The sequence below is a fragment of the Catharus ustulatus genome, chromosome 3 (assembly GCF_009819885.2).
Source record: "Catharus ustulatus isolate bCatUst1 chromosome 3, bCatUst1.pri.v2, whole genome shotgun sequence".
Taxonomy (NCBI): Eukaryota; Metazoa; Chordata; class Aves; order Passeriformes; family Turdidae; genus Catharus; species Catharus ustulatus.
In genome coordinates this window covers 52,247,185-52,319,273 of record NC_046223.1, presented here as the reverse complement: position 1 = coordinate 52,319,273, position 72,089 = coordinate 52,247,185, and the positions used below count along the sequence as shown (strand labels likewise).

Here is a 72,089-nt window from a genome sequence, read left to right as displayed (position 1 = left end):
ATCACAGAGTCATAGAGTGGTTTCACATAGATCTGTTTGAGCAGGTCTAGAGGAGGGCCACGAAGGAGATCAGAAGGCTGGAGCATCTCTCCTTGGAGGAAAGGCTGAGTGAGCTGGGGTTGTTCAGCCTGGAAAAGGTTCCAAGGACACCTTGCTGGGGCTTTCCAGTAGCTAAAGGAAGCTTGTAAAAGAGAGGGAGAACAACATGTTGTGCTAGGACAAGGTGTGGGGTGGTTTTAAACACTGCATCTCTCTGCCAGGTGGCATTCACACTCCCTCCTGAGGTGGGGGACGCTGAGGAAGAATAAAGGTAAGTAAAACAGTAAAGCAAGAGATGTGCCCTGGTCTCAGAGATTAGCATGCCTCGGATGTCTCAGGGATTTTGTCTAAGATTCTGTCATTTCTCTAAGTGCTGGCTATACATTTAAGAACTGGTACAAAAACATGATTATACACATATTCATGTTCATGGACAAGGGTGGCAATAATTCAGTTTTCTCATTCTCTCCCTACTCTGCCACACGAGGATTTTCATCACTGTGCTGCAGAACTGTGCCACCTCTGCAGACCATTGGGATGTGAAGCCATGAGACTCAGCATGAGAGAAAGTGCTATGGCCATGTATTTTGTGGGAGACAGCTGAACCTCAGGCTCCCTGGGCATTGTAACAGCTCTACCTGCTGGAGCCTGTCAAAAAACAAGACACAGTATTTAGAAAGAGGACAGTATTTAGAAAGAGGAACAGAGAGCAGCTGAACAGGAGTTTGTAAATTTGAACGCATGTGCTTCATTCTGACAGTGCACAATTTATTACCTATGTCTTTTTAATATCTCCATCTTTCTGCCCAAAATTGAAGAGAGAGAGGAGAATACTTATAAGTAAACTGCAGGAATAAGCATACCAAAAGGTTGCAAAATTACAGAATACAGAATAAAATCACTTAAAATGTTGTGCTCCCTGAGTTAGGGATAAAGTAGTTACCTAAGTGATTCCTTTCCATCCAATGTAGGAACAACATTAATCATGTCTAATGATACAATTTCAGCTTGTATAGACACATTCTGGCTCCTGTCCAGTTACTGAAAATCTTAACCGTGTCATAACCCCATTTTGATTATCTGTTGCTTGGGAATCAGCTTCAGGCCTCCCAAAGGCACAAAAGAAGCATGAGCAAACACCGTCAGGCACTGCCTTTATTCTAAAAGCACTTTAAGAACCATGAGGGAGATCTCCATCTCTATTGTGCATACATCCTTTCTCCTGGAGCAGGTGTCTTCTTCAGCTACTGCCTCTGACTGGAGCTCTGTGCTAGTCCTGGGGCAAGGAGGTGGTACCATTTCTGTCAAGTCCCTATGGCAACAAAAGCCATTGACTTGGGAAGAAGAGTCACTGCTTGCGTGCTTGCAGGAGGGGCAGTGAGTTAGAGACCCGTGTTTACTGTTGATTAACAAATTGTTTGGTAAGGCAGCATGGCATTAAGGAGTTAATCATAATTGAGGCAGAGATTAATATCTATTTGTAGCAACTCCAGGCAGCTTAATTTGCTTCCACTGGCTTTGTGACAGAGTGAGTCCACCAACTGAAGCCTTGTGAAGCCTGCTCCACCCAAACTGGGGTGGTTTCAGACAGAAAGCACCTGTCAATCTGCCTGTCCTGCCTTGCTGCATGCACAGAAAGCAGAAATCATGTACAGCTCTCCAACTCTTAAGTTCCTCTGCACTGAGGCAATTACCCATGATTATATCCTTGGTGGAAGCTGATGTCTCCTCAAATTGGTTAGGCATGTTCACAGGTTGAAGAAAAGATAAAGTGGCTCAGTGATTTGAGATTAGTTTCTGCCTCCCTTTGTTGTAGCCATATTCACAGCATGCTGCCTCACCCCTGTGCAGGAGGGAGAACAAGATCAAACGGATTCGTACAAAGAGTTGCAACTCCATGCTGAAATACTGTTTCCTCATCTCACTTTTCTGCCAGTCACACTCCACTGCCCTAACTCTGGAGTTAGGCCAGATTTGGGAAAGGAACAAGGTGGCCTGGATTTGGCACTGGGGATTAATTTTGTACCTGCACATCTCTTTGGAAAAGATTTACAGAAGTGTGTCCACTGTATCCACTCTCCTTCAAAGAGAATCCAGTTTCACCAATTTGTACAGGAATTTATTTCTCATCCCTCCACATCTGAGGTTCAAAAGGAGCTGATTTACAGCATACCACAGCAGTGGGAGAAGTGGGAAAGTACCTATATGTTGCATTAGAAGCAACAAGGGTAGCTGAACCTGAAGGGGAACTTCCAGTATATTAGATGAAGTAACCCAGATTGGAATTTGACAAAAAAACCCAGATTATTTCCTTTGCTTGAAGTAATACATGATGGTGACCCTAAGGGCTTATGCTGCACAAAAAGCTGTGATCTTCCTAATATGGTTAAATCAGTCATTCACCAAATTAATGTGAATAACTTTTCCCATTCAAGACCTTGTCTGCTTTAGGACAGTGACCTTCACAGACTTAATTCTGATTATTATATTTGTTATAGAAATAATTACTTCGGACTCCCAGCTCAGAGTCCTTGATTAGTTCTGATACAAAAGTGCAGAGAATATTTATGAGCAAACTGCAGGCATAAATATACTGAAGGGTCGTGAACTTATGTGATAGTGTCAAGCCCACAGTGACTCCAAGCCATCACAGTGAGGCACTTAAGTAGTGAGCTGCTCTTTGAAGGTGTCACAGACTGCAGCAATTGACACCTTCAGCTTTTGTGGAAAGAGTTGCTGAATTATAAGTGATTCTATGGGGAGATTTGCCATGCCAAATGACATACTTTTTTTTTTATTTAATGTAATATCACAGAAGAGTTTGGGTTGGAAGGGACCTTAAAGATCATTCAGTTCCAACCACCCATCCACCATGGGCAGGGACACTTTCCACTAGACCAGATGGCTCAAAGCCCCATCCAACATGGCCTTGAACACTTTCAGGGATGGGCCATCCACAACTCTGGGAAAACTGTGCCTCACCACCCCCAAAGCAAAGAATTCCTTCCTTATATCTAACCTAAACCTACTTTCAGTTTGAAGCCATTCCCCTTTGTCCATTCCCCCGGCCCTTGTAAAAAATCCCTCTCTAGCTCTACTGTACATCTTCTTTAGGTACTGGAAGGATGCTGTAAGATCTCTCCAGAGCCTTCTCTTTCTTCTCTTGGCTGAACAACCTGAACTCTCTTACCCTGTCTTCACAGAGGAGAGGCCTCATTCCCCTGATCTTTGTGGCCCTTCTCTGAACTCACTCTAACAGGTCCATGGCCTTCTAATGTGGGGGGCTCCAGAGCTGGATGCAGTACTCCAGGTGGGGAGGGGAGTGGAGGGGAAGAATGCCCTCTCTGGCCTTGCTGGCCATGCTGATTTGACACAGTCCACGACTTGCTTGGCTTTCTGGGCTGCAAGTGCAGGTCATGTCATTGCCAGGTCATATCAAGCTTTTCATCCCCAAACCCTCCTCAGGGCTGCCCTCAACCCATTTTTCACCCAGCCTGTGCTTGCACTTAGGACTGCCCTGAGCCACAAGCAGGACCTTGCACTTGGCCTTGCTAAACCTCATGAGGTTCGCCTACAGAGCATGTAAGGTCCCTCTGGAATTACTGCTGCTTCATACCTGCTTCTTTTTGGATGTCTAACTAATGTTTCCTTTGGCCAGTGCTAGGAGAGTCGGCAGACCTTTACAGCCAGATGCAAGAAAGCTGCCATGCAGAAAGGAGGGCTGGAAAGGCCTGTCAAAAAATGCTTCAGTGGCCCAGGGAAGGAGCAGAGAAGGAGAGGAAGAGGGAGGAGGAGACGGAGAGGAAGGGAAAGGAGATGAGGCAGAGAGTGGACAGTGCCTGCCTATCTCTGCTAGAGGGCGGTTTTCCTGCAGGCACTCAGTGCCGCATGGAGCCGTTCCTGGGCCGCTGCTGCTGCTGCTGCCGGCTCGCAGCGCTTCCACCGCCCCTTCCCACCGCGCCTGCCCGCCCGCGCCCGCCCCCTGCCGGCACCGCCACCGGCACCGCCACCGGCACCGGCACCACAGAGCAGGGAGCGGCAGGGCCGGACAGGGTCGGGCAGGGCGGGGCGGGGCGGGGCGGGGCAGGATACGCCACGGCAAGGCAGGGCCGGGTCTCGCCAGCCGGGCCGGCCTGAGCACCACAAAGGCGGAAGCAAGGCCGACAGATGCGTTTCCGCTTTGGGCAGTCGGCCTATGAAGAGCTGGTCCGAGGCTGTGCCTTTGCCGTGGGAGAGCGGGCAGAGGTTTTCGCTCCCCTGTGCAGGGTTAAGCGGCACGAAGGGCCGCGCCGGGCCGGGGCAGCAGCAGCTCCCACACCGCGGGTGGAGCGGCTCCTTCGTGGCAGCCGCCGGGCTCCCGAGCGGCGACCACGGCTTCGCTGCCCTCATCTGCCCAAAAGAAGGGATTAGCAGCGGCCAGGCAACAGCTTGGAAACTGCCTTGTCCCATTGATTGCCACATAGGAAACTTGGGACGGAGTGCCAGAAGTACCTTGGAATTAAAGCTAGGCCTTCTCCAGATGGGGACAGACACGTGGGTTGGTGACTTCTCGCCAAGATGAGGAAGATGCCATGGTCTGGCTGCAGGTGAAGAGCCCACTGCAGCTGAACCTTGTCCTCAGAGGGGCTGTGAGCCGTGACCCCTCTCACTGCTTTGGGCTGTAGCTTTTTTAGGAGCTGAGCACACAGAGACCTGTGGGGTCAGTGCCCAGCCAGCCCTATAATGCTTGAAAGCTCAGTGAGCCCTTCTCACTGGAAATTGTGATGTGACGATCACATTGTACTATGTTCTTAGAATTGTAGGATGGTCTCCGCTCACTACAATTTGTAACTGTTTATTTCCCATTGCAGGAATAATATTCATGCTCATTTGCAATCAAATAAAAGGCTGACAGTGAAACAAATGGCTGATGTGATACAGGAGGTCAAACCAGGGAACTGGAATGCTTCTTCTGACCCTAGATTTCTACATTATTCTCACAAACCATATACTCTCTATATATAAATCTTCATGTATAAATCCATATATTCTCCTCTATTAATAACATGTGCCTGAAAGGGCTGTGTGATGTGTCTATAATCTGCTAAAAAAGGATTTGGCTCATTAGTGTGCATTCATATTAAAATGCTGATTTGTTTCTCTAGACAGATTGCCAAGGTAGAGCAAGCTGCACTGGCATGAGAATAAACACATAGCTGCTAAAGGTTATTCTGTTTAATTTTATTTTTGACACTTTAAGATCTAGACTGCAGTGCATTTCTCTGGTTAAAGCAAACAGTATTAAGAGATGGGGTAGGGAGTCCTGCCTCCTTTCACTCATTTCTCTGGGGTGCTTCAGCTTTGTGAGGCCCCTAATAGCTCCTCCAAGCACATAGGCAGTGGAGCACTGAGGGACCTAAGGCCAGGCATATGACACAACTTTTGTCTGGCTGAAATACACCCATTCCTCACACTGCCATCCTCTGCATGGTGCGTAGGCATGATTTGATTGTTGTCAGACATTTCTGCAATTTCTTCCGCAGCTCCTTTTTATTATTTCATGATTTGACTATTAGCTGAACAGTAAGTGTGCCCACATGGCCTATTTAGGATGTGTGAAGCAATTTGTATGAAACAAAGCTGTTAAATAATTGTGTTCTTTTTTATTTCAGTTTTTGTGCATTTCTTTAAGACTCTTGCTCTGAACCAAAGTGGAAATGCTAAAATAACCTAGGATTTTTAAAAAAATAAATAACAAAGAATTTTACTTAGGAAATGAACTTGTTATGTGTAAAAGAAAAGGATCAAAAGTACACCAGGGTGCTAAGTGTTTGTGTATGGGATTTTTGTAGCTATGTATTCACATAAATACTTAATTAATACAAGGAGCGATAGAACTGTTGCCATTTCTGTCAGACATTACCCATTTAGTATTGATGGGCATTCAGTGTCCCAACCTTACTTTGGCTTTTTTTTTTAGAAAGTCTGGCGATAGCCACAAGTTGAGATGGCCAAGGGGGCCAAGGCTGCCAGGGTAACTCTATGTGAGGTACGAGGAAGGAATTTTTCTGGCTTGTGCCCTGTCATTCTCTTGGTCTTCCGTTAGCACAGCTCTCTTTTGACAACTAAACAAGAGGTAGCCACTAGATGGCTGTGTTCAGCAACAAAAGGCCACACGTGCCTTCTTATTCTGCTAGAGCCTGCATTAAAGATGCAGTATAATTTTTATAAAATCAATTAGTCTTTTCATGGTAAAATTAATGTGGACAAGCCAAAGAGGCAGGACAACCCACCCTGACGAAGTTCTTCACAAAACCAGCTTGAGCAGGACAGCTTGGACAGTGTGGACCTTGAGCATGTAGGTCCTGAGCTGTCCCCTAGTGCTAGACCCAGCATGATTTTAACGGAGGCCAAGGATGACATTTCCTGCCAGAACTATGGGGATATGCCCCTGACTCAGTTTGAGATGCTGCTAGAAATCCCAGATATGGAGCACTGCTCTATCAGTGGCTGTGCCAGCCATAATTCTGGGTGGCAGAGGAAGGGTAACGCAAAAGTACGACATCTCTGCCCCTTCCCACAAAGGAGAAGTCCTTGGATGCCAAAAGAAGTGGTGGGTTAACCTTGGCTAACATCCAAATACCCACCCAGCTGCTAACTCCCTCCTCCCTCCCCTCCTTCGCCTGTAGGATGCAGAGAGAAAATAGGATGAGAGAGATCATGGGCCAGGATAAAGATAGGGGTAGTGCTTGCCAATTGCTGTTATGGGCAAAACAGACTACTTAAGGGAAAATCAGCATAGTTTATTGCCAACTAAAACAGTGAAAACAAAAAGAAGAACATTAAAACAACACCCTTCCTCTCCACTTCTCGAGTCTGAACTTAACACCCTCAGTCCAGACTCTTCTATCCTCTCCAGATGGTGTAGAATGGCAAGGATGGATATGATCAACACAGAGTAGTTTCTCTCTGCTAATCCTTCCTCTTCACACTTCCTCTGCTCCATTGAACTGCAGTTGCTGTCAGGAAAAATCTGCTCTGATGTGGACTCTCTACAAGCTGCAGACCTTCAGGAATATTCCTGTGTGCTAATGTGCATCCTCCATGGGCTGCTGGCCAGGTGCATGAGCTCCCATATGGAGCTCCAATATTTCACCTCTTCCCCCTTTCTCTGACCCTCGTGTTCCCTCTGCTGCTTCTCCCTCATTTTTGCCTCCCCCTTAGTCTTTACACCCTCTAGAAATCATGGAAAAGTAATACCTTGTGTGTCTACTTGGTCTTGAACCTTCTGTCAATGATCAACTGTGAAGGAGCTGCCCTTAGGTGCACTGAAAGAGCTCACACATTTCTGCAGCCATGGGAGCAGCCTGGGCATATCTGGAATTTCTTCAGTGCCTCTGTGAGGGTGTGCAGAAGTGGTATGCTGCCCTATTTGAAAATGTTGATCCATTCCATAAGGGAAATATAACATGCAGAGCAAGAAACATTGCATATTAATCATTGGCTTGTTTCTATTACAATTTAAAAATCAAATTCTCATGTTAAAAATCTTAGAGAAAGCAAAATAAAAATCACTAAGAGGGGCTGAAGAATTTCTTTCACAACCTATTTTTAAATTTTTGAAACCTGAATATTGAACTTGTCATCCAAGAACTCCAGATAAATGATAAAAATTCAGCAGAAGAAATCTAGGCCTGCAATTACTCTAGCTCAGATTCACACAGAAATTTTACTTTAACAAAAATCTGTAGTTTCAGTGTTATTTGTTTTAAATGAGAATTTTAAGCAGATCACCTGATTATGTCATGGGTTTCTCACTTCCTGTGAAATAGTATTTTGGCAGAACTGACATAATATTGCAAATATTGCAAATATTGCTTTGATAGCATTGCTTCTTTTTAATTCTGAAGTGCCGCCTCAGGTTTCTTTCAACCAGTTCAGATGCAGTTTACTTTTCTTATGCATTTTCTTCCTGACTACTTCTTTTTAGAACTGTTATGATACCCGGACTGATTTCACAAGCAGAATATGGAAACCTGGGCTCACAGACAGAGGAAAATCTGTCATTCACTTCAGTATGGCAAGTTTTTCCATCTGTGATTCCTTGACCTTTCTGATTCTTGGTCAGACAACTAAATTACTTGTTTTAAGGATATTTTTTTCCTGTAAAACAGCTGTTTTATTTCTACATAGATTTAAAAAGAAGATTTTTTTTTTTCATAGAAAGTCTATAACAGTTCCTTGCACATTTAAAATGTGAAAACTGGGGATTCATCTTAGGAAAGGAGCCAAAATTCAAGCCAGTTCTGACCTGAAGCAATGCTGCATCCCAGCTGCCAAGCATTAAGATGAGTGCCCACCAATAGGAAATTTTTGCTTCTGTGTCTGTGTCTGATAAAATCTTCGTATTAGGTTCCTATTTCTTGACATAAAACTGTGAAATGTAAGCAGTCAGTACAGCACTGGGTTAATCACTGGGGATTTTGGGAAGGATAATGTGGACCACAAACCTTCTCTGCCCAGCAAGGCTGAGTTCCTGGGTGGGAACTCTGATGTGCACTACCAGGGTTAAGAAGAAACAGATGGAGAATGGCAGGCAGGCCAGGCAATAGCTACTGAAATAACTGACCCACAGACAGGGATTGGTGTATCTTGTTCACCATGGCAATTGTCTTCAAAATCTTGTCACAAATTCCCTGATGAAGACAATAGTGTTTTTTCTATACCTTTTCTCTGCAGTGAGATTTGAATCTACATTACTAGCTACAACATTCAAAATAAAACTACTGAGGCCAGTTGAAAGTGTCTGCAATGAGATTTATCTGAGGCTCAAGTAGTTTAATAGAAGTATTACCTTCATCTTAGTTTTTCAGTCAAAAAGGCTCTTTTTCCAGGGTATATCATATAAACTGGCAACTACAAATTTATTTACAAAACTTAATTTAAAATGTGTAAAACTCTTTCAAACATTTCTTTACCAATGTCATGACGATATAAATCAATAAATTTCAAGGTATGCAAATAAAATGTTACACAAGCATATTCTAGAGACTTTTCTTACGCTAAGTGGTGATTTATTTATTAACTTTTTGTCCATTTCTGTCAATTGCCAGTAAGTGTCCCAAGTTCTGTCTGTTGTTTCTAATAACAGGAGCAAGACTTATGCAAATTTGGAGAAAACACATACTTGCAGCCTTCTAAAATGGGGAAATGATGGATTTCTTAACAGGCCATCAAGCTAATCTTGCATCTCTTTTTAGTCAGTCCTAGATGAAACTGCCCATTTTGATGCCAAATAGAAAGTGAGTTGTGATTATGAGCCTTCCTTTAGCGTTTGTCAGCTATGAGTCTGGTTCTGGCCATCTCCTCTTACAGAAACATTGTGCCTTCAAGAGGTGAGAGTGGTTTTTGTTTGCTGCACCTGCACCAGCACTAGAAGATGGGATGGGGTGTGAGTATATAATATACATTTATATAGAATATCTCAAACACCTGAATGAAATTGCTATGCAGAGCAGTGTTGCTAGGAATGCTATTTAAAAAACACTAACAACTGAAGTATTGACAGGTTAAATGACTTGTCTGTGTTATACAGGAAAATGGTGGGAGACTTAAGAACTGCCACGCATTTTCCCAAACTCACAAAAGCATCTTATTTACTGACAGGCCTCCAGATAGGATTCATCTAAATGCTATATTCCTTGGAAACTGAACTCCAGTGCTTATTTCCTCTCTCCATAAAATGAATACTTTGGTCACTTTTTCCTTCTTTCTCTCTGTGGCTTAAAGTTAAAGGGGCTGCAGTAGCTGTACCGTGCTGCTTGTGGGTAAACACAGCATTTTCTATATTCCTTTAGCAGCTGGCGTCAATACCCATCACCAAATGTTTATCAGATACTGATTCAAAAGGCTCAGGACTGCTCATCTGGAACTAAGGGTGCCACGAGGTCAAGTACTTCCCCTTATTCAACCACACACAATACCCCTGGCTGCTCTGTATTTGTAGTTTTCAGCATTTGCTATCTTTGGTATCGAATTGTTCCACCAACAATCAAGGTTTGAAGTGAAGAGGAAGCTTTTTTGGAAAGCTTGTGGTCTTAACCCAGGCACTGGCTTGCTTCTTGAAACTAGATTTTGAGGATGGCAGTGTAAGACTTCAAGCTGCAAGTAAAGCCAGGTCAGTTCTGTATGGTTTTCTGGAAGTGGGTGAAGGTGACACTTTCCTAAGGAAAAGGATTTCAAGTTGTAAAACTGCAGGCAGAGAGGCAGAGTGTAGCTGTGGGGTTTTCTAGGGCCTTCTGTAGGGAAGAACTGAAGTGTGTTGACAAGCAACATCTTGCCTGACTTGTGATGTCCCTTGGGACGGTAACAATATTAATGGCTCTTTGGGTCACTTCCAGTCTCAACACTGAAATTTGCATTACGTTTAAGAAGAGATTCCTCTCTGGTCTTCTCCTTTTGCTGTTTTAATAAATGAATGAGTATGCTTAGGTAAATGTGCCTTCCTCTGCTGTGCTGGTAACCTGGCCCTCAGAGTGATGGGTTTGAACTGGAGTCTGCTCACTGGGAAAGCTGTCGCTGGCTGTCTGCCTCCTTCAAGATGACTACAGTGCAGTCCATAAATTAAGTGCTTAGAGAAGTGTGGGTTGTTTACCTGTTTCTCATAGAGTGCATCATCCCTCTTTTTTGTTTTTGCTTTTAGAAAGAAACATGGGTGCAATTTCTCATGAAGCTCTGAGGATCAAGCTGTAGCCCCCATTGCTGTATCTTGCTTATTGCTGTGGTATGTGAATATTTTACTGAACTCAATAATGCGTGATGGCTACTGGAGCCTGTGATATTTTCCTCTGCTTTCAACAGACACTGGAAAGACATGGACAACATTATTGAAGAGGGAGGAAACATTTACAAATAGTAGCTATGATACTTCTCAAGCCAAAAAAACCCCAAACAAACAAACAGAGAAAGATATAGTTAAATGTCAGGAAGTGGTTCTTAAGGGAATAATTCTCTCAAGGTCTTGTGCCATTTTTAGCCTTGACCATGTAAGCAGAGCCCAGCAGATCTTGAAGGACACATGTGGGCTGCTGGCTCCATGGGGCATGTGCAAGCATGCTGCACAGTCTGAGTGAAGAGGGAGAGAGGGCACCTGCCTACCTATAGGGAGGAGATGCCTCAGAAAAGGTAGGTATAGAAAATGTCTGCAGAGGATTACAGACGACTAGATTGTTTCTATTAGAAGTCTAGAGAATTACTTCTTTCATTGCCCATTATGTAACAAAGTTCTCTGGTTTTGTAATAATTAGAAATAAAACTTCATCTTGTGCCAGAGCAGTTGTCGTTCTGGTTGTTCTGGCTAGCAAGGGACAAGGTGAAGTTGTACACTCACATCACATTCTCTGAAACACAGCCAGAGCGGTGGGACAGTGAAGGCCAGCCCTGCCCTGCCCTGCTGAGATGGAGCCCCTTCTGTCTGTCGCACGTGGGGTGAAGGACTGCATGCAGCTCATCTGGGGCCAGCTGTTCCGGGGGCCTTTGCATGGCTCTTCCCAGAATGGGAGCATGCCTTCGGCCCTTTCTACTGAAAAGAGCTGCAGGGGGAAAAGCGCAAATGGCTCAGCACAAAGCAAAAGATTGGGAGTGTTCCCAAGTACACGATGAAAAAAAAATACAGCTAGGTAGGCTGCTAATCACTTGGTGGAAACATTTTTTTAATATGCAACAGGCAGCCTTAAATAACCTCCTAGAACAAAGGCAAACGCTGCTTCCCTTTTGACGCCACATCTTCTTCAAGAGGGAGAGAGGCACTGAGATGTAGCAGAGACAGGCAGGCACTGTGAAGTGCTGCGGGCTTCCCAGAGCGGCTGTGGAGCGCGGGGTGCTCCAGCAAGGATTGACGCTGGAAAGCCGGCGTGTTTGGGACAGGGCTGGCTGGTCACAGGCAAAGTGCTCATTGGCAGAGGGAAAGATGAAATGCGGCAAGCAGGCAGGCCAGCTGCTGGCCAGACAGGCAGAAGAAGGCTGTGACAAGCATGGGGGAGGCAAAGAAAAAAAAAAAAAATTAAAAAGGCTAAAAGAGGAACTAGGAAGGAGAATCTGCCCACTAGGAAACTTATTTTAGCTGCCATTGTGACAACTCTCACTGCACGACAGCAGCTGTGCCGACCACGGGCAGTGCCCTGATGCCTGAGCCGGCTCAGTGGTTGGAGCACAGCCAGCCTCTGCCATGGGAAAGCACCGCCACGGAGACATGGGGATCCCAGGGCAGACAGGAGACCATGCACACAGCAAAGCTCTGGAGGTCCACCAGCCCCTGGATGACAGTGGGGCAGTGGGAACTGAAGGCATCATCTGAGGACATCAGATGAGTGTGCAGGATGTGCTGCTCCAGTCAAAGGCCTGCTTCCCATCTGACATCTTCTGGCCACAATCACTTTTGCAATTTACGAAAGTACCTGTGACATTTTGAAAAAATACAGCAGTATTTTCATGTTGCTTGGAGAGATGTGGCTGGAGATAAGTGTGTGTGTCTAAAACAGCTCATCATGAACTGAAATAAAGACTAACTGAGACTTATGTATGAGTTTTTTCACCTAAGGTACATAGAAGTGTGAAAAGTACCTAGATAAAGTGTCTGAGGAACTAGAACTGCTTTCACATGGGAAAGGAAGAGCTTGCATGAACCATTATATACTTCCAACTTAGATTTTCAGTAGAAAAGTTTTAAGGAGGAAGGATACCATCTAAATTTGCAGAATTTGTTTTTAAAGCATTCATCTGTGGAAATCCTAGACTTTAGACAAAAAAAAGCAAAGTGGCAGAAATCAGAATAAACCACTCGGTCTACCAAAAAGCTGCACAATCTACTAAAACCTGTCTTGTGATGACAAACCACTCAAAATCTGTGCAGATAAGCCATCACCAGTGGCTAGTCTCCCCTGTGTCTTACTGAGAAGAGGTGGGGAAGAATATGCATAATTAATACTCAGGGGAAAAGTAGGGTACATCTGGTGAAGTAATCCCCCATTACCCTCAATTGGGTATTGATCAAATGAAATTTAATATGCTTTTGTAGCAATATTCCTCTGGAGAGAGTCCAAGCAAAGTATCAGGGGAGCTGCAATGGGACTGGTGGAATATCATCCCACCCAGTGCTTCATGCCTGGAGGAACAGAGGAGATGGGATGGGGGAGATCTTCTGCTGAGAGGAACCCATGCACTGCAATGCTGAATGGCATGAAGGCAGGCTCATACAGTCTGGTAAGTATTTAAGGGTAAATTTTTAAATTAAGTTTTTCACATGGTCTTTGATTAAGCTAGAAGTAGGAGGACTAAAGTGAAGCTTGAAGGCTGGAAAAAAATCACCTGCAAGAGAAGTTTCTGGGTGTGGTGTGACTTTTCCTGTTTCTCACTGTTATTCAGTGAGAAGATGGCTTTGTAAGTGCAGTTATTATCTTTACGTGATAAACTACTTTCTGGTGACAAAATATATAACGTTGTAAGCAAGACCTCATTTTCCTGTTATCAGTTTCTTTGGTTAAGTAGCTTGGAGGAAGGCAAGGTACAATGCAAATATACCCTGTCCTCTTATCCAGCCTTTCAGTAATATTGTATTGTACCAGGTAAGGACTTAAGGTTTTGACTTATGTGTACATTAGTATTGGAAAACACTTATGTTGCTTTGACAGAGATAACTTTACAATGATAATTTGCAATCTGAAAAAAAAACTCCAAAACCAACAAAGCAACAAAACTTTCTGCTTTCTCTTTCTTCACCCTGAACAGAATTTTTCAGGAAAAATTACTTCTGCAAAATGGTGTGTCTTAAATTTATAATTACAATTCCCTTGAAATTTTTAAGCCTGGAATTATTTAGGGCACAGATACCCTGGTTCAGTCACTGTGAGCAGGGCTAAGAACTGCTCTGCACCTTGGTCTGTCCCAAGTGACCATTGCAGTGTAAATGTGTCCATCTACACTCATGCCTCCAACTCTCTAGAGAATCTTTCTGAAAAGGGATGAATGGATGAACCAGACTTTAATGGCAAAAAAGCTTGTCTATTTATGGGTGACTGGGGTGATGTCAGTGGTTTGAAATTAAGATCTAACTCATGTTTCACTGCACTTCTTGGATTGGGGTGAATGGCTAGGTTGGGCAGGAGAAACATTGCTGAGGTGTTCCTTCTTCCCATGCTGGAAAAACACTTGTTCGGAGACTTTCTGAGACATAGGCTTTCAAAATTCACAGAATATGTGACAAAACCTGGGAAAAAAACCCCAGCAGATTCAGCCAAGGCTGTGTTTATAGAAGCAGCAGACAAAGAGATTTCAAGAGGTTTTGCCATATACCTTAAAGACCCTGGGCTGGTTTTTTGTGTGGTATGGGGTGAACTGATGGAGGCTTCATTGAGCTTGGGGTGAAAACAGGATTCAATGAGCTGACTTTCCCAGTTATCCATACTGCTTTGAGCCCGTGGGGAGTGCTCTGGCCCTTGCACTCAGGGATCACTCAGGGTATTGCTGGATAGCTATGGATACTCTGCCAGGAAATAAATACCTCAGCTTACTAACACAGGGACTTCGGAGTAAAGTGACAGTGTTGGTGTTTGCTGGCATAAAAAAATGCAAGTCCTGCCAAAGGTGAGGTGCCGGGTGCCAGCTGCACAGAGGTGTGCTGTGCTCTCCCAGCACCACCACATTGCCCAAGCGCCTGGACACTGGTGTGAACCCCTGGCTGGTTCACCCATATTCTACCCTGCAGTCTGCCCTGAGAGTCAACAGGTGCTGTTGTTGTAACTAGCTCTTTTTATGCAGGCAGTGTGGTAATCTCCTGTGGTCACAAGTCGGAAACTCCCTCTTTGCACACCACCTTGTAGACGCACCACTCAGACCCTCCCCAGATAGAGCCTCCAAAGGGGAAAATTCCTCTTCAGACCTGTCAGGCATGAATCTGATGAAGAAAAATGTTCCTGAGGTGTCCTTAGTCCTTCAAGCTTCAACCTAAAGTCCTTGGAGCTGAGAGTGACAGAGAACTCCAAAAGGATGTTTCTCTTGCGTTAAAGTCTTAACAGACTTCCTTTGGATTATGTCCAAAGCCAGCTCCAACACCAGCCCGCCACTGAGTGGGGCCAAGGGTGTGTTTCTTTCCCAGAGAAAGAAATACCTCCTGTAGAAGAAGGGTTTTGCATTTGTCTTCTGGGGACAGACTGCCTATGCTCTGTCCAGGTGAGCTGCCACATATCTCAGTTGCACTGTGGCAGCATCATGCGTGGGAACCCACCAGGAAGGACTGCTGTTGGGACTCATGACATTTGAACAAAGCCCAAATCTGGGCTGAGCTCACAAAGAGGCTAGGTGCTGGATGAAAGGAACCTAGCAACCTGCCTCAGGATTCATCAAGCATAGACAAGTGTAGGTGTGGTCATGCTGACTTCTAGTCACCATGGAGCACCCCATAGCACAGAGGCTGATGCTAATTGGTCTACTGTAAATTTATAATTTTTAATTCTTTTTAATTTGAAAAAGAAAAATATTTCATTTCTTCTTAAGCTTTTTCCCCCCTCCTGTATATAAGCTAATCCAAGAACTATTTTATTCTCATTTACATGTCACTTTTGCTTCTGATAACAAATATACTTTAGGTTCTTTTACTTGTGTTCCTATTAAATCTTAGTACTTTTTTAAAATTTTTTTTTAATTTAATGCTGTCCTCTTTCAGTGACCTGATGGAGGAAACCAACATCACACCACTTTCTCGTATTGTGTTTGCAGCTCATTTAGCTCTGGTACAACACAGCAGTTTTGTAGAATTAAAAATAAAGAGCCTCACATTTTCCAGGGACCAAAAGGTCCTTCTCTCAGCTGTGCTGGAGCAGCTCAGCAGAGGAGTTGCGTGGATGGTGCAGACATGTAGGAGTAGGGAACTTTTTGCATTGCCACATAATGCCAAAACTTGACGGTTGAACCCTAACCCAGCACCCCGTGTGTCATCCATTTGTTCTTTTGACATCTGACTTGTTTACAGCGTGAACATGTCTCCCACATATGGAGATTGAAACTCCCTGAAGTTGAACTTCAGATGCCAGGAGATAGGGTGGTTTAGATCTTTTCCACAGAGGTAGGAAAAAAATTTTACCTAGTATGAAACTTTTTGAAGGGTTTGACTTTGCTTGTTTTCCTTGTGGATTAGATAGGTACACTGGGGCTACTAAAGATTAATGACATTGGAGAGCCTTTACACTGTAGGTGATCTCCCTAGGTAAATTTTTGTCGGAAGTCAAAATTTCTTGCAGCTCAGAACTGAAGGTCGATAGACTGCGTAAAATGATTAGACCTTTTCAAAGGAATTCTGTTTTATCAGAACATGGACATTAGTACAAGGATGACTTTAGGAACATTTTGTATATCTTCCCAAATCTGAATTGTGGCCACATGGAGGGAAATCTAAAAGCAATAAAGGATTTTTATAATCTAATTATTATCAGTCATTATCCTTTGGAGATAATAAAATTCTAAGCAAAGAGGGAGAAAATGTTCAGCAAACATCTTGGTTCTGTATCTAACATTTCTCTTACATAATAATGTAAAGGAAATTAGTGTTCATATGTGGTGCAAGTAAATAACACCACTTCTTGAATGCAGCTTACACGCACAAGTCATACAAGAGTTGCTTGAAGAAGAAGGAAAACAGTGTCATTCTATGTTAATTATTAGAAAAAATATTTTCTTTAATAAATCTGGTTAAATGCTTTGCTGATGTCATTTTCTAGACTGGTTGATAAGAGCAAATACATAGACTTTTGTGAGGTATTTGTTTTGTATTGTAGAATGTTTGGACAGAAAAGTCTAGCAACTGTTGCTGGCAAAAAAACCTATGCCCATTAAACTGAGAACTGATATCCTGGTCTAAATACTAATACCTTGGCCATAAGAAATCTTTACCACATGACTTCTCTAGTTATTTTCTGCAGAGATCAGTGCCGGATTTTATGTCATTCTACATTTTCATCTCTGTCCAGGAAGAAAATATTAAATCATTACTTAATATTTTTTGTGCAAATCAAAGATCCCAAGAAACTGAGAAAACTAAATATGGATGAGGAAGAGGAGTCAGACAGTGTAAAATAGCTGGATTAGCAAAGTAAACTTGCTGAAACAAATGCACTTTAATACAGGAAAGGTCAAAGTGGAGTATTGCATCCTGAGAGCAACAAAGAGAATTGGGGGCACAGTGAGCAAAAGGTGCAGTATGAGCTCACAGTTTTGCAGGGATAAAACTGTGTAGGGATGTCCTGGTTAGCTAACAGAAAAGGTGTTTCTTGCCCCTGTATTTCTCATTGCTGAGATTTTTTCCCTCATGCCTAGAATATAGTAATTCTAAAACTTTTTACTGGTTCTTTTCAGGACTCACTAAAATCACAATTTTGATTTTTATTATAAATATTTTTCCTCTACAAAAAGGGTGTTTATCCCTTGATTATGTCAGTAAGCCAATACAGAAACAGATAAAAGCCAGCTAGATTAGCTTCTCACTTCACTTCCTTGTTCATGCCACAGTGGTTTATTCTCATCTCCCTTGATAACTTTGAAAACCTCAGAGTAAACAAGTGGGTCAACTATTTGTCCCAATTTATAATATTAATCATCATGTAAGCTGTATACAAATTCCCTGGTACATCTCAAATGTATTATGATTCAAAGAAGCTGAACACTGATCTGCAGCCAGCTACAAGTGGTGTTCAGAAAATTGTGACTCAGTACTTTTCCTTGTTGTTTGAAAAAATTTCAGATTTTCGTTTTGTTAGAAAAAAAACCTGATAATGGAGCCAGGTGGATCCTTGATGCAATTCCATTGACTACAGAGGAAAATCCTATTTTCTTGAATGCATTATTAATGCACATGGAGGATATATTATTTTTGGCAACTGCCTTGCTGTTAACACTTTTTCCAAACAGCCCTGTCCTAATACATCTCCATTTGGTCTGATTTTCTACGCCGAGAACATGTTGGCCCTGAACTAGGAATTTTTTGAGAATTCAAATATATTTCTAGAACACTGTTAAAATAACCAAGGAAATGGTAATGAAGCAATGGTAATGAATGGTGATTCATTAATATTTAGATGTTGTCCAGTGCAGAGACATGCAGGTGGTTTCACATGCTCCCTTTGGGCAAGTTTCATTTTGATTCCTCTATATCCCATGGAATACCTGAAAGAAAACAAGACAAAGTGACTTCAGAGAAATGGAATTGTCTCAAAAAGGTGAGACTCAGTTGATCCCAATGTCATGGGATCATTAGTGTGCAGTGACTAAATTTTCAATGCAGATATAAATAATTGGTGTTATTTACATATCAGATCTTTCACCTCAGAATGCCAATGCATCTTGTAATCATCAATTAATTTAATCTCATAACTAATGAGGAGAGCTAAGTGAGTGGAGTAATTTTTCCAATTTTATTCAGAGCAAATATAAATGGAAAAGGTGAGAGGTTAATTACCCAAAAATGCAAGGCATTTAAATGCCTAACACCCATTGATTTCAGGAAGCACTTGTTGCCATAAGTTTTGAGTGGCTCTGTCATGTGCCATATCAAACTTGATTAGTCAGGAATGTGTATTGCCTTGATTTTCTAACTTTCTCCATGAGGAAACATCTCCTTAGAAATGGGTTGTGAGATTCAGTACATCAAACATGTCACCTTTACAGTGTAAACATCTGCATCTGGACTAATCACCTGGATACTACTCCTTGTAGTCAAGGAAGGTTAAGACAACAGAGATGAATTCCCACCCTGTGTGTCTGCACCACAAAAGCGGAATACCAAAGCACAACCTACCCCAGCTGTGGTCATCCACTTACCCTTGATATACAGAGATTCACTGGAAAAAATTACAAAACATATCCAGGGGATTTCCACACAGTCCTTGATCTTATCTTTAGTGTTCTAATTCAGTTTCAGAATAAAGCACTCATTTGTACTTTTTCTTGTGTCTACTTGCCTCTGCTTCAACCACCTGAAAACAAAGAGATTTTTAACATTTACTGGCTCCACATGCCTATAAACTTATCATTTTCTCATTTCTGTGATGTCTCTGATGTCCTGTGCTTATTTTCCATTTATTATAGGCTTTTCTGAATTAATTTTATCTGCTGATGATATTTTCATCATTGCAGTATTAAAATAGAGATTTAGTCAATCTTTTATGCATTAGCAAATATTTTTAAATAGTTTATGGCTTTTTGGCTGGAGAAAAATAAATCACAATGTGATCTAGCGAGACTTTCTCTGGAACTGAAAATATTTAGTTACACCCTGAATTACAACAGAAAAAACATATTGATAAAAGATTAAGCACAAACACACCTCTGGCAGCTGTAATACAGATGTTATTATTACAGACTGACATTTCATTGTCGACAAGAAGGAAAGAGATACAACCTACCCATAACTGCTGTGTTTGCTGCTGGGCTTTGTTGAGAGCTTACTTTGAAGCTATTTACAAACAGAAAGTGCTATTAACTCAAAAAATAATAAATACAGTGAAATTGGGAAGGTCAGCGCTTTGCAGAGCATGGCCAGACTTCTGCATTTCTACAGATAAATCCATCTGCAAGACAAAGAAGGCGAGCATAAAGGAAGAGCCTTAGGGGCTAGAAATTTTCAGGAAGCTGCATTTGTGCCCCTCACCTTCTCCAAAGCCTCAGGGAATAGAAAAATGTGACACCCAGGGAGCTGGCTCAACAGTGGGAGCAAATGAAGACCAGCAGGATAGTGGGAAAACAGTGAAGCAGAAGCCTCATTGCACTGTGAAATGCAGCCAAGGGAACTTTGGGAAGTTGGCTAAAGCTGGAAATGCTGTGTCATCTATTTTGCACACGCAGATGTGGAAAATACAACAAAGATCTGCACATTAAAGATCACACTGTTCCTGACCCCAGCTGATGGCAAGTTTATCTTCTGGGAGGGGAGAGTGAGCTTGTATCAGAGGACAGACATGTCAGATAAATCAACATTGTGGATGGAAGTCAACTTACAGTGCGCAGGTGAACAAACCAACCAAATCCTCAGAAAAAAATCTTACCCCTGAGGAGGACTAGTGTATCACCGTACTCAGAGTGGAAAGCTGGTGCAGCCCCTTTGCAGAGGAGATGAGCAAAGATAAAGTTCTGATGCAACACCAAACTATCTGAACTGAAAGTTGGTTAATTAAACCATGAAAGCCCAGTGACAAGAAATTCTTGATAGGTCCTCTCTGCTGAGTGCACAAAAGAAAAAGCGAGAGGAAGAAATTCTGGTGATGAATATGTTAAATTTGACATTCATATAGACTTATGTTTGGCCAGGCCTGATGGGGTTGAGCTACAAGTTGAGTGTGAGTAATACATTTTGAACTTTAATGGTGCACATTTCTGATATGACTCAAATGCACAGGAGTGCCAGAAAATACCGCAGGCTTTCCTGCCTCCAAGCACCTGACCTGGCACCAGCCTTCAAAGAGAAGGGCTGTGCCAGGTGTTATCATTTATTGCTCTATCACAACTTCCCAAACTTCCCTTTTTTAAAAAAGTCTTTGGAAATGATGACTTTTCTTTTAGGCAAATGTAGGCTGGTCTAGACATACCCATGATTGTGAAAAAGCTATGCAATACCATCCTTTTCTTTTAGGCTGCGCCTTAATAATACATAAATGAATAATAATATGATCTCTTCCCTCCAGAAAAAAATGAGCTTTGCCCTCATTGCAGATAATAAATTACAGGATAAATAATCTGTAATCTATCATGCTGAAATATCAGTTTGGCTACTATTGTTGCTTTTTAAGTATTTGTGCATTCAGGGCCACAGCAAAGGCAAAAACACCTGGTTCCCATTAAACTGTAGCAATCCACCAAAACATGCGTCTGTTTAACTGCAATGACTTATAAAAACGAGGCCTGCTCAGGTAGGCATGCCTTTGTGGCAAGAGAGTACCAAGAGCAGAAATTTCATGGGAAATTTATGAGGGTACCAAGAACAGAAATTTCCCTCCAGAATGTATAAAAGGAAGTAAGAGACTATTTTTTGAACGTTATCTGTCCAAATTTCCATCCTATTTATTCTACAGAATATCTCATTGCTCAGGGACTGGCTAAACATTGGTCAGTGGTGAGCAGTTGTATATTGTGCATGACTTATATTTCTTAATTTTATTCCTCTCTCTCTTTTTAATTATTATTATTATTATTATACTGTTGTTTTTAGTAATTGGTAGTAGTAATAGTAGTAGTAGTAGTAGTAGTAGTAGTAGTAGTAGTAGTAGTAATAGTAGTAATAGTAGTCTATTTTACTTTGTTTCAGTTATTAAACTGTTCTTATCTCAACCCGTGAGTTTTAATTTTTTTTTCTGATCCTCCTCCCCATTGTGAAGGTGTAAATGGGATGCATATTTTCACTCCTGAACATATAAAAGAAGTAATAGACTATTTTTGTATAATAGCTGACCAAATCACCAACAGAACATCTGGACTAAAGTTGCAAAGCAAACCAAACTATTACAGCTTTACATGAATACAAATGTTACTGAGTTTGCAGCAAGACAAATTTTTTGCACCCAATATCACTGCATTTTACACTCTTCTGTCACCAGTGTCAGGCAACAGGAAATTGAGTCCCACAAAAAATGATGTTAGCATGTGGGATCTCTGAGCAGACAATCTCATGCTATGCCGTACTTCATGCTGTGACCAAATTCTGCCCCACAGTGCTCAGCAGCACATCTGACAGAGGTCAGTAGGAAAAGCTTTGTTTCCGAAGCACAAAGCACCACACGGAGCTGTGCTCCTCTTAGCAGATCCCCAGCTCACTGGCTTTGCTTTACATTGTAAATGAGAAGGGGATTTTGACTCCTTCTTGTCTTGTCATGACACCCAGTAGCGGCTCTTTTAAAAAACAGTACCGGCTGGGAACTGGACTAACTCATGATGTGCATTTCTATGAGCTCATATGAATCCCTTGACATCAAGCCACAAACAGAGAACAAAACGTAAGATCCCCCTTCCCCGGTAATTCACCAGGGGAAATCTGGATTCCTGCCCAACACCCTATATGTGAAAAAAAAAAAAAAAAAAGTTGTGGGGAAAAAACCAGCCAAACCAGTAACAAAAATCATAATTGCTGTCAGAGATCAGGGGTGGTGGGAGGGAGGAGAGTTTGCATTCATAACATTCACTTTAGTGAAGCTGGAAGAGGGGGGCAGTCTGGATAGCATACGGTAGACTGCCTTTCAGTATTAGACAGAGGGAATTTTTTTGAAAATTAAGGTTAGTACAAAAAGAAATCATCGTAAAACTCCCAAGCAAAATTACTTGGTATTATTTTAGATTTGTCTTTGAAGGACGGTACAATAGGGTTGGTTTTTTTTAGTATAGATATAAGTATATATACATAGAGGCTTTTTTCCAATTGACATTCATCTTGGCAAATGGAGATGTAATCACATGGGGCTGCCCAGGTTTCCTACAGCAGCTGTTCAGTGGAAAAGGGCTGCAAGAGCCCATGGCAAGGGTGCTGGGCTGCCTGGGAGGCAGTGGATGGACAGCCATGGCTCAGACCAGACATCAGCAGCAGGCAGCTGCTGAAACCTGGGCAGACACATCGAGCTGGCTTGACCACAGCTTGAGGAGTGATAACATTTGTGTAGGACTGGGATGTGAGGTACATACGTGTGCCCTACTGCATTGAACAGCTAGATGAATAAACCACCTGAGACCTACAGGCAGTCTTCTCCAAAGCAACCATGGATGGTCAAGGAAAGGGGAGTTAATGAAACAGCAGCTCAATCAAACCCCTCATCTTTCTTACTATTCAGGTAGAACAGCCCTTCTGAACCAGGCAAAGGTTGATGCTATGAGTATTTATCACTGGGAGAAAGGATCAGTGTGGGAATGACTGGACAAGTTTAGTTTAGTCCATTGAATCCACTCCCAGATTTGCTGCTCTGTGTGTTAGAGGTGGGACCTGAGAAATGGAGCACTCCAATGTACTTTTAACTCCAGATTTTAAGTGGCCTTTGCAGTTTAATGTAATCTGAAATGATAACTTTGTGTTGTGGTTTTCTCTTTTGGTGGTATACATATTAGACTATAATCTTCTACTCAAGTATGCAGGATAAAATTATGCAGCCACTGCTCCCCACGGCTCTCACCTGAACAAACCATGCTTTATCACCATGATTAACTCCTGTGTACAAAATTATGCTTAGCATGATTTTTGAGGCATTATACCCAAAATACATGTTCAACATCTAAACACTAAGGAGGTCTCCGTGAACTCTCTCAAATACTGCCTTATCCCCAAAAGTACTTCATCACCTCTGTCAGTAAAATCTCCAAGTACTGAACACAGCTGTGGTGAGTCTGTGTCCCAGTTCCCACACTGCAGAAACCTTCCTGCTGCCAGTCTCAGCAAGACTCTCAAACAAACCTAGACACATGGATTGCCAGGTCTTGGCTCTACCAGATATCCCTGCTTGCTCATTGCCTCCTAAACATAGCTAGAGATGAGCAGGGTAAGTTTATAATTTTTGTTCAGTAGGTTGACTATCCTCTTAACATAGCTGCTCAAAAGTCCCTGCCATGCCTCTTCAGAAGAGGAGCTGAGCATCCAATATCACAGTCTCAGGTGGGAAAGACACCTCAGCATATCCCAAGAGCTTTGGTCTCATGATGGGGGCCTATTTTTGTGTGTTTATCCTAATCACTGGACTGCCTTTTCTCCTGTTCCTATCACCAGCAGTATAAAGGCCATAGCTGCCAGGTAATAGTGATTTAACTGACTTCAGACACCTTTGAGGAATGGGGTAGTAGAGATTAGGACAGTCTGCAGCAAGTGCAGGGACATCAGGATGAAAGCTGACAAAATGGTAATCAGGTCAGTAGCTCAGTGTTAGCTGTTTCAATCTAACACAGAACATGCTGTTTTATGACTCCAAACCTGTTGAGTGGCCTAGTACTTCAGATCATGCCACAGACTTGCCAGGCACAGTACTGAAACATCAAAAGATAAATCTATGTATTCTCTACACTGAAAATGTAGTAAGTGCTTTCTTCTTCTTCTCTGTATCATGTTATCCATGAATTGAGTGGTTATATCCCTGAGAAATGCAGAAATGTACATAATATCCTGATCATCTAATATTCATCTGAAGTATCCCTTCCTCAAATAAAATGAATGTATAAGCCTGCACAGCAATCCCTTCCTGCACTATATTACAAGGAATTCCAGTATAATACAAGTTGTCATTAAGCCATTTGTTTCATATTGGGATTGTTTAGCCTGGAGAAAAAGGGGTTGAAGAGAGACCTTATCATGCTCTACAGCTAAATTGAAAGGAGGTTGTATCCAAGTAAGAGTCAGTCTCTTCCCCCAAGTAAAAGTGAAAGGGCAAGAGGAAGTGACCTCAAATTGCATGAGGGGAGTTTTAGATTAGGTAACAGGAAAAATTCCCTCACTGAAATGATGATCACGCATTGGAACAGCCTGCCCAAGAAAATGTTTGAGTCCCCTGGGAGTGTTCAAAAAAGGTGTGGATATGGCACCTGGAGACATGGTTTAGTGGTATTAGGGTAACAGTCGGATTCAGTGATCTTGGCAATTTCTTCCAATTAACAATTCTATGATTCTGAAGAAAAAAAATCTCTGGCTATCAAAGATATGTGTCTTAGAAAAGAGCCTTCTTTTCTAAGTGAAGTGGTCACAAAAAGGGAGACTCCAAATAAAAGTTCTCTCTTGCAGAATAGGAAGGAAAAATAGATGAACTTGAAGAATTGTCTGGGTAAAGAGCAGAAAGCATCAAGAGGGTCAAAATCCCCTAGGGACATAAGGGAAATACCAGAGTATTTTTTAAAAAAGGCCCCATTAGCTTTAATGTTCCCACACAAGTAAATCACAAGAGACAGGCTGGGCACTCATTTACATGGGAGCTTCAGAATGAGACCAGCCTCATGTGACACAAGGGTTATGAGTAATGGGCCCAGAAAACAGCAGTGAAAAATCAGTGGGATCTGAGGCATTAGATCTGAAATCCTTCCTCCCTGCAGAAGTTGCAATTAACAGCAAGTTCAGCCTCCTGACACTGAGGGCATCATAATGGAAGTTCTGTCTTTTCAGTGAGCAGGGGCTGGTGGCTGCTGAGAGTGAATGCCATGAGCTGCCTCCATTTCTTGCTGCCTGGCTGCAGACATCCTTCCCAGTTTTTGCCTGCCCTTTCAGCACTGAGGTGTTTGCCTGGTGCAAAGTTCAATGAATTGCAGGGACGTGGGAGTTGTGTGAGTTGTAAAGAAGAGGTAAGGTCAACAGAGCCAGATTTTCTAAAAGAGAAATATGCTGTAAAGGTGGGGTTGGTAGGTCCAGCAGGCTGTGATTTGGGGGGGATAAGCTGCCTTCTAGGTTGTATGCTCTGAAAGCAGAGGTAAGCTCTGTGAGTACAGAGAGAGCTAGGCTATGGATTAAAGAGTTAACCAGGACAGACAGCAACTGAGCTGAGAGGTCATCCTCTTAGGAAAGTGTCCTCGACTGCACAGGGATGTTTGCAGCCTTGACTCATGTTTTTCTTTCAGGTCACGAGCAACACCTAAAAGCCATGATAGTGTACAGTACTGCCTGTCTAGGCAGAGTTCTGAAACACCTGAGAGCCAGTACAGGAGCTACAGTGCAGAAATCCCCTGGCAGGGAAGCTTGATTAGGCTGAGCTTGGGATGAGAAGAAAACACCACTTTCATGTAGTTTTTTAAACAGCAGTTGGCAACTTGCTCTTCATGAGCTACTGAGGAACTCTGATGCCAAGGCTCCCCTGCTGTCCCTGGCAGAGGGAAGGTTGTGGGCCTGGTCTGTGCCTTTGGGGCTGCACACACAGCTGTGTGGAGGCTGGGATCATGTGCTGCCATCAGTATCTCCCAGGGTGGCACTCAAGCACCACTTGTTGGGAATTCCTGAAACAACTGATGGATTAACAAAGAAAGCCAAGGCAAGTCAGTATAGCTTAGGTGTTATTTCAATATGCTCCTGCACCATCCATACTTTCCCACAATCATTCTTCTGGGAACTGAAAATACTCTGCACCCACAGGAGCTGACTCCTTATATCCAGGTGCTTCAACAGAACCAAGAGCCCTTCCTGAGAGAACATCCACTTACAGAAAGTTATAACCTCTCCAAAGCACTGGGCTACATCATCTGCACCAAGGAGCAGTTGGCAACGTGCTGAACAGTAGTGCTGAACAGGAAGGCTTCCTTCACGGGGTGTCCCATCCTCAACTGTGCTCTCCCGCATAGATATAAAAATAACAAATTCAATCCTTCAATAATTTATTTCGTTATACCAGAGAAAGTTTTTCAATTACACATTTAAGTTTGTAATTTCAACACTAGAGTAAATATATGTAAAAAAAACCTAGCTGTGCAAATTTCAAATTGCATTGTTTCAAATAATATAAATATTTTAATAAAACATATGTTCACATTAAGGTTCACAAAATATATAAAATTTAACAGAAATAAGTCATGAGTTATTTAATCTTTTTTTCTTTTTAGAAACTGTTTTTTTTAGTAACTAGAAAAAGATTCTAAACTTGAGAAGCAAGTTAGAAGAGGTATCACCTCCAAAATCATAGCAGCAAAACAGATGCTGAAAACTTAAAAGGTGTAAAAGGAGAAGAGAGAAGCAGGTAATGGGTACAGGGGTAAAGCTGAGGTTGCTAAAGAAAGCACTACAGATTGAGAAGTGGATGCACAAACTTCAGGAGTAAAATCTCAGCCCTGAAGAACTCTTGTTACTGAGCTCTCAGCTGTTTGCATGGCAACAGAATCACACTAAGGATGACAGAAAGTATGACAGAAATGGAGAGGGAGGGTATGAACAGCACACACATACTCCTAACAGTTGCAGTGCAAGAGAGACAAGAGTCAATCTCGTTTCAGAAGTGAAGACAAAGGGATTTGGGGTTTTTCTTGTCCGTTGGAGGTAATTCCTTCCACACAAGTGGGAAATGGCAGGATGCATTTTCCCCATTGCATGCATTTCTTCTGTAACTTCTGCCTTTCCAGCTGTCTTGGGATTTGGGGAAGGATCTAAATGATGGTTAGGTTAAGCATGTTAAAGGAGCAGACCAGTGCTGGTCATGTTTCTGGCTGTCATTTGCTGAGGGCTCTGCAAAAACAGAACTGCTTGCTGTTATCACCGTAAATGCCCTTGGTGAGCTCTGTAAGAACAGCGAGGACATGGGAAAACCAAACCACGTTTCTTCAGATGTCAACTGGAAGTTGTATCAGTCTGTCCTGTGTAATCCCACTCAGGAAGGACTTGCCCTGTCTGACGTATGCAAACATAAAAAGGTCCTGCACCTCTGACAGTCGACAGTGGCTCCTTGCCTGGGAGAGGGGAGGTATTGAGAAAGAGGCAAAACTGGGAAGTTTTTTGGATTCAAATGCTTCATACTTCCTCCTGGGAAGTCCAAGAATTAAATACGGTATTGTAGGAGCTTAGTCATGAATGAGAGCTCTGTGCAGAAGGCAATGTGACCTTCTCAGCAGTCCTTGTATGCAGTGTTTAGAGGAAGTAGAAATTTATTCCCATTCTTGGGAACAAACATGATCTGAGCAGACAGCTTATGTTTCCCCCCACCCTCCCACTCCCAGGACTGTTAAGTGTTTTGGACGTAGCACCATTTCAGTGAAGGAAATAGCTGGTATCGCTTTCCTGCTCCCCAAGAACAAGATCTAGCCATAGATCTGTTTGAACTGGTAGCATTCATTGCAGTAGCCGTTGCACTTGGCATTGCCATAGTGATCACAGGCAGGGGCTCGGCAGCGTTGCTTGGGAGGCTCCTGTGCCACCGGCTCCCTGGCACTCCCTGAAGGCGGCAGCTGACTGAGGCGTCGGCACTCTGGACACAGGTCATCACTTCTGCAGGCCAGGTTGTTTCTACATGAAGCCACAGCACACTGTCTCCTCTGGGTACTCAAGGCTGCTTGCTGCACATCTCTGCGCTGCCCTGTTCTCTTGAAAAATATTAAAACACATTGTCAGCTGCTGTGCTGGCAGCACAAATGGCTTTTCATTTCCTTTTTACTCTGCTCGTGGTTTGTATAGGTAACCACTTGGGGATTGTTCACAAGCACTTCTATAAAGTGCAATACCAAGAGCCAAGTTAAGTTTTACCAAAGACAACCACAAATTCTGACATTTCTTAGGAAAAAACACTGGTTTTTTATTATCTTTGGCAACCCCCAATTCTAAAACGACCAAAACAAACTAAATTTTAAAAAGCCTTATCTGGATCTAAGACAATCCATGATGGACTCAATCAAAAATGCAATGTGAACCCCTTGACACAGTTGCACAACTCTGAGGGTAAAAGAGAAAATCCCTCCCCAATCAACAAAACAACCTAGATGTTGGTCCAATTGCTTTCACTGAAATTGCTGGCAAAATCCCAGCTGAGGTAAAACTGAGCATGGCCATGACAGCTCTAAACCGAGAATGACTTTTTATGAGCACTGCTCAATTGCAGCAGAAAAAAATCATGATATGCTCTATGCTTGTCTTTTCATGATAGTTAAGATGCAGTCATTTGAGGATTTTCTATTTTGGATCCCAAGTTGTTCCCACAAGAGAAAAATGAGCAGCGCTAAACATGACGAAGATTTTGAGAAGTTCACACTTACTTCTGGCTGTCTCACCAGCTGTTCTTCTGTCCTTCTGGCTTCTTGGAATCGCTGGTTCTGGGCTATAATGAAGCAGTTCTGGCAGTACCCCTCGAGCATTGTGCTGCCCAGGGTGCCGCAGTCACGCCGCTGGCAGGACACAGTGTTACGGAAGCCGGCAGCGGAGCTCCCTGTCTGATCTGCTGCCGAAGACTTCCTCTGAGATCTCCTCTGGTGGCGTAGCAAAACACTGTCTGTAATGCAAAGCATAAACAGGAGCAGTTTGAATGTGCCCAACCAACCTGATGACCCAAAGCAGCTATAAAAAGCTCACCTTAAAAATGAAAATAAATTTTAAAATATCAACTAGCCTCAAACGTTGGTTTCTTACCATCCTAAGACCCCCAACATCTTTCTTCACGTTACATAAATAAGGGTGCTAATGCAGCCTGCATTTCGTTTAAGTTGTTGAAACAGATGATTTGGCAAAAACTTGCCCTAAGTGGGAAACCTAGATCCCACTGAAGTCAAGATGAATTTCACATTTGACTTCACTTTTACTGTCATCTGTCACCCGTTTCAGCCTCCCCCATTTCAGGCACATCAGATAATTCAAGTACAGTGGTACAGAGCTTAAGGGGAAAAAGCGCATTATACTTTTTAGTCTCATGAAGCAATCTTACATATTCCACAATCAGAAGGAAAAAAAAATTCATTGTGAGCAATGCTGGAAAATAAGGTATTGCAAGCTGGCATCGAAGTTCCCTAATCTGAATGCACGTGGAAAGCTCAGTGTTGTGAAAGATGTCTCTGTCAACGGCAGGGGGGTTGAATTAGATGGATCTTTAAAGGTGCCTTCCAACTCAACCTCTGCCACGTTTCTTTATTTGTATTGGGAAACTTATTAGCAATAAATAGTCTGAGGATGTAAATAGTAATTTTCTCTTACATTTACCCTTCAGGCTAAGGGCTCTTTTTGTGAAACAGGGCAGTAGCATGGAAGATGAAGATTTCATGCTGTGATTTATTCACAGACTATTGCCTTTGAGAAGATCAGTCTGTAAACACACGTGCATGCACACACAGGGTATTACCAAAGAAGATTTCAAGGCAGAGTGTAACAACACACTCCAAAGTTACTCCAAAATACAAGCTAATTGTCTACAGTCAACTTCTACTTGCTCTGCTTGTCAAGGCAACTACAGCAGTTACTTCAGAGCATTATACCTGCTACATCCAGAACAGATAGAGATCTACACATTCTTCAAGGTTTTTTAAACACCTTGCTAATATAATTGATTTTCAGTACTTTCCATAGATTTACAGCATTTCCCTCACTGACCTCTACAACTTGTCTAGCTGTGAAGAAAATTCATACCAAAACCATGATTGCAGTGGATGATGGGGAGGTATCAAAAGCCACCCCCACTTGAGTTGGTTTTGCTTCCATCAAAGCTGAAAGGAAGTTTTACAAGAGATTTCACAGATTTCTCACACTGCTGCCATGTGCCCTCTTATGGTATGCTGTTTTTGGCTGGCATAAAGTTAATTTTCTTGACAGTGGCTGGTGTGGTGCTGTGTTTTGGATTTGTGCTGAGCACAAGGTTGATGATATTGAGATGTTTTTGTTATTGCTGAGCAGGGCTTACACAGAGCCAAAGCCTTTTCTGCTTTTCACACTGCCCTGCTGGCAAGGGTGCATGGGAGGTTGCTTGCATATGGAGTTTTTGCTTTTCCTATTAAACTCTCTTTATCCCAAGCCATAAGTTCTCCAGCTTTTACACTTCCAGTTCTCTACCTAAGCCCGCTGGTGGGAGACTGAATGAGTGGCTGTGTGGGGCTTTGTTGCTGGCTGGGGTTAAACCATGATAATGAGATAATAACAGACAGAAAATCACCTTCTCCTCACATTGTTTTCATTACCCCTGTCCTTTTATCACTCAGTACACACAGAACTTCACAGTTCAAGGAGGCTGATCTCCAGCCAAAGTGTGTCAAAAGCTCACTCTATCTCCACTTACCATGGTTTTCCCTGTACTCAAAGAAACACAGTGTGCAAAAGCCCTCATTTTGTGGTGTCCCAAAAAACTTGCAACCAGGTTTCCTACAGAGGTTGCCTCCCCTGTTCTCCTCAGGAGGCAGTGCTGGTGGTGGGGGTTCCTTGCCGCAGCTGTTGGGAGCCTGATGGCAGGAGTGCTGGTGGAGGATCTGTGAGATCTGGGACGGGTCAGATGTTGATCTCTGGTGGCAGGCGGGCAGGAAAGCGGGACTGCCATTTGGGGACTGCTCTGTAGACCTTTTGAAGCAAGTGCTGCATATACCATTGAAGGTCCTCTTGGCCTTCTGACGACACATTTTGCATGTGGCATAGTCTGAGTGTCTCTGGTCATCCAAGTTGTTGCAGGGACTGAGCTGTCTGGAGTTGTAGCAGCGTTCGCACAGCCCATTGTGGTGCACATTCAGTGTGAAGGGGCAGTCTGGGGTCCTGCACTTCATGGCTGTGGTTTCACTGTACAGGAAAAGGCTCGGAGCAGTGGGAGGTGCAGAGCGAGGCTCTGTTACAGGCCCTTCAGATGTCCATCCCCCAGGTTCACAAATATCCCCACGGGAGGGGCCTGACCCAGCTGCCTTCAGCTTCTCAGGTGCTACTTTGGAGCTCTGCTTTCTTCCTTTGTTTCCTTGGGACCTCTGCTCAAAGCATTCGTGGCAGTAGGGCTGGGTGTTCACAGACATGTAGAAAGGGCAATTTGGTGTTTCACATTTCATCTGTAAGAGGGAGAGCTGGGAAAGTGACAGTTCCTGTCTGTTCCTGGAACATGTCTCTCTTCTACCAGGTTCAACATTCTCCTGCCACTTCTTGTACTCATGCTGTACCAGTTGAAAGTAATCTTCCACTAGGTTTATTTCTTTGGGTAGGTTGCCTTCATCTAACCTGACAGCCAAAAAAGGAAGATTGCATCAGTGGTTGAAAAGAGCAGATGGTGGGGGTGGAAGCAAATACAAGCAATTTGGGAAGGAAACGTAGATTTAATGCACATCCATTATTACTCAGACAAGAAGATTTGGGATGTTATGCTGTTGCTGTAAATGGAAATAATTTTCAAAGCAGGTGTTCAGTGATGGAGACTGAAATAAATGTCCTGACACAATGCCAAACACCTTTGCTAGGTCAGGGTTTTGTGTCTCAGAGCTGTTTGACAGAGAATATGGGTAATCTCTCAGAAGCAGAGACTTCCCTAAATGGTGAATTTCTCTGAGGACCAGTGCTCAGCTGAGCAGAGGTCAGAGTAGAAAACCCCTTTCTTCTCCAACCCACACTAAGAACAAGCCCTTCCTACAGCGGCCTCAGCATTTCATGATACAGTTTATAATGAAATCTGCTCCTGGTTCTGCCCTGTTGGGTCTGCATTTACGAGCAGAATTTTTCTAACAAACTGTGGGGCTTCAGTGCGGTGCGTGCACTGCTAGCATCCACCACACCATCCTTACTCTGCCTCCAGCTGCAGGGAAAACCCTACACCGGAGATACAGTTGGTAGGATGAGAAGCTAGTAATTTCTGGCAATATTCCAGAACACATCTAGGCAGAGCAACTAGGAAAGCTCAGGTGCTACCTTTTATGTGTGCATAAATCCTTCAGGTAGAAGGACTTCAGTTTTCAAGGTCTCTACACCAGAACGAGCCAACAGCATAAAGACTCCTGTCCGTGTGGTAGTGGAAGCAAAGACAGAGGATACAGAGAGTTACCTCTCTCTGTCAGTTCTGAGGGAACTGGCTGGGCATCACAACCAGTGTCCACTGAATATGAGAATCTGATGGGTTTTGCCAGTGCTCCCTGCATGTTACTGATGCTCAACCATCAGGGGGACGAGCAGAGACACCGGTTCCTCCACTGGCCACAGCTTCCTGCCTACTGCCACATAGAACAGCCCAGGGTGTTGAGGCATCTGTGCTCAGAACATACTGCCAAGTTCTTTCCCCAGGGCAGCCAAAATTACACCAACTGCCCATTATGCAATGTGCCCTTACACAAAGCACAAGAGCTTGGGCTAACTAGTTCCTGCATTTAACTTTTTTTTTTTAACTTTTCAGCCACCCTCCTCTGCAATCCAAATGTCAGTGAAACTGATCAAATGTATTTTTTCTTCTAAAATGCTAGTTTCAGTTTGCTAAGTCTGAACACATTTTTGCCTTTAAATTTGAGACTGGCCTCAGCTCATACTGCTTCAAATCAATCAAACAGTAATGCAAATGTTTAGTATTTTAAGTAGTAACCACATGGGACACCTAGGAAGGAAAGACCAAAAGAACACACTGGGCTTCCCAGTTTGTCCCACCTCTGCAAACAAGGTAACAGGAATGACACTCACTTTGCAGCATTAATTAGATGAGTTGTACCATGATCCCAGCCTTGCACTGGAATTTCTATCACTATCAAGTACTCTTTTAGCAGCTGCTCTTTCTCCCTCTCTTCTGCATCTGTCAGAAAGTGCACATTCAAATCCTCAAATCGGCCTTGTTCACTGGTGACCAGAGGGACAGCTCGGATTTCTGTGGGGAAACAAGATGGATTAACCATAAAATGCAACACATGGAGATATCACCACTAAATTTTGAGAGGAGAACAGCGGGGCAGAGCAATCAGTTTCTATATGGAATCACTGGGGGTGGTCGCAGACACAGCTACATCACAAACTTAGCCCCATCCCACAGTAGTTTTAATGTGCCCATAGCAACTATCTTCTCCACGTGAACAGGATTGGTAGGTCTTTGTTATGCCTTTTGGTGGGATGATGCTGTAACCTAAACCTAGAGAACTGCTGTCCACTCAGAAGAGATGCATTAAAAATGGTAAAGCATATATTTCATTATTCCTGCCAGGCAGTGGTACCTGTTGTGAGACTGCATTCTTCTCTTACAATGTGGAAAGGAGGCCAGAACACTATAAATCAGAAGCTACCCTTTGATCAATTCCAGTCTGCAAGCAGGTGAGTTGCACTCTACTTTCAGCCAATATCTTGAAGGTAACCTTTAGTTTCTTCTCAGATTCACAGACAAAACTCTTTCTGCTCACATTTTAAGAATATATTTCAAATGAATCTTATTTAACTTTAAAAATGTAAATCTAAACCAGATGGCATTTCAAATGCTTTATCAGCATAGTGGTTTTGAAGAAGGAACAAAAATACCAAATGAGGTACTTGAAAAATACCTGGCCCACTGTCCTTCAGAGTCACCAGAGGTGTAAAATGCATGTTGTCATAGCCAAGCACAATTGGGTATCTGTAGCATTCTTCAGCTGGCCACAGGAGAGGCAAGTAAACACCACCAACATTCAGAGGAGCAAAACTGGAGCCTGACTCTAAACTTCTAACCACTTTATCTGCATAAAGAAGAAAAAGATAACACAAATAAATGTGTGTTATAGGCATGAGAAAACATGCTGGGGGTTTTAGAATAATTGCTGAAAACACCATGCTCTGAAATGCATCTACCTGAAAACAACAGCTGTTGACTAAGGTTACTAACACAGCACAAGAGTAACACAGTGGGGCAACTCACCTGCAAGGACAATGATTGGCCTTCTGAGGATGTTAGCAAGGATGAAGATGTGGATTTCTTCCAGTGCATTATAGGGAAGCCTGTTTCGAGCCCCAGATATTTCTGGGGAGGTCATTTCAATGAGGTATTCCCACTCCTCCTCCCAGTTCTGAGGAAAGAAACAGCTGTCACCAATGGTTCAAAGACACGGAGAGCAGGAACCAGCTGCAGCACAGCAGTGCTCAAATAATCTCATTTTCCCATTTCCTCCAAAGGAAGACTATTTCTACTCTCCATTAATGACATAATCCATGAAGCCACAAAGCAAACAGAATCAGCAAGGTAATGCTGGCGAGCACTCAGAAAACAGCACCACTCCCTCCTGGGCCACCTTACCCGAGTGTCATAGTGGAGTCCTGTTTCCACAAACTCCTGGGATTTAACAGCCTCCCGCTGCCAGCGGAGTTTGAAGTTCCGTGTGTCAATCTCCCTGAGAGCACTGAACAATGTTTTTCTTAAGACAAGGTCGATATCTTCAATACCCCACATGTACTGTGATGCAGCATGCATAAGGCAATTTCCATCACCTGCAAAAAAAAAGAAAAGAGTGCATTATTTTCAAATGGCTACTTAAATAAAATGCTACAAGCCTGTGGGATGTAGAATTACACTGCCCATATGCATATTCCCTGCGCACTTTTCTCTAAGCCTCAGACAGAAGGGTTGTAAACAAGGAGACCAGAGTTGTGCTCTCTGTTCAGAGACATAGAAAAAGAAAAGAAAAAACCTTCCGTCCCTACTGGTTTTGTCTCTGTACCAATCCAAGTTAAGCTGTCCTCCAGCAATGCGCCTTACCTATCCCTCTTAACTTTGATTGATATCACAAACTAAATTTTGAGGTCAGCTACAAAGGTCAAACACAGCTGAAATAGCTTTTTAAAGCAACAACAAAGTCATTTTAAATTACAAAAAAAAAAAGATGTAAGTCTTCCTTATTGGTGTTTATAGACATATAGACTCAATGGCATGAAGTTGAGATAATGGAAATCATTAGAAAATATTATAGCAACACCAAGCCTCACATCCCCTGATGAGCACTGCTTGGCACTTGGCTGTGCTTGATGGAGGAATTGTAATAAAAAAGGAGACAGAAAGGGAATGGCAGGTGATTTATGTAAAGCAATCATAGGAACACCTCTGGCCTCCCTCTCAGAAATGATAGCGTGTCAGGTTTTAACATATATTACTTAGAGGGCTCTTTTTTAAAATACAAAATTAAAACTAAATCAATGAAAAGCGGTGATTCAATTTTCATTTATACAATCTCTTTGCATTGGAAAATTCCTCTTTACAGGTATAAAGGATTGTAAACTTCTGCAGTTTCAGAGTGGAAACTGAGACTCAGAAGAGATAACTAACTTAATTAAAAGGTGTGACAAAAAAAAGAAATCTGTGTCTGGGTTTCAAATTGTATCTCTAGCCATCTTCTTCAAAAGGGGATGTCTCCCCTGAAAGAGAGACATCAAGAATCATTACTGTCATGTCCTCAGATGCAAAACTGGGTCTGATGTTTGCCACAGTGGTAAACAGATTCACCCAATGCTAAGAAACCACAGCAATTTTCTTGGAATAGAAGACATCAACCCTGGTAAAGCTACTAGATTTTTCTCACATGGAAAAAAACACAAACAAATCCACCCAAAGAACTCCCACAAAAAAAATTAAACCCTGTTTGCCACATACATTATGAGCTCAACTACATCATTTGTGAACACTTTTGCTATTTATTCTGTGAAATTGCAAAGAAAAGTGTACAACAGACTCCAGTTCCAGAACAAGATATAAATTGAAATTACTCATGCTTCATAAATTGTTATGGGACTGGTGCATATCAGGTTCCTGCAACTGCCTTCTGTTTTCTGAACGCTGTCTTGCAAAAGATTACTTCACTTCTGCAGGCTGCTTACTTGAGCTCAAAAATCAGAGAACAACTAAGAAGACAGAAAAACTGACTGGGTTTCCTTCTGACCAAGAAAGATGACATATTAATCCCATTAAAATTTTCCCTTTGCAAAATCTAGAGCAAAGATAAGATTAAACTTTTTCTCTCTGAGAGCTCACTTTCGGTTCTTTATTTAGAAGCACTGCCCAAAATTCCTTACACAGCACTTGGAATTCCCCCACACCGTTTGACTAGCAATTGAGCAACAGTTGTACTTTTTGTTCTGTGGGTGCAGCGTAGCCTCCCTCGGACTTTCCCAGGGGGTGTGGCTGGGCAAGCTGGAATGAATGCCAATTCATTATACAAGTGAAATCTCTACAGCCAATAGATGCTGGAATTTTTAAATTTAAAAAAAACCAAAAAACAAAAAAACCCGGACAGTTTCGATTTTTGTACCTCCTACCGCTTTCCTTCTATCATCCATTCAGATGTCTGCAAAGAAATATGTGGTGATTCAAAACAGCTTTTTTAATTAAGAAAACCCCACCACTACACGGATTGACTAACATATTAGGTAAAATATACATCAAAAGATCCCGCAGGAGATACTTTCTCTGTTTTCAACAACTACAACCTTAATCAGAAAAACCCCAGAATTTTCTGAAGAAAGCCTGACTGAGAGAACTAACATATTCCTCCCACATCTACGAGTTAAGCAGCTAAATTTTTAAAAAATATTTTTCATGCTGTATGGGAGAAAAAAAAAAAAAAGTTGTTTTCTAGGATAATACAGGGCTTCTCCAGGCTTCTGCACTTCCTACAGTCCAATCTACCTTCTTTCTCCTGCAAAGATCCTTCAATGCAACTACTTTGCATAACCCACAGGTTTCCAAAGCCACTCCTACTCATGCACTTAATGACCCTGAAGCACTGAACTGAAGCCAAGTTCTTTGTCTGCTCAGTGTATGGGGAGTATGGGGAGACCACAAACCGTGCTTTGCCTTCCCTCAACCTGCCCTAATGTTTCAGCATCTCTTATACAGGTACGCCTGCTCACGGGTGGGATCTAAGTCCACACTACTCCCAGGTGTAACACTGGTCGATGGTCATGAGATAAAGAAGGAGCTCAGTGTTGTTGAATGCAATGTGGTCACCAAAAAGGGTCTGTCCAGGCAGCATTAACCCCTGCAGGACTTGTATTGACTGGAGATGGGGGACTCTAAAGCTATTACTCTCTGCCCTGGGCAAAAATTGTGCACATTGTCGATTTTCCTAGAAAATTTGTTTGAGAGAAATTTTTAAAATGCAACACTTGGAGTGATGTTACCTTCCCAGTACCTGCAAAGTGCTGCCTGCCCTAGTTGCAACTCTGGTCCTTCCAAAGCTCAAGATTCTGTGACTTCTGTGCACACCCCTAATTGCAATCATAAGAACTTTTACACCAAGGCAGAGGCAGCCCAAAGACCCCACCAGAAGGCCAATGCCTCTACTACAGTTACAGACACGCACATCAGCAAAAGGCTTTAGGTTGGGCAGTGACATCTACTCAGTGGGTTTATATTTATGGCTTCTGTACAACACAGCTGTGAACAGTCACACTGAGAAATACGGCAGAACCTCGAAAGGGAAAAATGTGGACCAGGAAGATAAGGGCAACGTGTACACAAGCAGATACGAAAAGAAGCACAGAACACAACATGGACTTCAACAATGCTGCAGGTCCACCACACCCAGTGTTTCTGTAACTGCCGTGATCTGCTCCTTAAGCAAAGACTATGTATTTTTCATCTTCTTGAAGTCCTCACTGTCCCAGTCTATTCTTCCTGTGCTGTAAGGAATCCTGAGTCCAAGTTTGCCACTGCATGACCATAAGTCATAGCCATTACCAAACCTTTCCTCCATTGAATGTGAAATGCCCGGTGACTCTTAATCATGTGCCAAGGTTTCCTGTTCAAGATGCGGACAAACATAACCTCTTCAGGAAATTTTGGCACTACTTCTATGCCTTTTCATTTATAACACTTGATGCAATACACACACACACACAGAGTAACCCCAAAGCCAAGTCCTGAAACAAGCACTGACTGCTGAAAGAAAAGCGCACTGCAAATTTTGTGCTGCACAAAGATGAGTGTCAGTCACACACATGGGAGTTACCGGTGGGCCCTGAGGGAAGGCAAGAGCTGGCAAACCAGGCAGGCAGCTGAGGATGAGGGAGCAGCCCCAGTGTGAGGTGCTGACCCCAGGGACAGCAGTGTCAGGTTCCCGGGAGGCTCCATGTTCTGAGTGCTATTGCCGTCACTGTTTTTAAAGCTGGATCAGCACGAAAGCACTGCCTGCCAGCTACAACAGCAGGGCTTATTGGAAGGATATTAGCTTCTGCTAAATATACATGGGAATGCATCCATGGTCACTCAAAGCATTTGAAGGTTCTTCTTGCCTGGCATTAAGGGATGTTTGGCACTTTCAATGAGGCAGCCGACATGTAGCGGTCAGATTCATGGGAAGGCAATGGGTTCCAAATCAAGTTTCCTGCTTTGTTCTTGACTCTGAAGTGACACAGGTTACTGACATTATGAAAATATCTGTGAAATTTCCACAATATTCACATACTGTGGTATGGACAAGGGTCTGCTACAGCCTCAGGACAGTACATCATGTGGAAAGAATCTTAATTTTCAAAACTAAGATTAAAATGCAGCACATTTTTAAAGCCACATGCCTCTGTTTCGGTAATGTGAACTCAGATGCTATTAATAAAGATGCTACATTTGTATGACCTGTTTTATACTGTGACTGCAAAGACCCGCTGGTAACTTACCATTAGTCTTCAAAGGAACAAGTCTCCGAACTTCCCTGCACCAGTTGAGCTTCCTCTGGCGCTCCAGTGAAGTCTGGGTAGCCTGGTCAGTCAGAGACTTCTGAAGCGTTTCCCGAAACTGGGGACAAAACTGGCACATTCTGAACATCTCTATGGTGTATCTGTGCATAGTCCTGAAGTGATGAATTATTCCACTGGGAGGTTTGACTAGATCCTCAGGTGTCCTCTCTCTGATCTTCATAGCCTTCAGCATATTGCTCTGATACAAAGCTTGAGGAAGGATGTTCTGGCCAGCCATGTTTCTAGAAGACTTCTGAAATGAAAAAAGATCCTTTTATTGGCATGTTAGTCTCCTTCTATCACAGTGCTATCACTTTTGCAGAGACTGAGAAGGCACTTTCAGGGTGGGATTCTGGATGAAGCTTCGCCAAAAGCAAGCACAGAGTGGATGAGGTCCACAGAGCCTTTCATAAATAATGTTTTCTAAAGCTCATATTCACTAACTTCTCTGCATTACTCAGATACAGACACTGATCATCTTATCCCATTCAAATGCTGATATAATTTACTGAGATATTAAAGAGGATTTATGTATAACTAAGGAAACGGCATCATCATTCAAAAAAAAAGCATTTACATCAAAATAAGAATAAGAAGGCAAGATCAAGGGAAGGAAAATTATCCTCAAAATTTAACTAACTGGTAATCGCACAGTGTAATCCCATATACACTTGCTGAATTTCAGCACATTTCAAGCTCTTGTTTTGATAACATGCTAAAAAAAGCAGTTAATGACCACTTCAGATTTCCACAGCCCATACATTATGAGCAGTGGTGGTCAGTAGATGGTCAGTTCTTTCATCAGAAAGAACCTAAAGAATTGCAAGTTGTGCTAGCATCAGTCCCATACTTACAGTGGCCAGATGAGAAATTTGTCACTCGAGGACAGACTTAGGTTACTTTTCTTGAGGCTCTTTGTATTTTGTGAGTGACAGAGCTATGGCTCAGAAGTGCTTGTGCCGTGTGTGGGGGTGCAGACTGCAGTGCCACTATTACTCAGTGGTAAGTCAACAGAGCTGAAAAAGCATTTCCATTTGGCTCAAAACCCCCAATATATTTCCACAGTAGGACATGTAATGTTTACTGCCCTGCACTCCTTTCTTCAGTAACTCTGGCCTCATGGGGTACAGCAGGAAAAGCAAAAAAAGAAACCCATAACCTCAAACCTGTTACACTCTACGAAATACTTATTCAGAGGACACTAACTTTGTGGCTAGTTAGGGTCAAACGTAGGGACCACATCCCTCAAAACTCCTGTGCACTACAGTGAGAGCAACAATAACAAGAATAACCTGTTTTCACAGGGAGAGACTCTCCATACTGTCCACAACCATTCTTGGTTTGTTTAAAAGCAAAGCAAAATTTGTATCAAGACAAATAAAAATATGCATGCTTAAAGTGTTTAGAGTACAACTACTCACATTAGGAAAACCCACTATTGTGCTTATGAATCTAGAGACAAGTATATAGCCATATATGTGTATCAATCTCTGAACATCAAGTACAGAAAAGCAACTTAAAATTGTTTATGTAACTATTAGGAAGTTTTCTCATGGAGATGGGAGTCGGGAGGCACAGAGAGAGGAAGAAGAACTTCAGTCTGACAGACTGACCAGGAAGGCCTTCCCAGGTCTATGGAGGCAGAAGACACCTCTTGCACAGAAGGGCTTCAACACCTCCTTCCCCACAGGGAAACAGCTGCTCTCTCCTCTTCACCCAGACACTTCCATTGGCAACATCCACTTCCATATGCCCAGACACAGCTTTTGAAAAGACCCTCTCAGGTTGAGAGGGGACCTCAAACTCCAGGTCCCAAGAGCTGACCTCTATAAGCTCTCTGACAACCAGCTGATGGAGAGATACAGTGGACAAGCCCTAAATAGAGGCAGATGAAACAGGTGATGCTACAAAGTCCTTCTTTAGGGTGATGTCATTCACACACCCCAAAAACACCAGAGACCGTGCTCAGAGCTGTCACATCTTGCAACATAAGGAAAAGCTTTCCTTTAGGTAATTAAGATGGCATATTGTTATAATTTCCTCACAAGCACACAGCCTTAAAATGAAAACAACATTTTCTCATCCACTCTCCTCACGAATATAGTTTTTACACATGCTATTTATGTAATCCTGTATTTAAATGTATGAACGAATGATTCTAAAAAGGAAATATAAACAACCACTTACTAATCTGTATGATAACCACAGCTCTACTTTGCTCTGAAATGACCAAAATACTGAATTCCTTACTTATGTTACTAGAAACATTGAGTCAATGGGATTTTTTTTACACGAATAAAGACTAATCACATGACTAAGCACTACCGGCATGGACCCTTGAAATGGTTATTTCCAGCTTTAAGTAACAAAAAGTACTGAGTTTACAGAAGCACTCACTGAAACTACATTATTCAATACTATGTTCTACCGGCATTTTTCCCCCTTCACACGTGGAAATTACTGCCTGTGCTATTTACAGTCATAAATGTCAATCAAGCCGAAAGCCAAGCAACCCTTATTTTCAAAATCAATGTGATGAAACAAACAGAACTCAATAGCCATTTAAGCTGGAGATTTAAAAGTAGAAAACTGAGCTACAGTTATGTTAGTTTGTAGTCCACTGTGCTTTGCTGTGTGCTATGCTACTTTAACCTTCTGACAAGTAATGACTAGGAATTCCCAGAAAGAAATAGCTGTAAACAATAATTAGTGACAGCATCCTTTCCAAACGTGTAACACTGAGGATGCTGGTCTCGGGAAAGCTGGATACGGTTCTGAGATCTGCCAGTGGTTTCACAAAGTTATTTTCATTTTCTGTCCTCAAGCTGAAAAACGGCAAATAAACAACTTCTCCATAAAGTGCTAAAACTTCTAAAACAAACATGCTTAATACCTTTTAAATCCTCCCCAGATTTTTCTGCCTGGGTCTTTGCTCAAAACACAGTACCACTCTTCACCGAATCAGAAGCTGAGGACCGAGGCTCTTTTAAATGCCACGGGACGGGCTTACACACACACACACACACACAAAGTGTTCCGCGTTTAGTTCCCTGACCGACTGCTCCGCTGGAGGCTGGGCATGCAAGGTGGAAAGGACACACAGTACGGCTTCCCAGGAGGAGCCCGAAGGTGCGGCGCGGATTTCCCCGCGGCACTCGCAGCGAGCCCGCTCTGCGAGCCGCAGCCCCCGCGGGCTGGGCCGAACCGGGCCGGGCCGAACCGGGCCGGGCCGGGAGCAGCGGGCACAGCGTCACCGCCCGGCCAGGAGCCGGCACTCGGGGGTACCGGGGGGGACCGGGGGGTACGGCCGAGCCCTGCTGCAAAATGCTCCGGGGTGCCGTGCCCTGCCCCGGGCAGCGCTCACCTCTCCGCGGGCAGCTCCTCCTCCGGCCGATCCTGCCGCGACTCCTGCTCAGCAGCGAGGCTGGGGTGATGGGACGGATGGCTCAGGATCCATCAACCCCCACCGCGCCGGGGCTCCTTCCTTCCCTTCTCTCCACCCTCTCCGCGCCGGAGCTGCTGCTGCTGCTGCTGCTGCCGCCGCTGCGGAATGAAGGGCTGAGCCCAGCCGCTTGTTTTTTTCCCTTTCTGTTTAAGCGCCAGGGTGAAAAAAAAAAAAAAAGAGGAGATTGAAAACACAACACAAAAAACCCCAGCGGGGATTTCCACCGGCAGCGCAAAGGGACTTTCCGGCCTGTCACAGCGCCGCGGCCGCCGCCAGGGGGCGCCGCCGCCGGGCAGCCCCGCCGCCTCCCCGCCCGCCGTGACTCACCAGGGATTTTCGGGAGCCGGGATGTCATTTCTTCCTTCCTTATTCCTTTCCCCCCGGGCAGGGGGTTGCCCGGCCCGGCCCGCAGGCTTCGCTCCGCTCCCGGCCCGGCCCGCTGCCGCGAGGCCGAGTCCGGAAGAGCTGCGCAGAGCGGCGCCCCGGCCGTGCCCCGCAGCCTGGAGCGCCGGCTGCCCCGGCCCCTTCCCGTGCCCTCACCCGCACCCGACCTCCCGGCGCACAGCTCGGGTGTAGGTGCCCACATCCCTGCCCCAGCATCTCAGCAGGACATTCCATGGAACGGATTTTTTTTCAGACCCAAGAAATTTTTAATTTTTATTCTCTTAGCTTGTATGTGCTCCACAGTTTAGGCTCTGTATTTTAAGTAACCACAAGTGACTTCATTTCTTCAATTAGAGGTTAGACCGATATATATAAACACATAATCCAAATGTGCTGGCATTTTTTGCAGGGGATGTGAAATGTGCTTTAATCCAGCTCTGCTCGAGGTCAGATTGTTGCAGGTAAAGGGCAGAACGTTGGGCTAAAACTATCAAGTCAGGGAGATCTTAGTGTCTGAACATGTGTGTAAATTCTTGACTGCAACTAGCAGTTTGTAGGAATAATTAAATTGAATTATTGTAAACAATTAATGCACGCCATTAAACAATGTGCTAGTATCTGTGCAGTGAAAAAACTCACTGAATAAACCCTTGATATTTAAGGCTTGTTAATATGTTTTATGGATGGGATTTATGCTGGAAAAGGGGCAGTTTCTTGCTCAGCAGCCCTACAATCTGAAGGCACCCAGAAATGAAATATAACGCAACAAAGTTTATTGCAGTGCTAAAATCTTCCCAGATGATGAGCTCCCGCCTGTTCCTGAGTATCCACCCCTCCCACTGGCAGGGTGAGAAGCCAGGGTTGCTGCACACCTTGAAATCAGGTCTTAAATATTGTCTCCTTCAGAGAACAGGTGGATTTTGGAAGAGTTCAGCTTTGAACTCCTTCACCTCACCGCCAGTAGCAGCAGCTGGCTCAGATCACACAGCAGGCTTATGTGGCTACATGACCTTTGCCAGGGTTTATGGGCCTGTGCTGGCTCTGCACAGCAAGCCATCCTTCTCCTCTGCCTTTGTTCAAAAAGAAGTCAGGGATATGGCTGGAAAAAATAATATTCCCTTCTAATTATTTTTTTCTCCTCTCCTTGTAGCATTTTCTTTTAAAGATTTTTGTGAGTGTGTTGGTTTTGTTTTTTCTTTTTGTCCCCCTGGCCTCTCTGCTGCCTTAGAATGTATGGTTGGGTAGGAAGGCTCCGCATTTAATGATTGGTAGCCTGTGGGGTGGCTAAAATCCAAGGGACTGGATGCCTGGGGGAGCTGGGCACGAGTGATGGCTTGCATAACTGGGGCGCTGTGATTTACACAGTATATGTTTCTGTCAGCATCTTGCCTTTCCCTTCTCTTGCACATTTTCCCCTGTCCTCTCGTGGGGACTGAGGTAGCAGATTACTGAAGTAATCTGATTAGTGAAAAAAAAAAAGTCCAAAACATTTCTCTCACATGATATGAAGCCCAGCCCCTCAGAGTTTACAGAGAGTACTTGAAGTGACGGGAGGGTTTCACTGTGCAGTAGGAATGATGAATTAAGGTAGGAAGTAGGGAAAAAAGAGCTGATTTGTACCCTGCTTTGTAGATGAAACTGCAGCAAATAAATTAACAAGTAGTCCTACCCATGATGGAGATGCAAAGACCCAGGAAAACCTGAAAAGGCAACAGCATATTTTTGTTTTCTAAATGGTAAGCAAGTCTGAATATTAATAATTACTGTTTACACCTTGATAAACTGAAAGTTGGTTGCATATTGCTACAGCTGATGTTTATCAAACAGGTCTGAGCAGGATGGCAGGAATTCATTTGATCTGAGTTTGCACAGCACAAAATGAAGTTCTGTCTTGTCAACCATAACTCCTCAGCAATATGGGAAACATTAAAAACATCAGTAACATCAATAGTTATAGAATGCATGAATATATATTCCTCATTTTTGAATGACTCCTGAGGTTTTTTTGTAGTTATACCCTATAGTTTATCTCATAATTTATTGTATAATGCTTATGTTTCATTAAATATAAATATATATACATGTGTATAAAGCCAGGGAAAATTTTCTTCTTTGAGGTGTGTGTGCACACATAACTATTTTTAGGTATATATGCATGTCAGTATCTCTTGAGGGGAGAAGGAAATTCTTCGCATTAAGAAATACTTTAATTTTCAGCTATCTATGTTCTGGTTAAGTGTAAGAGTGCAACAGTCCACCGTTATAAGTGCTAATGTTTACATAATCCTGGAGAAAGCTGTCTTTGGGAATTGCAGAATATCAATTTTTTGTGAAAATTTAAGTAATCAGTTTCATGCACATCAATCAATAACAGTTCTTTATTGTACTTGGAAAAAAAGGAAATCTCTCAAGGCCCCATTCAGCTCTGTATCTCTAAATTATTAAATTATTTTAATTACTTAGCTTGTTTTTACTGTTCAGGAAGAAATAGCTCATGCTCACTAAATTAAACCAAGGCCTCAGAGTGTTCAGAACACTGTCACCAAATGTTCAGAGCCTGCACTAGGAAAGACTCATTGTTAAGACAGTACTCATAATATTCAATGCCAGGATGATGACGAAAGTAATATTTATGGATAGTAACATTCAGACTTTTAATAGTTCAATAATTTGCTGTGTCTTTTAATATCAGATAATTCTGTAAGAGGTGTGATTCATCTAGAAGGGAGGAAAAGGATCATTAAAGGGAAATCCCTTTTAATGCAACAATAGTGCTTGAGGTCATACTTGAGTTCAGCACTTGTGTCTTCCAGGAGCTGTTCTGTTGCTTCTTTTTCTGGTGGAGAAGTGATAAGAGCTTGTTAGTGCAAAGGAAAGAGAGGGGAAAAAATCCCCTAAACATCTATCAGGCAAAAAGATGGTGCTTATTACTGAATCAAGTAATGATTGTAAAAAAAAAACCAAACAAAACCAAAAAACCCCAAATCATGTCTACCACTTAGATAGCAAGAGCTGAACTGGTTTTGTGATTTTTTTTTTCCATTGTACTCATCTGAATACATAAAAAAACCTACAGATTTCCAAGAAGACTTTTATCAGGGTATACTGGCAAGTGGCTGTACTAGAAGGAGGATTCTTATGTATGCCTCTGGGCCAAGGATTCCTCTACTTTTTTTTCCTTTTGTTTGTTTGTTTGTTTGTTTGTTTGGATTTGTTTTTTAAATTTGTGTGTGTGTGTGCTCATTTTCTTCTTTTTATTATCTGTGATAGAAGTGTCAGAAGTGAAGGACTGGAACTGCAGTGGGTTCAAAGAAGCTGAAAATTCAAATCTTGCCTTAGCCCCTTTTGTTAACATGAAGGTTAAACTGCAAGGATGGTATTGTCCCATTAAGTCTGGTGAAACAGTGTGAAAAATGAGCTATGGAGGCAAACACTGGACATTTTTAAGAACAGGTTTTTATTACCTGTAAGGGGATTAAGTAGGGCATTAACCACACAAAGGATTTGCTTTAACCGTACTTACCTCCTGGTTTGGAGGTACTTTTCAGCACTGTTGTCTGTGAAATGCATGAAAAAGTCTAAACAATGATGACAAAATCTCTGTAACTTGTTTTTTATTGCTCTGATATCTGCAGATACTGCAGCAAGTCTCAGGGCCCCTAAGAACTGCAGACATAGATGTGTGTAGCTACGTTTGAGACAGCAGCACAGCCCAGCATTGCTCACTCTCTTCTGTGCGCAATACAGAAAATTCCAACAAGGCCCAGCAAGAAGTAAGAGGAAGACCAACATTATTTCTGCTCAGGAGAGCAAGGTGATTTCAGTGGATTTTGATGGAGGCTCAGACTAAACTGAGGCAAATAAATACAGCAGTAGTAAGCCAAATCAAAGGCCCATTGACCTCACTGCCTGGTTTCTCACAGAGGTTGAAAAGCTGTCCAGGAAAGAGTATAGGAACAGGCTGGATTATTCCCAGTACTTTTCCGCCCTGTGCTTTGTCACAGTTTCTTGTGGTATTTGGGGCTGTGGCTTATGTTCTGCTACCTCAGTTTTTCAGTTGTGTGGTAAGTTTGTGAATGTTTCTCTCTTCACACTTTTCTGTTATTATGCCTGTTTAACTTTGACTACGGACTCTTTAGAATAGAATCTTTTCTTGTGTTGTGTTTGCTGTACTTTAACACCTAAACACATGGTTATTTACCATGCAGTGTGGTCCCTGCTTCCAGAGAGTCACCATCCATGTATAGCAGACTTCATGTAACCATGAACTACTACTGTCACAATGTCTTTGATTTAGGTTGAGAGTTATGAGCGTAAAGCACTGCACAGATAACACTGCAGAGGGATGGATTCTGCATAGGGATGTCTTTGCTTTCCAAAACTGCCTTAATGCACAGAGCAGTGGCTGAGTTTGGGTAGTACAAGCCCAATCTTTGTAACTTTTAATTTGATTTTTAGTCTGGCATAACTGCTGTGCCGCCAAAATGTCTGTGTACACTGCAGCAGGGAACTCTAAAGCAGAGTCTGGTTTTGGAGCTGTTTGCTTTAGCCAGCAATTCAGTATCCTTGAATTAGCAACTGGTTAACAAATAGCTACAGATAATGCCTCAAGTGAAATCAAGCAGGGAATACTGTTGTTTTTCCTTCTATATTTCTATCTGATGAGATGATCAGCTATTCTAACTTTAGGTATGAAGTAAGCATTTAGCACAAAGCACTCCTCTGGGAGTGGATGGGAAGGATCAAGGAATGCAACTAGCAAATACTTGCTCACTTAATTAAAGCTCTCACTCCTCTCTCCTCTGTTCCTCGAACAATTTCAACATGTAATGCAGTCAGTAAAACTTTCTTAGATAGAAAAACCTGCTGTTCAGCAGACTTGCTGGTCTTCCAAATCTTTAGCATTCTGTATTCCTTTCCCAGTGAATTCTAGTTTCACTGGAAGTTCTTAATTTCTCCCAAAATATAAGCAGTTTGTATAATCTGGAGGGAAAATAAATTAACTGCAAACTGTCCTAATTTCTTTTATATATGTCCAATAATGTATTTTGTTACCTATGTATCCATTTATTAAGCCATCCTTACACTCTTTAAAATCAGCAAAGCTATTTTGAATTGTGTTTAATTTCCATGTACTTGGTGCATATGTGAATGAGTGACAATATCATTCCTTGACAAAATGGGAAAACTGCTGATCCTGTTTTCTCTCAAGATGGAAATGTCTCTTCCTAGCAGCTCTTAGTGATGGACTTACGTGGGGAGAGCTAAGTGAATAAAAAGTGACCATGTGAAGGTAATCTTTAGTCTTTTCCTCTGTAATTTTTGTAATTTCCCCCAAATCATCTAAATGTGTTGAAATAGCCAAAAAATATCGGTTTCTACAGTACTTGGTGAATGCTTCTGGCTGGCTTTTTATGTTCACAATTATCTAGTCTGACAGACAACAGCACAGTCTGTTGAGCCTCTTGGGCTGTTTCTGTGTTAGGCCCATAACTTCTGCCACATGGTCAACATCTCCTCCAGGAGCAGACTGGTTTGATTTTGTTAAAGAGAACAGAATTGTATGAAGGTACCAACGGTGCTTACTGTAAATCCTGTTTTAGAGTTACCAGTTTAGATGTGAGAGTTAATCTCAGTTGGCACAGCCTCAAACTGTTCAACCGGGGTTTTACCTCAAAAGTGCTAAGCATTCAATGGGTTTCAGAATCTTGTGTGCTAAGAGGTTAGCTACATTCTGGTTCTGTTCAAAGCTCACAGCCTTCAGTGACAATGAGGAAGTGAATTCATTCCTGGGCCTTCAAAAGCGGAGGAAAGGCATTTCCTTTGTGTAGAGCAAATTCTGTGCATGGGGAATAACATAAGAGGCTGTATGAGTGTCCAGAAATTCAAATCAGCTTTCCAAATGTAGAGAAAATCTATCTGCCCTGTGTCAGCAGTGCCAGAATTTCCCCAAGAAAAATACCTACAAAGAAGGACATTTATTTACACATGGGAATTTACCAGCATATGCTGAACTAAATAGGAGTCCATAGATTTTTTCCTAAAAGCTAACAGTCATCTTCCATCAAGGAAATGGTGAGTTTGCTTTGTAAACATGGGTTTAGTCAATGTCCATGAGGTGACTCTGATCATGTGTTTTAGCTCAAAAAGTACGTTGTTTTCTTCTGATTTCAGAGTAAAGGGACTCCCCATTTTTGCAATGACAGCACTTATTAGACTAACATAGTAATTGATTCCTAACTTAATGGACAGGGTTTTTAAAGATTTCTGCTCTATACATGGAGGGAGTGTGTTTTCATGTCATATGCTCCCACTTTTGTAATTTTTGATGCTTCAGAAGCAAAAATTGTAGCTGCTTGCTGCAAATTCCAATGTACTCATTCAGGTAGAGAAAAGTAAAAGGAGTCCCAGACAGATTTGAGAATCATGCAGGAAAAGGCAGTGTATCATGTCTAGGAGATACTATAGAATGCATCTGTGGTGTATGTGGAACACTCCAAGTAATTGTCTCTGTCCACACAGTTCTAGAGCATTAAAACAAAGGGCTATCTGATCTGGATTACCTGGACCATGTAAATGCATCTCTCTGTGTTGACCTTCATATAGAGCAGGACTCCCTTTTGATAAGGCAGTGATGGAGCCCTGACTGTATGGGACAGGCAACTTTTGAGAGGCCATAGATTTAAGGGTTTTTTTTCCTGTTTATTATTATTATTATTATTATTATTATTATGTTTGTTTAAAGGGGAAGCTGCTAAAGTCCTACTCAGCTCCTCACCAAAATAATTTACCTTTCAAGTCCTCTCCATATAGAAGAATAAATGTTGAAATTAAAAAAAAAACCAACCAAACAAAAAACCACAGATGCTTTTGCTCAATATCTAAAGGTAGAGTGAAGGAAAAACTCCACCATACACAAAATAAAGATTAAAAGTTCACTGCCAAAAATTTAAGTGCACTGCTTTATCCTAGCTGAATCGTGCCTGGTTTGTGGAGCAGGAATCAAAAAATTTAGGAAGTCCAGCACACATCTTGTCCCGATCTCCTAAGCCACCTCTTTCTGCGGTTTTGCTATTTATTCCATTTTATGGTTATGCACTTTGCCCAAACTAGTAAATTTTTAAAAACAGATGAAAGGGAAACACTAACTTTATGGCTAATTCTCAAATAACTTGTCATGAAATTTCGTAAGAACTTGTGGCAGAAAACCAAGAAGCCCACAGTCAGTAACTATTCCATGGGATTTGTTACCGTGGTAAAGGTCTGCTCTGGCATGAGGTGTTTCAATGAGGTCAATTACATCTGCCTGCAGAGGTTTTCCCTGGCAATTTCAGCAGATTTATGGCATCCTGTCATTTCCTGGACTAAATAAATAATTTAGGTATACATTGAGCACCAGCTATAATATTCTCCCAAAGAAACATCTGCATTTCAGGGATGGTACCTGTTTACAAAAAAAGAGAGAGAGAGTGAGAATCAAGGAGTGCCCAGGGTCACATCATCTGCTGAGAAACACACAGCTGTGTATGCTGGATATGTGTGCAAACAGCAGTTATTCTATTAAGTAATGCAATGGCTGTGTGCTCCAGTAAGGATATATATCTATGCACGTATGAGTACACAGATGGTACAGAATTGGAACAGAGAAGGCTAAATCATAAGATGATAGAGGCAGCAAAATGCAAGCAACAGGAACAAAGAGTGTGGCACAGTATTTACAGAGTGGGTGGTTCTCACAGCTTCCTCATGAATTCTCTGGCACTCTCAGTAATAGCTTTTCAGCTCTTCCCCACAAACCCTTTGAACCTTTGCACCTTTCTGTTCTTATGAGGACGTTGCCAGGACGTTGCACAGCAGGTCTGCAGGCTGTACCTGTGGGTGCACCTGCCCCTGCTGCTCAGATCTGCCTGCACTGAACACTCCATAGCTGCTGACTCTTGGGGTAGCCAGGGCACTGTAAGACCAAGTCTGTCTGCCCTGATAGTATCCTTTCTGCTCATCTCACTACCTGAGCAGGAAAGTATTTCTTTTGGCGTACCCAGTGTTTCTAACAGCATTGTGATCAGTAACTGCCATGATTCATAAACTGTATCCTGAGGGGAGTTTAATCTGAGTCGCTTCAGTGTGATGGAAAATCAAATTGAGTGATAAGCTTCAGGCTTTTCTAGTGATCCTTCATGATCACCTGTCCTAGAGGCAGCATGTCGGCATTTGTGTGGCTCTTTACGTATGCTCTGACATGGTCACTCTCATCATGCCCCTGCAAGTACACTCAGTCTGGACAGGTCTGTTTTATGAAAGCTCACCACCTGAAACAACAGTCACTAGTTGTTCCGGGTCACAGGCCAGGACCCAAGCATCCATCATTCCAGGAGTCCCTGTGCTTCTGTGACTGTTTACTTCTCTGGCTGCAGGTCCATAACATTGGCTGTGGAAGCAGGAATCTATATAATCTATCTATGTTCTCTTTCTATGGTGTGTTCAATCCCTAGAGGTCCAGGGAAGAAGTAATCCCTGCACACTCTGCCTTTGTGATAGATTCTTGTGGAGACTGCAGAAGAAAGATCTGTTCTGTCCCCCTTGGCTGCTTGGCATGTGTGCTTTAACTGGGCATTAATGAAAACAGGGTTATCTCCAACCTCGTGCTCTGCAGAGATTAGTTCCTTTACAGATAGGACAGATGGCACCACCATGGGAGTAGTTTACAACAGGCCAAAGTACTTCAAAGTAAGTTCAAATTGGGAGTCTTCAAACTCTGAAGAAGCTTCCTGGTACCAGAGCCAATCTGGACAGAGAGGGTGGCTCCTTCCAAGGAAGTCCTGCACGATTCTGATGAAAGTCTGAAGTAGTTTGTCTGCTTCCACTGAACTGTGCATAAAACTCCCACAATGCTGTTGCACTGCATAGCTAATTTAACATCTGAATTGCTTATCAAAGGCAAGTGCCCTAGCTGAACATTTATCACTGCATGAGCATTTTGCAGAGGCACCTACACATGCTTACCCATTTCTTGCCCTATTTCAATACTCAGTATATCTGCTTGATGTTAGGCCAGCACTGTTATCATTAAGGGAATGTTGATCAGTTTCTCAAGAATGAAATTAGACCGTGTGTTTTCATCTTATGTTTTAATTATAACCACAATCAGGCAAAAATAATTTATGAAGTGTTCAGCATTTCTGGCATTAAAACCCAATTTCCTGTTTTTTTCCATGTTTGTCAACCCCTTTTTAAAAAAAATATAAGTATCAGAGATTGGTCTTCACAGTGAATTTTGTGACAGGTGAGAAAAAGGGAAAGACTGACTTAAAATAAGTAATTCTTTTCTAGGGACAAGGCTAAGAAAGAAAATACATAATTTTGTCTTTTTAAAAAATGCCACTAACTTTGTATTTAAATTGATCTGATGACCCAGTCTTAGGAGCAGAAACCTGATTTCCTACAATAATAAGACTTATTCATCAAGGATGTGCCTGACTCAAAAAAATGTCAGTCCAAACCTACTGCTATTTGCACTTGTGGATAGAGACTTTTTGCCTGCCATCCAAGAAATATGCTCTAGTTGACCTGAAACTGCCAAGAGTCAGATCAAATACTTCCACCTGTCCTCAGGGTGAAGGCAAGCAGAGACACCAATTCCTCCTGTTGCCCAGTGTCAGGGGAGGTACCCAATGTTGCTGTTCCTGCCTCTGCTGTGGAAGGCGAGGTGAAGAAAAGGAGCAAATCTACCTTCCCTTTACCCTTCTTGGTGATGTAAGGAAACCTGCAAGCTGGTCTGGAACACAGAATATGAGGGAGTCTTTCAATACCTCTTGTTCAAGGTGTGGCACTTAAATAGTTTTTTTATTTTTGGGGTAGGAGGGAAAGAGCCAAGGAATTAGATTTCATCATAAACTAATGATGAGAAATCTTACTGAGGCTATTCCAATTAAGAGTTAAACATTTCTGAATAGGGTTGGTGAGACTCAACATGCAAGATTGGGAGCACCATGCCCTGGACTGTGCCATCTGGTGATACAAGATGTAGATAAAGAGCCTGTGTCTCCTCACATCCCAAAATACTAACCAAAGGCTCCTTAGTTAAAAGGTAGGGGGCTATAGCACTGTCTCCTTGTTCTTTACTTTGTGCCCTTTGTTTTTTGTATTTCCAATGCTGCAAGTGGAAATTAAAAGTTTTCTAATGAGTAAAAGTGCAGGTGATTATAATCTTTTCAGGTTAATAAAAGGAACAGAAAAATCTGCATTTTCTTAAAGATCAAACCACTTTTTAAACTGGTTTTTTTTTTTGTCCTTACACTAAACCAGACCAACTTCATCCAGAGATGGAGTGAGCTGCCATCCTGTAACTGTATGCTCCCCACAGCATGGTGGAGTATGCTTCATCCCCTTACAGATCCAGTATTGCCCATCAGGTGCAACTGTGCAGGGTGAGCCACAAAAAGTTTGCTCCAGCCCAGATCTGTAGGATAAGGTTGTACATCCTACAATTCCAGCTCCCTCCAAATCAAGGTGGGATACAATAATTACTTAGTGATTTTGTAAAGGAAAGAATGGAACTTGTCCCTATCTCATAGTTTTAGTGCCCTTTGTCTTGCTGGCAGGCATTGTGGAAGAGGGGAATATCTGGTGGATTGGGAAGAACCTGTGTTACTCGAGTAGCAGTTGAAACTCGGAGATGATTGCTGGCAACCGAAGTTGGAGAACACTCAGCTTCAAAGCTGGGGAGACTGTGGATACAGAGCAGATTCTGTGGAAGACGGGTAACTGGGAGCTGAGAAAGTGCATAAGGGAAGCAATTCTGTCAGTCAATTCATTTAGCAACACTACTGGAGTAGAAACAAACTGGGATTGGGAAAAACACCAGCTCCTCCTAGGAGCTAAAATACGGGGTGAGAAAAGGAAAAAGCTGGAGAAAAAAAGACCAGGTGAAGGAAGAGCCAAGTGGGAAGGGGATAGGAGGAGCTATGGGGAAAGGCTATGATGAGGAGTCAGTAAACAGAAAATGGGAAATGTCCAACAAATGTTCAACAAAATGTCCAATATTAGAAATTTTGAAGTGATGAAGTCTTAGTCTAAAGGTTTAGAAGAAGACTGAAACTTGGTAAAGCAGGAAAAAAAGAGCTTGGTGGCAAAGTTTGAGGAATGGAGACTGAAAGCTGAAGACAATAAAGTTAGAGGGATAGGAAGAAACAAATGCAACCTGAACAAGGAGGAGTGAGGAATGAAAAGCGGAAAACATGAAGCAGTGGGCATAGACGTTGTGTGCCCCACTGCACAGTCTGTGCTTGAGTATGGTTTGGTGCTCCAACTCACTGAGTTTTGCTATTTCTGCACCAAAGATAGAATGTGCCCATAACCTTTGTCCCACACTTCTCTTGCTCTCCCTGAGACTAAAGAACACTAAAGTAATAAGTGTGATAAAGAAGAATGCCTGTTTCCTTCACCTAATACATTTGTCCTACGGAATCAGGGATATGAGGCAGAGAGAAAAGAACATCCCCCACATGTCCAGGACCTCCACCTTGCTTGCTGTCTTGTTCTGCAGCTGTAGGTTAAAGAGAGATTGCACCAAGAGCCAGCAGAGCATGTGTGAAGCCAGTCACATGCTGCCCTGCGAAACTGTGCCTATCCTTCTCTTTGCCACAAAATTTCTGTGTGGTCCTGGAAAAATTTTTGAAACTTACCTTGTCAGAGGTGATGACTGACTGGGTGCTCCTTGTATTACGCATGTGTGGGTGGAGATTTCGGGTCTGACGTGAAGGAGTGCTGAGTTCTCACAGCAGAAGCTGAGGTAATACAGACTGGGCTTCAGAGACAGAAAGTAGAGTATTAAACAAACCGAGAAATCAAGTCCTAGGGAGTACAAAAAAGTAATGGAAACATTTGACCTTAATCACTTTGGGCTTCAGTTCCCTATGTGTAAAATGTGGATTGTACCACCCTCTCATGCTGCAGAGCTTACTAACAAAGATTAGTTCACATTCAAAGATACTCAGATGCTTTGGTGACGAGGCAAGAGCAAGAGTCCCTGAGTAATTTTATTTTCAGAGCCATGTTCAAGGAGTAGGCAAAATGTGAGACTAAGCACTGAACAAAGAACAGGACATGAAAGCCCAAAGACCTGCTCACCAGATAATTAGCTTTGCAGCCTGTGCTTGCAAAGAGATGGCAGTGGGGTAGGAAAAGTCATTGTGACATCATGAAAGAGCTCTTTCCTAAGGTAACTTAAATTTTACAATTTCCTACCCTGAGTGTTTGGTTTGTAAATGCCCAATAAACATTTTTGTGTGCAGTATAAACATGTGTTAGCAAGATGTTTGGTGAAATAGACATTTCTCTCTGCCTATAATGTGTGATGAGTGATGCTTTCCTTGTCAGATTAGTACACTGTGTTGGTGAATAATTTTGATATTAATTTGATGATTTTAATTAATATTTTGGCATTCATGGTAGTCAGTTCTTAGAAAAGCAAGCATCATGACCATTTCATAGATCTATTCTATCCATATTTGAAATGTGTGTTGGAGAGTTGTAAACAAACCCTAGATCCCTGGATCTTGCTCTTTCCCCCAAAGATGGAACAAGACATGCATTTCTAACTAACTGAGTTAGAAACACAGCATAATTAAACAGATCTGCAATTTACCTTGGAGTCCAGTGGTTGTCTCAACATTTGGCATAACTAGGGTCAGGTCTGGCATAAATAATTATGTAGGAACACTAAGCATGATAGGGGAAAAATCCAGGTCTGACATAGAAGAAAATCTAAAAGGATCTTGGTATTACAAAAAAGATGGATGGATTTGATTCAATGGAATCAAAAGAGCTTTTAGTATCTACAGTTGAAATCCAGGGATATGGATGAGGAGTCTGGCTTTGGAACTAAAGGCAGTTTCCTAGAACTGACATTTACCTGCACATTAATGAGGAAAGGGGTATTCCTTTCAATTGCTCTGAGAGTGTGTGGAATCCCCTCAGATAACTGATCATGAAACTGTCACTGGTAGTTTTAAAGTCACACATTTGGTGGTTTGTTTTTTAAAAATTTCTGTGAGTCACAGGAATCTGTGAGGCCACTTGGGAGCAGGAGAAGAAAAAAGAAACCCTCTACAATGTAGGTCACTAATTCTCAAAAAAGTCAGTGGAGAAAAATGAAAGTCCCTAAGTGTAAGTCCTTGCACTAGTCACTATTTTGGGTACAGAAATATTATGAGCAAGAAAGAACCCACACCTTTATTTTCTTCTCCACCATAATTTATTCCAAATGTCATTTCAGTCTGCAGATTCAGAGAAATGAGTCTGACATTTATTAACATTTAGTAACATCTTAAAGCTAAATAGACACCATTTTCTTGGTGTTTGTCTTTACTAGTGGTTTCTCTTAGTCTCAGACCTGAGTTTTCTTTTACATACTCTGCATTCATAGCAGGAAGGACAATGTCTTTTCTCCCCCTTTTTAAAAACTTTTTGTACTATTTAACAATGTGGTTTAAAACTAAGGCCAAGCTTTCTTTAATTTCACTGTGGAAGTGAAGAAAAAAAGATAAACGAAGGGACTGTGCTTTTTCTTAACTGCTGCAGCTCTACCTACAGCTGAAATTGTGAAGCTGACATCAGCTACTGGAAAATGTTTAATATTAGTTATTCTGGGAGCAGAAAATGCTGTAGGCCTTGACCTCTAATTTTTGTTCACTACAAGCTCCTTCTCTCCAGTCTCATGTATCTTCTTTAGACAGCTGATTCTCTGCTACATTTGCTTTTTGGCATAATCGGATTTGATTGCAACAAGCTCTCTCAGTAAGGTTTGGTACCTGTGACATGCAGGAAGCGATGAGTACCAGGAGCTCCTGAGAGGTATCTTGGGATCTGGAAGAGAGCGCGGATACGGAAACACAGTTACTGAGGAGGTATCAAGTTCTAAGTTTCATCCCAAGCAAGCCAGTAAGGACCCTCTCAATGAGGTTTTATCACAGATATGTTGTTAGGGAGCTTCTAGTTTATCTGCTTAAACTTCTGGAAGTTTACCTTCTCCAGCAATTACCCCCTTTTTTTTTTTCTTTTTTTTTTTTTTTAAGTAGGATTCAGCAGCAAGACAGGTGATTTTAATTATTTATGATGTTGTTTCTAATCCAGTACATTTGAGCATTTGATTTATTATCTGGAAGAACATATCTATTTGTTATATTGGCCTGCTGCATGCAAACACGTGTTTAGGCCCTAAATTCTAATTTTTAAAAAACAGTGAAAAAAATTAGGAGGCAGGTCAGTTTGGGCAGAGTTCATATCTTATCTGAACAGCTGATACAGATGGAAAAAACAGAGGAAAAATTGAATGTACAAGCCCTTTCTCCACTTTTCAATAGAAGATTCAATTTTCAAAAATGATGTGTGTTTGCAGGTTGGAGAATGCGTCTTAAGAGATACGTCTTGAGAAATTTAAAAGGCACAAAACTTTGAGCTGAAAGAAGATCAGCTTGGTTTTTGATAGGCATGCCCTCCTCCTAAAGGAGACAGGACAAGGTGCTAATGATAGAAAAAGTCAAACAAACGCAAGTGGCTGGAGGTCAAAGCTACACAAGTTCAAAGGAGAAGTTAACTGCGCATAACTAAATTACAGTTAATTGTTATTGGGACAAATACAAGATGAAGTGAAGATCTCTTGGGTGTCAAATCAAAACAGGACAGCTCTCTGGATGAAAAGTGTCAGCCAGACACCACTGAATGCAGCTGACTATTCAGTACAGGGGTGACTTGGAGACTTGTAACACTGGGATCAGTGAATGACTGTGTTTATACAGCTGTGAAGGTCTTCTATGCTTCTATGCTGCAGTAAAAGACAAAAATCATGCTGGTACAACTTAGGTCTTTCTTAATAAACTATGTCTGAAGCCAAAATTGTGTGATTCCAGTAAAAAGTGCACCCCTAATTTACAAACTTACTTGCAAAAAAATCTGGGGTTATCTGAGGAGTGAAGTGACTCTTTTTGCCCCTCTTTATTTTTTTGTTTGTGTTTTTTTCCCCCCCTTAATTTGGACACTGACTGTAGCAAGTGAAAGGGCTGTTGAAATATGGCTATTTCAAACAGATCCTGAAATTGAATTAGCCCAGGTGAAATAGATCTGTGTGTGTAGACATTGAATAGCAAGTCTCTTTACAAACATCTGTTGCCTCTTAAACAAATAGAGTGAAACATCATCCTGTGAACCAACTCAAAAAAGGCTCTTCCCTGTGGGGACTATATCCACAGAGCATGTATGGGTCATAAAGGTGCATTGACTTCCATGAAAATGAAAAATGGCCAAATTGGGTAATAAAAATCCTTGTACAATTACGTTTTAACTGAATTAGGCATACACAAAAATAGGAATAGCCTCATTTGGAAGGTATATTTAAAAATCCTTTTTAATATAAGGTAACTAGTAATTATTTTTTAAAATGGCTACCTTTGCCACTCAAATCTTCAAATATTATTGTTTACTTTGGAGTGTCTTATTTTTCATCTACTGGACACCCAAAAGAAACTCAAGGAAGGGCACTCATGCAACACTGTAGGAGAATCTGCTTGGTTTAAGTGCCACTCTAAAAGACATCACCGAACAAAGGCAAATTACGTGATCAGTCACTTTTGAGGGGTTTGCAGCACCAAGGAGTGGACTTCTGTGTGCACATTGGCCTGCATTACTCCTGGGCTGCTGAGACACTGATCTCTATGGTTTTCAAACATAAGTATTTTATACTGCTGCAAGCCTTTAGCATTTCCCTGCCTAGCAGTCATGATAGAGGGTAGTTTTATCTTGTGAGGGTTGCCTCTGCCCAGTAGTGTGGCAAGGCTGCCATGGCCGGAGGGAGAACATGCAGGATCCTCCTGCTACTATTTTATCAGTGGGGGAGAGTCTGCTGCTGTTACGTGCTGCTGTTACATGCTTGAAAAACTGCACAGTAAATCAGGATGGTGATGTTGCATCATGGTAATACATGTTAGGTTGTTTTCATAATGGCTTTAAGCAACAAGTGCTTTTCTCCTAGTAGATGCATGTTTAGAGAATTAAAGGAGTTAAGTGCAGCATGCTGATCTAGGAAGAAAAGGTCAAACTACTTTCATCCTTTCCTATTGTCTCCCTTTTTTCCCCCCACAGCATTTATGGCCTTCTCTTCAAATAACAGTCCTGCTGCTGCAGACTCTGTCTCTTAACTTCACAGATACTTTTCATACCTGTCAGTGGCCACAACAGACCAACTATTGCTTAGAGACAGCTGTTGACATCCAACCCATTTTATTTGCCTTAGCTACATGATCAGTGTCACCCCAGAAAGAATTTATCTGGTTCACTTGCTGGCGTGGCTGCTTCAAGAGATTGCAGATTGAAATCATTGGTGTGTTGTGTTTCTGTCTTCTGCTATCTGTTCAGTGGAAAGGCCCATCCTTGCTTCTCTGATCTGGAGTAAAAATGTGTGCTAAAGATATGTGCATGTGGGAATGAAGAACCTCTGTGGAAATGAGAAAACACTGTATTCTTAGAAATGGGTGGCCTGTGCAAGTGGTGATTAGAATGGTCAACCATCTCAGCCCACTTTGTGTACCACATGTGGGAGGTTGTGCCCTTGCTTGTGAACACTTATGTAGGTATAGGCTATTTAAATATTGCTTGACTGCTTTCTTCTAAGCAATACCTTTTTTTTTTCTTTTTTCTCTCTCTCTATTTTTTTTTACAGAGGGGAATGCCAGACTTGACTAACAAAGACAAGAGCAGACTAAAAGTTTCCTTAACAGGAAGCCACTAGCTCTCCACTAAGCAAGTGGGGAGGAAAAGCCTTTAAAAATGTTCAAACTTTCTTATGCAAATTTCAGTTACACACAAGTTTTGGGAGAATTTATTCAACAACGAACTGAACAGTCTCTCAGCAACTACAAATGCACAGTACACAAAACTGTGTGCAGCACAGCACAGAAATCTAAAGGTGAGGGTGCTTTCAGGTCTCCAAGGGTGTTGTTCCACTGTTTCCAAACAGCCTAATTTTGGCTGAGTGTAATATATTTTCTAAGAAAAGCATTAAAAGAGCTTTAAAGCAAAAATAGAGCATTTAAAGGCAAAGTAATGCAGTCCCTCTAGAGGAACATGACAGTTTCTCAAATGAAGGCATTTGTTATGGTTGTAGTCAGATTGTCTTTGAGTGATGAAACACTCACACATGCAGTTGCCATTATTAGAAAATGTCCCAGAGCCCTGTCAGAGATCAAGGATGCTTTCTAGCTACTCTTCTCACATAGTAAGGAGGTAATCTTTATCTCCAGTCTGTTCTGCCTTGGACTTGGGAGTTGTATGCATACTTTTGTTGCGCCAATCACATGACACAAAGATAGGCAGATGAGCAGTGACTTAAGCCTTGTTCAGTGGTGAGATACCATCAGAGGGTAAAGCAGAAAGAGTGGTAAATGAGAGATAGACTGTTGTTAACAGGCTGTCGTCTCCTACCAGTCCTCATGGTAAAAAGGAGCCTTATGGATGTGAAGCAGTTCTGCTGAATTAGAGAGCCACTGCAGCTGCCACAACGGCCTTCCTAGAAAAGCAATGTTGGTACCAAGATCTCTTCCCTGGACCTCTGTCTGTCTCTTGCAGACAGCCACAGAAAATCTTTGTGTAGGTTTCCATTGGATTTTGTGGGACAGACTGCAGAGGGCAAGGGCCTTGGTGGGTGCTTTTATCTATGTGGCTGCCATCTGAGAGAAATTACCATTCTTAAGGGAACTGAAAGTGCTTCTTGATACATCAGAGAATTTTATTCCCTAACAGACAAGCACAGAACTTTTTTACCTAGAAATAACCCTGGCCAAATCAACTGTCTCTAGCTGTCCACAGCCTTAGGTTATCACACAGCCACACATGCCACACACCAGTAGATAGGGTGCTTTGGGCGCTGCTGGGAAGTGGGAGATGGTTAAGGAATTTCCTGGGTACTACAAATGGCAGCAGTGGAAGGAATTACTCAGGAGGCAGCAGGGCTTTTTTTCTGACTCAATGCTGATCCTTTACCTCTACCTGTTGTGAGACAGACTGTGTAGTGCATAGTCACTGTCTTTCTCATGGTGTTTAAAAGTAATGTTTTGACACTTTTTAGCATCAGCAGATGCTACAGCACTTTTTGAAGTATCAGGTTGAGATCAGTTTTTTATGGATCATGACAGACAAGCTAAGCAGTTTGGGCATACAGAGGTAATCTGTCCTACCCCCCTGCCCTGAGACCAGGCTTCAAAGATCTCAGCTGATTGTGACAGATACTCCTATTGCCTGTTCTTATACACTACAATGATAAAGCTTTCACACTTACTGTTGGCAATCCGATCCAGCATCTCCTTATGGGGGTGTCTCCTCATGTTTACCTTGCAGCACCTTAACTTGTTCACTCTGCAGTTGGAGCCAAACAGTGTAGACATTATTTGGCACTAAATACTTCCACTTTGCAGAAAATAAGCAAATTATTCTATTGCCTATTAAAGAAATGTGGGAAAAATAGGTAATCATAGTTCTGTCTTTATAATGAAAAGCCAACATTTTTTAATAATGAAAAGCCAACTTTTTTTTTTTTTTTTTTATAATGAAAAGCACTGCAGGCTGTCTCAGGTGCCTCTGTGCCCTGACCTGCAGTTAGGACCAGTGACAGCACCAAGGCTTAAAACCCATGTGAGCGGCACATGCTGTGACTGCTGCTGGTACCAGTCCTGGCAGGGGCCAGTTCAGTCAGCAAGGCTGCAAGGTCTGGCACCACTTTGGCATTTCACAAGTCTGCAGCAGAGCTGGAGGCTGTTGTGATGGAGGTGGGGTGGTGCATATGTGGGCAGCTGAGTCAGTCTGTGGGTGGTGGGAGGCCAGTGCTCACATTTGGTGACCTTGTTCTCACCCACCCATCCCCGAGTGTTCTCTCACCATGTCCTGGGCGTTTCTCTTTTTGGTTGTGTGAGGAACAAGTGGTTCCTGACAGACTTCAGTGGTTTCACCTGTGCTGGGCAGTGGCATTCAACATGTGCCCCATATCACATCATCTGGGTGATCCTGACACCAGGTGGGGTTTGGGGCAATGCCAAGGCAGCACAGTGAGACCATGAGTGGCACAGGGCAGCCTGGGAAGCCACATTCCTACTCTACATTCCTACTATGGTAATGGCATTAAAATTTTTTAAGGACTTCGAGCAGAAGCAAACACAAATGTGATTAATATCTCTTTCAAAAGCTTTCGAAGAGCTTCAGATCAGGTCATATGCCCCCTCCTGTCCTACAGACTTATCTTTTAACTTCCCTGTTGCTAACCAGATAAACAGCTGGATCCTGAATAAATCAGAGAAGCTCCACTAAAGTCAACAGCACAGCAATGTTAATTTAGTACTAGGGTGTGCTACAAAACTCAAATTAAAAATTTATTTATTATCTGCCAGGATACAAATTCATGGTGCAGGTCCTAATTTTCCCATACTGTCCCATCCCACTAAAAATGCCAGCAGACAAGTTTGTCTTGTTTCAGCATCGATGTATCTGCAGTTTTTGCTGCTGTGGGTCATAATCAGCAGCCACTGACTGCATAGCAATTCTCTTAAAATTTTTCTCTTTCAAGGGTAGTCACTGTACTTTCTCCTTACCCAGCAAAATTTGGCCCTCAAGTATCAATTTCAAACATGTGCATGTATCGTAAGTCCACTGATTGATTCATTACTGTGCCTCTGCTTAATTAAGCAAGAATTTTGTGTTAGCCAAACTCTTTTGTAATTGCGTAATAGCAGAAAAAAAAAATTACTATTGCATCATTTATAATGCACGTTTACCAATATTCCTTGATGTATCTATTTCTTGTGTACCAAGTATGTGGCAATTTCATACAAATTGACTGCCACTTCACTGAAAGTGACTTTTAGCTGTATGAACCAGAGGAAACCACTATTATTTTTCATTTCCCAACAACAACCAACTTAGTTCAAAACTGATATTTTGTAATAGCTGAAATGAAGATATTTTCTACCAGACTCTCCTGATGATTTTTTACTGTAAAATGGGCAACACTGGACAGATGGAAGCAGATAATTTCCGCTAAGAAAGGTCATCATCCCTGTTGCAAAAGCAGCCAGTTGCAGCTGGACACATAATGACTAATTTTTAATGAAAGTTCTTTTCAAGTCTGTTGGTTTGCTCATTTTTGCTCTATGCTGACTTTCTACATTTTCAACTGTTTTGACAAAAACTCCAGAATTTCTGAGTGCAACTGTTTTCTGCTCAGTTCAATTTCTAGCAGTTGTCTAAAAGCATTTTAATTTTAAGGGCATGTAAACCTGCAGATAGAAATGTCAGCTCTAAAGAAGTAAGTAATTTTTCTCTTTATTTGGTTAACCCATTTTTGACCTGGCAAACATAGCTGTGATTTAGGTGATCTCCAGAGACAGTGGAGAGCTTGTTGATCTTGCTTCAGCTGAGGCCACAGGCTGATCTCATGAACATTGTTTTTACAGGCATGTGACTCTGCTGACGTCCTTTGGCTTCCTGTTCAGTGAGGCTGTGCTTGGCATCCTCGGATTTAGGCAGAATGTGAATTTTCTTAGACTTCACCCTCCAGCTCTCGTTTTGTTTCATCAGCCCTTCCCTGCCTGTGAAAAATGGCCATGATCACATCATGCGGTGGCTGCGGGGAGGGAAGGTCCCCTCTGCTGCAGCCCTTTCGGTGGCAGCAGTGTGGGTGAGGTGGGTGTCTGTGGGAAGAAGATGGAGCAGGTTTCAGGCAGTTTCTGGTAGAATGTAAGATATGCAGTGCGTGGTGATTCACCCCCTCAACACTGTCAAACCTTCAGATTATGAGTTGGTTGAATCCTGTAAGATTGTAGGCACATTTTAAAAATAAACACAGATCTCTGAGGTAGATAGGTTACTGGTAAGGGGACAGTAGCTTGGATAAATCAGATCATTCCTCTTTTCAATGAATACTGGAAGCAAAATCAGCTGTTCCTACTTCCAGGCTGTAAGGCTTTGCCTCCTCTTTGCACTGCTGGTGTTGGTGCTGTAGTGCATGTCTGACACCAAGGAGAGGTCCTGCCCATGTAAAAGTTTTTGAGCGCATTTAAAGTGCTGTGCTGTTTTCTGGTGCCAGACCACAATAATAACAATGGGCTAGCGAGGAACTTCTCTGAGACTTACTGAGACCAGAATTAAAGGTCATGCATGCCACACTTTTGTTTTGAGTTATTAGTTAGGGAGTGAAGTAGATGAAGGAGAGGGATTATCCCCCTCAGGGCTCATCAGAGCACATCTAGAATACCAAGTCCAGTTTCACACTCTCTCCCTCAAATACAAGGAAATTGGGGCATGTTCAGCAAGATGTTAAGGGTTGAAGCACTTGCCCTGTGAGGAGAGGCTGAGGGATTTGTCTAGTCCAGCCTGACACAGAGAAGACTTTGGAAGGACCTAAGAGCAACCCCTAAGCATGTACAAAGAAATCAGAAAGAAGACATTTCCAGAATCCTCACAGAACTACACATTGGGACGACAAGCAACAAGGGACTGAAGTTGAAACAAGAGGCTCGGGCTGCATATAAGGATACACTTCTCCAAGGGGAGAGAGTCATGCACTGGGTCGGGTCACCCAGTGTGGTTGTGCAGCCTCCTTTCTTAGAGTTTTTCAAGATTGGTCAGATAGAGTCCCAGGAGACCTGGTCTGAGCTTACAACTGTGTCTGCATTGAGCAGGAAGTTGGAATAGGGACTTGACATCCCTTCCAGCCTGATACTGTGTGATACTGTGTCTAGGTATCCCATACCCATGGAAAGTTTTAGATGAAGTTTTTGGGTGAAGGGTTGAAAAGATTAAAAAGAATGTATTTTAACCCCTCTCTCCAGCTTTGACCAACTGATTTCACTCCAGTTCAGCAGCAGTGATATTTCCTCTGATTTCACTAACCATGATCAAGCAGTGGGCTTGTGTACATGATGTCCTGGCAGCTCAGAGGACAGGGGTGCTGGGCAGAGGGGACAGGGTGCCCACTGCCTGAGGATATTCTAATGCTAAAACAGTGTTTAATCAAGTGGGATTGGCTGAGCCTTTTGGAATGCATTGTAGGCTCAGAAAGAGGAACAGAAATCCAGCTTTGCCCAGCAAGACATAACCAGTGGGATACCATGGCAAGTAGGCTGTTAATAGAGATACAGTGGATGTAATATTGGACAATTTGGACAGTTTTAGTCTCCACAGAATACAAAGTCAATATCATACCAATCCATTAAAATAATTTCCCCGGAATATAAAATCTCCTCAGAATACAAAATCAATATAATGAAAATAATTACAATTATTTGCAGTATTTCACTTTCCAACCTAAAATTAGTTGTGTGCAAATTCATCACTGAGACTAGGGCACCCGTGTTGGCTGTGGGGCAGTCACTGTGCTCAGCACTGCCACTGTATCATACTTTTTCCTTCCTTCCTTGCAGATCATAAACTCTGAGTCTCTTCCCTCCCTGTGGATCCCAGTGCTGAGAAGCCAGCAGCAGTCAAGAGAAGTCACTGTGTTTGTGTGTTGATGGTTTTTTTATGAATGCAGGAATTACCACAACTGAATGAATAATCCATTCATGAAAATGATGCTTGAAAAAGAAAAGTACTCTTCTATTATTCTTGGAAATCTTCAACCCGGTTGGTTTATTTTTTTGCCTTTGCTGTGGTGGGACCTGGCAGCGGCTGCCACTGAGAGCCAGCAAGTTCATCTCAGTGAAAGTTAGTGAGTAGGGGACAGGAAAGATGCAGGCCCTTCCCCGCTGTCACTGATGGCTTTTGTGGGTGTTCTCAGAAAGTCCTGCCGAGCGCCCTGGGTGACTCACCGGCAGCTGACTGAAGGCAGGCAGGAGGCCAGCAGCCCCTGCACAACTGGAAAGTACAGAGCCATCCCAGCGTGTGCCAGAAAAAGGAGAAGATGGCATGCAGTGATGTGTCTGTCTGCCTTGTCTGTCTGTCACAAGACTAGAAAAAACTGACTCCATGTTCTTTGTAGGATATATGGGAGCTTGGTGCTGTGAAGTCACCTTTGTTCTTGCAGGGAGGACTGTCGGATGGTCACATAGAAAGGTCAGGAGCTATTGCAGGCTTTATGCAGGCTTCTTGCTAACAAAACTTTCTAGGACATACATGGTCTTTCACAGGTACTATGTAATATCCCTTTAGGGCCAGGGTCAAGTTTACTCAGTCAAAACTACCCACTCCCTTATGAAGCTCCTTTTGCTGCTTTCTGTCAGGCAAGTGATTGATACCCAAAGGGATAATGCACATGGTCATAAATGGGTAGGGGTGTAAAATACAGTCCAAGTCTCATCTCCTTCACTGGCGGCTCTGAAGAGCGCATTTGGACAGCCCATTCTGCATGTTCACCCTGGAGCTCATGAAGCCTTTTTCCTGTAGAGCTGTGCCTTTTGTGATGGGCAATCTCTGTGTGAAGGTCTTCCTGTGATTGGCTTCTTTAGAAGATCTCCCTTCTCCATGGACTTGCTGGTGCACAAGGAAGGTTATCCTCCTCCCTCCACCCCTTGGGCCACCCACATAGACAAATCTTTCTTGTAGACCTGGAAGAATTTAATTTTCTTCTAAACTCCTATCTATCCTTGAGACTCGTGGTTGGCTTTGGCTAACAGGCTCAGGGCTGCCTGGCAGAGTATTTTTGAGCGAGGGGACAGGCACAGAGGGCAGGAGGATCAGGAAGAGAAACAGACACACATTCTGATTCCTGGCACTTTTAAAAAGCGTTAAGATGAATGGCTGCGAGGGTGACCCCAGGAGGGATCTCGCTGCTGCCCCCAGAACCCTGCCTAGACAGAGCTGCAGTTTGCAGTCCGCCAGCAGCTCGTGCCTGTGCCTTATGCTCACAGGCCTTACCATGGTCCTGCCTGGACATCCCAGAGCCATGTCTGACACTAGTTCCCTCACCAGGCATGATCTCAACCCTCATTCACACACCTATATCCTGTCCCCTTTCCTGCGGAATTTCCCAGTGCTGAATCCTTGCCAGTTGCTTCCTGGCCATGGATGCCCCAGGCTCATTACCCAGGAAGGGCCAGTGGTACCTGTCCCTGCAGTCCAGCTGCAGCTGCAGCCAAACAATGGTATTTCAGAGAGCACCCTCCCCCCAGTCCCAGCTCCCACTGACACCTACATTATTCATCAAAGGCAGGAAAGGAGCCTCCCTGGTTTCAAGCCTCTGGAGAAATGCTGGGGCATGGATTCAGTGTGATAAAATGCAGAGCAAATGGTGATTCAATTTTGATTCAAAGCCCTTGGTAAAGGGCAGAGACTACTTGGCTTTACCTCTTTTTACCTTGAAAGGGCAGTTCTCCACCAGTTTCACATCCTGGGAGGGACAAGAGTGCATATCCTCCTTCCCCACAGCCAAAAGTGGGAGGGTTTTGTGAGGGAAGTCCATTGAAAGGCCCACATCACTTGTCTCCAGGTAACAAGTACCATTCAGCTGCTGTACCATAATTCAGCATGGAAAATGCTACAAACTGCTTTCTGGGGTAGGAATGCAGGTATTCCCATTTCCAGTGGGCAAGGTGAAGGGACTTGCTGGACCATCACAGCTGCTCTTGCTGGTAACACACCTGGAGAGCCCCCCAAGTCATGCTCCAGGGAGAAGCCTACAAGAAGTTTACATAACAGGAGGTCAGGCTAGGGGGTTGAATCACCACTTAGGTAGCTCTCCTAATATGGGCAGGATGTAAAACTCTGGAGTTTAAAGAGGGAACTGACACTAGTGTGTAGGGATGAAAATAGTGAAGTGTTCCTTTTTTTTAGTAAGAGTGCCTCATCACCTGAGAGAGGGAGTTTTTCAGAGTGCAGGCACATGCCTGTGGTTTGTGCCACCTGACAACCATTGAAGCTATAAAAACTGTCAAGTAAGTCTTTTCTGTGGTGAATACAAGAGAAAACTGCAAAGCAGCCCCTCTAAAAACAACTGACCTCTGCAAACATTCAGTGCTTTGTAAAATCGAGGGTTCATATGGGAGCTTGCAGTAGGCACTGTGTACCTCTGCTGCTGAGAGCCTGGTTTCCAAAGATGAGGGTAGAGAGGAGGTGAGGTGTGTGGTAGTGTATTAGATTTTTGGATCTCTCTAAACACAGACACAGAACCTAGTTTTAGAAGAGTCTGTTTATTGTGTACAGGGTGCAAGGTGGAGGTATTCACAAATCAAGTACACCAAATGATAGAAAGTTTTATCTTTTATTCAGTAAAATTTACACCTACCTAATACATATTTTCCCCCTACTTAATGCATATTTATTTAGGTGTAAAATAAGATTAGATATAATCTTACACAAAGCTTGAAACATAAAGTTCTTTTCTTCATTAAGCAACTTCTATTGTAGAAGTTATCTGATGACATAAATTACACTTACAAAAGGTGAGAAAAGTCAGCTTGAAGACATCAATTCCTTTAGTAGAATTCCGCCTGGGGACAGATAATTCAGCTTGAAGCCATCAGTAGTAGGGAAAGCCCATGGGGATCAAGCAGGAACCAACTAGTTTTCATATGCTTGCAGTTACTGAAACTTCTTTCTTTTTCTGTGGCTGTTTTGTTTATTTTTTTAGTATCCCTGATAAAAAGGTGTGACAATCAATTCTTTTAGCCTAACCCAAACCCTAAGGGGATTCAGCAGCAATCAAGTCTGTGACACTGAACTCAGCAATATTCAGAAGAAACCCTCAGTGACAGATCCCTTCTGGAGCTATTGGAACAAATCTTTTAGGACTCCTCTACTGCCACAGCAGGTCATCAGCAAGCAATGCCACAGCCCCACAGCACTCGGCTACAGACATGCATGTGGCAACCGCAGGACACTCGGGATTTTTTTGTCAGCCTAGCACTGCACCAGGCTAACAAAATTATAAAAATGATAAGAATGATAAGATCTATGTTCTTACTGAGACAATCAGTTTAGGTTCAGAGCCATCCCAGGAACTACTACTACCACATCCCAGTGGTACTACTCTACCAGCACCCAGAGCAAATCTGCTGCAGGTCATGGAATAGAATCGAATCATTTAGATTGGAAAGGACCTCTAAGATCATTGAGTCCAGCCTTTAAACCAGCACTGCCGATTCCACCACTTAACTGTGTCCCTGAGTGCCACACCTTGCATGTCTTTTAAATACCTCCAGGGATGGTAACTCCACCACTTCCTTGAACAACTTATCGCAATGCTTGATAGCCCTTTCCATGAAGAAATTTTCCTGATATCTAGTCTAATGCTTGCATGTTGCAATTTGAGGCCATTTCCTCTTGTCCTGCCACTTGTTCCCTGGAAGAAGAGGCTGACCCCCACCTGGCTACAGCCTCCTTTCAGGGAATTATCAAGAGTGATAAGGTCTCCCCTGACCCTCCTTTTCTCCAGGGTAAACAATCCCAGCTCCCTCAGCTGCTCCTCATAAGACTTGTGCTCCAGCTCTGTTGTCTTTCTCACTCCATCACCTCAATGTCTTTCTTGTAGTGAGGGACTCAGAACCAGACAGGATTTGAGGCATGGCCTCACCAGTGCTGAGTACAGGCGGATGATCCCAGCCCTGGGCCTGCTGGCCACACTAGGATGTCATCTGCAAAGGGGTGCCCATGATCCCCTCATCCAGGTAACTAAAAAATATATTAAACAGGGCTGACCCCAAAACTGGGCCCTGGGGGCATCACCCATGACCAGTCACCAGCTGGATGTGGCTCTGTTCAGCACTCTCTGGGCCTGGCTGCCCAGACAAACTGTACCCAGCAAACTGCACCCAGACAGTCATGGGCTGCTGCTTTCTACAGGACAATGCTGTGGAAATGGTGTCAGAGGCTTTACTAAAGTCCAGGCAGGTGACAGCTACAGCCTTTCCCTCATCCACTAAACACCTCATCATAGATCAGGCTGGTCAAGCAGGACCTGCCTTTCATGAATTTATGCTGGCTGGGCTGAAATTTCTCATCTTCATTGATTCCTATCGATTGCAAAGGCATGCCAGTCTATTAATCAAAGGCAAAACCCTAGGCAGTAAGTGGGAAAACCAAAGGCACAAACTTCCTCACACTGATTTCACAGTTCCCCTTCAAGTGATACCTAAACTGCAGGAGGCAGCTTAAATAATCTCCTGTATTATTGCCTCCATCCATTGGTCCATTTCCTTCCGTGTCAGTTGTAAACTCGTGTAAACCAACAGCCTCCAATATTCTTCTTTGCTCTGTTGCAAAGACAGTAGAGAGCTAGCAGCGAAGCTATGGTGAGCTGAGTATAATTTCTTCTTTAGAAGAAAAGAGATGTGAAAATTTCTGCGGGTATATTAGCTATGGAGAAGTCTTGGGGGAAGCTCAATGTTTTGCTTATACTAATACATCCTGCTTGTGGTAATATATTCAGAGTTTGTGAATGATTTAAACAAACATAAAGATGTTTGTGGGTGAAAAGGGTGGAAAAATACTCTCCTGTTGAGCTGTGAGTGTGCTCTAGTGCTGGGCAGGGAAGCCAGCTGGAGGCAGCAGGACAGTAATATCCTGTTCTGAGGTCTGGGGTTTTTTTCCTTGAGACTGCAGGACTATTACTTAGATGGTGATTCCCAGAAACACGTCAGTGTGATACTGCATGGCAATACATCTCCCTGAAGGGAAATCTAGCAAGCTTTCTGGTTCCCACTCCTTGAAGGAAGCTATGTTGTTGCCTTGATGTTCAGTAAAGAAAACCTTTTCATCCGTTTAATTTACTTCTGTTGCATTCTGAAATGACATTGCTGTGGTTGTTTTCATTAGCAGTATATGAGATTGTTCAAAATATAATTCATGCAAAGTTTTGTCATATACCAAGAATCATCAAAAATTTAAAAATGGTCTTGCGTAGAGCTGTTTGTAGACACCTGAGTTTCTGTGACCAAATTACCCACTGCTAGGAATAGAGATGGTATTCCTATGGCAAAGCTCCTGGAGTTCTACTGACAACTACATGACAGCTACATGATATTTGACATTACTGTCACTGTAATGGCTGTTAGCAGTGCACGGGCTTCATGTGCAGTGGAATGACTGCAAGACAAACTTGTAAAGGCCATGTCTAAACCTAGGAGAAGGAAATGAGTGAGGAGTCCATCTAAAGGGAAGTCTTTAACAGCTGAGCCTTTGTGATGCTTAGCATAACAATCGAAGATGCCAACACTGGCAGATCTCTGCACTCCTTGTGCTTCTTCAGCAGATCCTGTCCTCATTCAGATCCTGCTTATGCCTTAGGAACTCTTGGTCCTAGCTGAAATTCCAGGGTACCCAGAGAATTACCGTTTTTTATACTAAGGTACCTAAAGTGTAGAGAACAGCAGTTTTGTGTTAAGATTTTGGTACATGGGCAAATACTCCATTCTGTCTGTTCCCTCATAGGAATGGAAACCTCTGGCTTTGGTTCTTGGTGGTCCAAAAGGGTCAGTAGCATCTGTCTGGGCTGGATTTACCAGAATGTGTCAGACTTAAAAGGAGTTACAAAACGGACTTTAGTTAAATCAGCACAACTTCCCTGTACAGACTTTCTTATGGTACTGACCTAAGAGGGAAGCAGAAAATAAAAACTTAGAGTTTCCCCAGTCCCCACAAATCCCTGGGCTCTGTATTCTCATTTTCCTGAAGAGCTGAAAAATAAGTCTGTTTTCTTCAGAAAAGGATGAATTCCCTGTGGATGTCAAACTGTGTTTTCCTACCTCTGAGTTTATACAGTCACAGTTTCTGAGGATACAATCCCTTAATCCATAAGACAGAAAGGAAGCTTGAAAAACTCGTACTATTTCAGAATGCTTCCAGAGAATGCCATGGTACAGCAATGAAGAGACTAACACTACAATGTCTAAGTAATTGCTTGATTTATGGAAGAGTGCCACTCCTCCTCTCCAGCCTTGTGGAAAGACACGCTGGCCCTTGTCACTATGCTTTCCCAGCCAAGCTCCAAAGACATGTGTGATAGGTGAAAAGCTAACATTCCTATCCCAGGGGCAGGGGAAGGTATTCAGGCCAGCAGCTGTTGGAGCATGAGCTGAGCATCCTTGCTAATGGGTGCTCTGGGGTGGGGATGGGTGTGGGGACAGGGAGAGCAGGGTGGTATCAGCTGGGTGAGAGGAGAGGGTAAACAGCCAGAGCATCAGCAGAGAGCTATGAGACCTCAGAAAGGATCTGAAAGGATCT

At 42.7% G+C, this 72,089-nt stretch overlaps 1 protein-coding gene across 3 annotated transcripts; it reads right to left on the bottom strand.

The window, feature by feature from the left end:
* Positions 1–26,546: 26,546 nt before the first annotated feature.
* On the bottom strand, positions 26,547–42,765 carry TNFAIP3 (TNF alpha induced protein 3). Of its 3 annotated transcripts, none has more exons than XM_033056706.2 (9): positions 42,432–42,765; positions 39,008–39,320; positions 34,641–34,831; positions 34,266–34,413; positions 33,916–34,086; positions 33,074–33,254; positions 30,726–31,636; positions 28,726–28,958; positions 26,547–28,059 (listed from the first exon to the last, which is right to left on the bottom strand). In XM_033056706.2, the coding sequence occupies exons 2-9, from the start codon at positions 39,303–39,305 to the stop codon at positions 27,778–27,780; spliced, it is 2,415 nt and encodes an 804-aa protein (XP_032912597.1). In that variant the 5' UTR covers positions 39,306–39,320; positions 42,432–42,765; the 3' UTR covers positions 26,547–27,777. The 3 variants fall into 3 exon arrangements, with proteins under 3 accessions (XP_032912597.1, XP_032912599.1, XP_032912598.1); XM_033056708.2 differs by lacking the exon at positions 42,432–42,765 and adding an exon at positions 42,123–42,237; XM_033056707.2 differs by lacking the exon at positions 42,432–42,765 and adding an exon at positions 41,961–41,985.
* Positions 42,766–72,089: the final 29,324 nt, after the last annotated feature.

What these genes read in the sequence shown, in the direction of transcription:
- TNFAIP3 (XM_033056706.2), bottom strand. Translation starts at nt 39,305, where the DNA reads ATGGCTGGCCAGAACATCCTTCCTCAAGCTTTGTATCAGAGCAATATG. An exon ending in TGAGTACAGGGAAAACCATG is followed by an intron (nt 28,959 to 30,725) that starts GTAAGTGGAGAT and finishes TTTGCATTACAG; the next exon opens with ACAGTGTTTTGCTACGCCAC. An exon ending in AGCTGGTGAGACAGCCAGAA is followed by an intron (nt 28,060 to 28,725) that starts GTAAGTGTGAAC and finishes ATATTTTTCAAG; the next exon opens with AGAACAGGGCAGCGCAGAGA.